The sequence below is a fragment of the Diaporthe citri genome (assembly GCF_014595645.1).
Source record: "Diaporthe citri strain NFHF-8-4 chromosome Unknown scaffold_6, whole genome shotgun sequence".
NCBI classification, from domain to species: domain Eukaryota; kingdom Fungi; phylum Ascomycota; class Sordariomycetes; order Diaporthales; family Diaporthaceae; genus Diaporthe; species Diaporthe citri.
Window position 1 is genome coordinate 2,326,921 of NW_025064851.1, and position 66,542 is coordinate 2,393,462.

Below are 66,542 nucleotides of genomic sequence, written 5' to 3' on the forward strand. Positions count from 1 at the left end.
ACTTTCGAAATGTTTCCCCGTCCCAAGCACTCGGAACTTTTCTCTTACCTCGACCATCTCAACCTACGGCTCGGCCCCAATCCGACTGTAACTCTGAGAAGGCTGAGGCCTTGCTTCTGCAGTCACAGACTGACACCACTGAGGCTCTCTCCCGCAGACACACCCCCCTTGCTCTTTTTCAGTCTTACCCCTTCTTGATGGTTATTTCTAAACTCGCACACTTTTCTGATCTCGGCACATTCAGCCGGGCTGTGTACATTGTGTACATTACTAACTTTGTAACTGTGACGTCCTTGATCGAGGACAACCGCCGCCGCCATGTCTAGCCTGCAGTCCATTATGAACGTGGACGAGGACCAACATGATGCCTCACCCTCAACGGATAAAAAGGATAAGGACCCAGCAACACCCGCTTCCGGTTTCCGAAGTCAAAATCCTTCATCAAGTTCGATACCACCGGGTCACGTCATTCGTTCCAGTCAGCAACCTTCGTCAACACAGCTTGCTGAGGGTAGTGAGGCACCTCGCTCCAGCCAACAACACGCCGACGAGGGCTCCAGCTCCAGCTCAGCAGTTCAACAAGGCAAGAGACGTGCCGTCGCCATCGACCCACGGGACAGGACATCGGCAGCTACAGCATCAGCAACCTTTCGCGCAGAACAGCCCAGGCGCGAAAGCAATACCAGCGTGGACTCGATGGACCAACACGGGTATGGGTCCGCGGCGTCGTCTTCGTCAATGGGAGGGGCCAGCGGCGGTGGCATGCCTCCAAATCACCCAAGGAGGCCGATGGGCAGTCCAAACCCCGAGGTTCCCATCAGGCTGACGCCCATCACGGGCAGAGTCAGTCGTGCCAAGAAGGGAGTTCCTGTTCATACGTGCGATATGTGCAACCCTCCCAAGGTATGGTCGAAGTTTTCCACGTCGGCTCCCTGCCAACGCCGACATCGCTGACACGTTCACCAGACTTTCACGAGAGCCGAGCACCTCAGGTCAGGACTATGCGATGTTCCCTAGTGAGAATTGCTGCTAAACCACGTTCTTACAGGAGGCATCAATTGAGTCACCAAACGCCACGTTATCCATGCACTTACCCTGGTTGCGAGCGAGCCTTTCATCGTCCGGATCTTCTGGCAAGGCACCAACAAAGGCAGTAAGTTGACTGAAACTCATCCCGGGCGGGTTTCATATCTCCACAGCTGTGCTGATAGCATGTACAGCGAACAAGAGGGAGACAAGGTCTCGATAAGTGGCGAGGGCAGCCGGCGCGATTCTACAGCCTCGGGAACTTCAGCCCCTCTGGACGATCAAATGTCTGGGCTTCGTGTTGGCGGAGGCTTGCAACCGCCTCATAGCTTCAGCTCTCCTTCCAGCTTTGGGGGCCCAGCAGCATCCGCTTCTCCGTCGGACATGCCACCCACCACTCCTAATATGTCCCATACACCTTACGCGCCCGGAGGCAGTCCCGGGCATGGGCCCGCAATGTCGCCCCCAGGTGGTGATCACTACGGCCCATCATCCGGCACAGGGGCGCGTTATTCGATATACTCGGACAGACTTCCCATCATCAGCCAGCCCGGAAGCATGAGCCCCTCTCCTGTACCTCGCACAGTGCCGCTCTTTGTGACCTCCGAGACTCAGTCGAGCACAACGGGTTCCTTGCACACGAGCCTTGACCAGCCGCCTGAGCTGATACATGCCACGGAATGCTCACCCTGGACATCTGCTTCCGAGAGCAACTACTCGACCCCACCACCCGCTGATATGAGCAGACCTCGGACATATTGGCAGAACCAACACCGCCCACACAGCTCTCTCGACTGGCAACAAAACGCTGATATGCTATCACCGTTTTCCACCCAGCCTGAAATCCACGGAGCGGGGACCCTGGACACAGTGACTACTTCTCATTTTGGCACTACCCCGTTTGCCATGCCCCCTCACATGGCTCCAGCACCTTACCAAACGTATGGCCCACTTCTCGACCCGTCGCTGATGGCCGCATTTCCCGACGATCAGACGCAGCAGTCTCTGCTGGACACATCCATCACCTCCCAGTATATCGCCCACAACCGATCCTCTTCAGTTCGTAGCCCATCCCATCCACAATCGCCGGCGCTCGCGGCTGACGCTCTAGTCGCGCCAGCTGCTCTCCCAAGCCGGGCTGCCCCGATGGCTCATGTGAGTCGGCAGAAGGAGATGGCGATGGGTGGTGGCAACCTGATGGGCGGGGTGGGCATATACGCTGATGGTGGCAGTCCAAGCTGGTCGAGCAACAGCCATGGCGATATCCTCACGGGCTCAGCTCTGGCAGGTGTGGGTGGCTGCGGGAGCGGTGGAATGACGGTGGTCATACCGCTTCCGCGCTCTGCCCGCAACAGTATACCCTCATATCTTGATGTCTACTGGGACAAATTCAACGTTCTGTATCCATTCATTCACCGGGGCACAGTTGGGGGTGTTGGAGAAGACGCGCTCAGATGCGCGATGGCTGCCATAGCGACGCAATTTCTTGACAACAAGGACGATCGCATCCGGGGGAATCAGCTCCACGAGTTCGCCTCGCAGGAGGCGAAGCGCGTAAGTATTCCGAAAACTCATCTCTCGAGCTAAGTCTCTGGGCATCTTGTTAACCATTGTCCACGCAGCACACACAACTCTCGCAGTGGAGCCTTCAGGTCAAGCAGGCCATTCTCCTCTGCGAAGTCTTTTCTCGATTTCGAGGCCGGAAGGCATCGGTACGGCCCTCGAAACTGTTCGAAAACCTCTATTCGAGGGTAAGTGGATCGGAGTCTCTTGTGTCCTCTGTTTCGGAAAACGGCCGTTCTTGTCTTTGCGTGTCTCGCTCTGATTCATCCTCCGTTCCTTCTTTGTCTTCTTCTGCTGGCGTCTACACCCCTTCACTTCCTGCCTGGTCACCACCGAGTTCTGAGCCCACTTCTGCATCTTCGCCCCGCAATGGACTCTACCAATTCGATCACACCAGACACGGCAGTAACTCGGTGCTCTTCTCGCCTACCGTTTCCTTCTCTCCGCAGCAGATTTCTTCTTCTCCTGATACCTTCATTCTTAACCCTGGGTTTCAAGCATACCATAATGTTTCATTCAATAATGCCTACTATTCTTTCTCTTCAGTTGGCCAGGAACAGTCGTACTCAAACAGCTTCTCTCCGCAGGTCCTCGAAAACACCCCTACCATGTTCAGTACGGCTTCTCTTGGAAACAATGCCATGGAAGTCAATACAACCAACGAGGAGCGTTGGCACACATGGATCGATGAAGAGGCTCGTCGACGGCTGCTAACTGTGTGCTTCATCGTGGACAACCACACGTCCTTGTACCATCAACAGCCCCGTGCCAGGGACGATATCGACACTTCAACAATACCCCTCACAGGCCATAGTGATGGCCTTTGGGCTGCCACATCGGCGAACGAGTGGGCAAAAATCCTCGAAACCTCACCAGCGGCAAATACTCCTCGTTTCATTCCCCCTCCCAACGCTCTGACGCCGGACGGGGTAGCCAGACATGGCTGCCTTGACCAGATGGCCATTCTTCATAGCGAAGCATCCAGGCTGCCACGGCGCCAATACGACTGCTCGTCAATCGACCTCGACGACCAGAACAGCTTCACAGCAGACGACCTACGTACACCGACTACCGCGTCCTACAACCAGAGTTTTAGCGGCGCTTTCTCCGAAGAGCGCCTTGTACAATTATTCTCGATGACAGCCATTTCTCCCGGGCCTAGCATCTATCTCGCCCTCCACCACACTCCTCTTCACGATCTGCTCGCTGTCAGCGGCGACAGCTGGGTCTTCAGCCAGAAGGTCGTCAGTTTTTCGACGTTTTCGGAGAACCAGAAGCGCCTTAGGGCCTGGGCCGAGGGCCGACCTCCCTCCAAGTCGCCCGGCACCCAGCAGCAGTCCTCGGCTGGCACCCTCGAAGGAATGTCCTGTGCCCAGGCAACCTGCCATGCCGCCCGCGCCCTGCTCGGCTTCCTCGAAGGAAACGGCCCCACCACGCCCCAGGCCGGCTGTATCAGTGACTACTGGGGCATGTACGTTTGCGCGCTGATTATCTGGGCCTTCGGCCACCGGGCCGCGCGGTCCTCGTCGTCCTTCTCCCCGCAGAAGACCCCCCTCCCCGAGGACGAGGCCATCAGTTGGCTGCAGTCTGTTGCCGGCATCCAGAGGCCTGAAGACGCTACGAGGATGAAGCATCGGAGGGAGGCCAGCGCCGGCGTGGTGTCGCTGGTGAAGAGGAAGCTTCATGCGGACTGCGTCGGCCCGAGGAGTCAGCTCTACGTTGACGCCGTGGGCGTGCTGAAGAAGCTGGAAGAGGGACTTAATTGGAGGTGGTTTTAATCCCTCACTTGTTCTTCGCACTGCTTTTCGTCATCTTTCCTTCTATTTCTTGCCTTCTCTTCCATTTCCCGGCTTTTGCTTTTGGAGCTTATTCTCTTGTTTCTGTAATCATGACATAACGATGGGCATAATGATGGACGACGAATGGCGAGCAGGACAGGCCGGAAGAGCGTATGGAGCGGAACTGTACCAACAACCTGATCGCATATGAGCGGCATTCGGCATAGCATCTACAACTTGCATGGATTGGGTTACATTCATTGACAACTGGCATACACTGCTCTACATGGGTTAGAAAACGAGGTGGATAAAGATTAGATCTGCAGAGGCGACAGACATCGACCGGAGAGGCTGCATATCTCCATGTACAAGAAAAAGTTGCTAGGCGGCAGGCAAAGGGGGAGGGAGTGCGGCGGGTTGGACGGCATTCTGGTAATCATAATTTGTGTTTTCTTTTGGAGATTTCTGTGTCTGTTTCCCTTCCTGTACTACTACCGGGCGGCTTTCTGTCAGAGTACCCATATACTTCTAGCATTTACTATAGCCAAACTCAAAAGTCATTTCTTACCACCAACACACTCTTTGGTACCCCTTAGTTCCGGCAGTTCGTGTTCCCTTGTCCATTGGGCTTTTACAGGCTGCTTCAAGTGCGAAATCGTAGGCACCGTGGTCCTCATACCCAACGCGCCTACAGCAGATGACCAATGAGCTCTTACATATACACTGTTTGTAGTAATCTAATATGCCCAGACACGCCCCGGCGACTACAGCCCTGAAAATTTCAAATTTACTGTTGGTAGGTTTCTCGTATATACGATAATCGTATGGGAAGCAATCGTGTATTGGTATTGTTCTGTCTAAGTTCTGAGAGGCTACGTGCTCCGGAGGGGATAACTAAAGTAGCCTTCCAAGTAACGAGGGTCGTATTTACCAATACTCGCAGTTTTTCTCTTCTTTTAATAAGTATGTATAATTCTTATTATAATTAGCCTTAAAATCATAATTTATTGCATATTAAGTATATATAATCTTTATTATAAGAAAGTATTACTAAAAAGGCTTAAAATTATAACTTATAAGTTTTAAAGCAAATCTTAGCAACTTTTATTATTGCATTACCCTTTAAACTTATAACCTTTATTATTACACCATTCTTTAAATATTATACTTATTATCTTTAATACTTAGCTTTTAAGATTGCTTTTTTATAAAGATTATTAATTTTTATATAGAAGCCTTGGTTCTAAATTTCTTTTTTGCAAGAAAAGTTAATGCTTGCAAAGCTAGTATTAAATTCTTTAGCTTGTATTTATTTTTATTATATATCTTTATAATGTAAATATTATTATTTTTATTCTTATTTTTATTATTAAAATATACTTAATATTGCTTTAAATTGTTTTCTTTTAGCTACTTTTTATTTTTTTAAAATTAAGCATTATAAGCAGCTTAATTATTTATTAAATTCTTTTCTTACTTTTTATTATTCTTTTTAATTTTCTTAATAATTATCTTTTGCTTAAGTTGCTTAAGTAATAATATATATTTTTTAATAAGTTTCTTTATATATAGGTTTTATATATATTTATTAGTAATTTAATGTAAAAAGTTTTAAAGTTAAGTTAGCATAATAATTTAATCCTTTAATAGCTAAATCTTTTTAATTTAATATATATAGAAAATACTTAGGATTAAAACTTTTATTAAGTTATTTATTATGGAAATCATAATGATTTAGCATTTAAGATAGTAATTATCTTAATAGTTCTTATTATTAAGGATGTTATGCAATTTTATATTAAGAGTTTTAATGCTTTTAATATAAATGCATAGCTTTTTAATTATATTATTAAAAAATATTTACTTATCTTAATATTAAAAGTTATTAATAATTTAAATAATAATTATTATAATAGCGTTATTTAAAAAAAGTATTTTTGCTTAAGCTATAGCTATAACCTTTAGCTTATTAATTTTAATAATTTTATGAAAGTTAACCTTAATAAGTAGCTTGCTTTTTTTAATGCTTAGCATAAGAGTAAAGTTAAAGGTAGTTTTTATAATTTTTATTAAGATTTTATTAGCTTAGTTTTAATTATTTTTATTATTAATAATAATTAAATTGCTATTAATATTAAGTAAATAAGAGTTATTATTATTAATATCCTTATTAATATTTATTAAATAAGTAAGTAAATAAAAGTTATTATTATTAATATCTTTATTAATATTTATTAAATAAGCATTATTGGTAATAACCTCGTTATAAGAATTAGCAAGATTAATAAGCTTATTTTTATCTTTATTAATTAAAGCAATTTTAGCTTTTCTTGCAGCCTTAATAATAATTCCAATCTTTATTTTATTACTTAATAAGAATGTAATTGTAATATTTATTTTATTAATTAAGGTTATAGTTATAATATTTATTTTATTAATTAAGGTTATAATTGCAAAGCTTATTTTATTAATTAAGGTTGTAATTGCGAAGCTTATTTTATTAATTAGGGTTATAGTTGCAATGTTTGCAAGGGAATCTTGATTTTAGTTAAGGGTTGCGGTAGGGCTACCTTTAATGCTGGCTATGTTAATAATAGCCGTAATAATAATTATATTAAATATATCCTTAACGTAAGAAGTAAATGCAATATTTGCTAAATAATTCTGCTTATTATTATTATTCTTATAAGGTATATTAATAAAAGTATTAAATAATTTTTATAAGTTATTATTAATATTTTTTATTATAATAAAAAGGAAAAAGATTTTATAAGAATTTAATAGTTAAAATAAATATTTATAGTATAAAACTTTATAATTATTATATAATAATTATTAATTTATTTTTTAATTATAAGAAAAGTTAATAAGTTGTAAATAAATTTAATAAAAGTTAATTTTAATATCTTATTAATAAATAGCAGTAAAAGGTAATAATAATAATAAGATTAATTTTAAAATAATAATTATTAATAATATTAATAATTATAAGGTTATCCTTATATATAATAAGGTATTAAGAAGATCTTAATTAAAGTATAAAAGGTTAAAGTTTATATTAAGGGTTTAAGTTTAAGAAGTATAAGGTTTTGCAGTTAATAATAGCAAGGTTAAAAAGAAAAGAATGCTAGCGGTAAGTTACTCCTTCCTTAGCAAGAAGGGGTTACTTTAGATTTCTTAATTAACTTATTTACTTATATATAAAGCTTATTATTATTAATAAGCTTTTATAATGCAATATTTAAAGTTAGTTTTATTATTATATTAATAAGGTTGTTTTTCCTATTTATTTACTTTACTTTAGCAATCTTTCTTATTTTATATAATTCTTATAATAATATAATATTAATTATAAAGTGCTTTTTTTTTATTATTTTTTACTTTATAAGGTATTTATATAGGCTATATAAGTTTATATAAATAATTAAGGGTATATTTAATAATAAGAGTTATTTTATAGCTATCTTAATTATTATGGCTAAGAAGATTTTAATATTTACTTTATTTATTATATTATAAATTTTACTTATTAATATGCTTTAAATAATATATTTATACTTTATTAATAATTAATAAAAAATATTGCTTATTATTATAAATTCCTTAATTTCCTTATAAGTTTTATTTATAAAGATAACAATATATTTAAGTAAAAATATTAAGTTTTAATTATTTATAAATAATCCATTTATAAATATAAAAAGTTTTATTATTTTAAGATTTAAGGGTATATACTTAATTCCTTATATAGCATTGTTTATTTGCTATAATAATTATATATTTAAGCTTTTATAATTTCTTACCTTTAGGTTTTATACTTATATAGCTATTAAAAGATTATATAAAGCTTTTAATTAATAAATTAAAGCTATATATACTTTGCAAGCTTTTTATTTAAGGTATTTTTAAAAAGCATCTTTAATTATTATATTAATAAGGGCAAGTTTATTAACCTATTCCTTTTATTAAGTAGTAATTAAGTTAGTGGTATTTATAGTTATATAAGCTTTATTATAATTTATTAGGTTTTTAAGCATTAGCTTTTATTTTAATTTTCCTTATAATTTTATAGCTTTTATTTTAATTTCCTTCTTATCCTAGAATTTTAGCATAAATAAAATTAATATATTATTTATTTATATGCTTATTATTTTAAAGGGTTATATAGGCTTTATAATTATTAAATAAGGATTATATATAAAGCAATTTATCTTAAGCTTTTATTAATAATATTTTTAATATATATTAAATTAATAAATGCTAGATTTTGCTATGCTATATAAGGATTAAATAATATGGATAATTATACCTAAAGGGTATTTATTTTTTAATTCCTTTAATAGCTTTATAAGGATTATCTTGCATAGTTTTAATTTTGCTTAAAAATAGGCTTAAATAATATCTTAAAGTATAAGAATTATACCTTTTTCTTAGATTAATAAAGGAATAAATATAAGGATTATTTATTAACTTATTCTTTAAATAATTAAGCTTTATATTAAAATTAATTCCTTTTTATTATTATTATAACCTTAAATAATAAATTAAGATTTCTTATAAAGTTTTATAATTTTACCTTTTACCTCTTATATTATGCAGAACTTAAAAAAATAATATTTATTATATTACTTTATTAATTATTTCTTAGTTTAAAAGATACCTTTAATAATAAAGTTATTAATTTCCATTTTATTAAATTTTTTAAATAATAAATTTAATATTATAATAACTTTATCTTATTTTAGTTTAATTATTAAGTTATAGTTTTTATTTTCTTTTTTTAAGATATATAATATAATAATGCAATCTTTTATCTTTAATAATAATAATTATATAATAAATTGCATTTAAGGTTTTATAATTAGGTTTTTTACTTATAAGGGTTATATTTCCTTATTATTATTTTAATAATATAATTAAATAATTATTAACTTAAATATTACGGCTTCATTTAATATATTTAAGGTTATATTATAGCTATTTATAGCAATAACCTTATATAAACTCTTTTATTTCTCTTTCTCTCTTTATATGCAAACTTTATATTATAATAGATATTTTATATTAAAGATAGGTTTAATCTTAGTATTTAATGCATCTTGCACTTATTATTTAGCTATAGTTTTTTATAGCATTTTTATAACCTTTAAAATAGCTTTTGCTTATTTTTATATTAATAGTAATAATAATAACTTATGCAATACTTATAGGTAGGCGTTAAAGATTAAAAGTATAAGAATTAATTTATTTAATTTAGCAATATTATTAATAGCTTTTATAGCTATTTATAAGATAATATTATTATTTATATTATTATGCAGTTTAGTATATAGGATTTTATATGCTTATTTAAAGGCTTAATAATATCTTTTAACTTTTTTAATAAATTAATATATCTTTATAAAGATTTATTTATATTTAATTCCCATTATTTATACCTTTAAATGGAATTTTAAGGATATAAAGTTTATTCTTACATTATATTTAATGATATTTAATAATCCTTAGTATATATTAATTTAAAGCATTTATAATATTTACTATATAATTTTTATAAATATAAATTTTAAGAATTTCGCTCTTTAAAAAGCAATAGCTTAATTTATAATATAAAGAATTAAATATTTGCTTAAATATATTATATTAATTAAGATTTTATAATTAAATTTATAATTATTATATAATATAAACTTAAAATACTTAAATATAGGTTTGCTTATTTAATAATAATAATATATTTTTTTAATCTTTGCTATTACTTATTTATTAATATTTAAATTGCTAGCTTTTTTAAGTATTTAGTATAATTAATTTATTAATAAGTATTTAAAGTAATGATAAAGTTTCCTTATTTTTATTTTTAAAAGGAAATATATAGTATTAATAATTTAATTTAGGAAAAACCATAAGTAACCTTATTTTTTAAGTATTAATATAATAATTATATTATTAAAGAAAATCATTTTATTTATAATATTATTATAATATACTTAAAGCTTATTTATATTTATTAAGTAAAGTAAGAATAGAGTTTATGCTTAAATAATATAAAAGTTAATATAATTAATTAAAATGGAAATTTTCATTATGCTAAGTAAATTAATAATTATTTTATTATTAAATTTAACTTTAGCTTTTCTTATAATAATTATATTAATTTAATACTTTAAGTTTTTTCATTATAATGTAAGAAATTATTTATATTTAGCTATAAATATTAATAATGCTTTTATATTTAGCAAAATTCCTTAAAAATAAATTTAATTATATTTATTCTTTAAAATAAATTAATTAACTATAATAATTATCTTTATTTAAAAGATATTATTTTCTATAATTTAATATATAAACGCTTTATTAGCTAGGAAATTAATATTTATATAATAAACCTTCTTATTAAATTTTATTTTTATAATATAAATATTATTATTATAATTATTATCTTAATTTTATTTATCTTTATATTTATAAAATTTATTTTTATTATTTATTTTATATTTTTTAAATTTACTTAAAAAAATATTAAAGTTATTATTATAACCTTTATATTTATATTATATTAAGTAGCTTTTTTTTGCTAAATATTATTTATTAGCTAAATATTTAATTAATTAGCATCCTTTCTTTTTATAAATATAATATTTTTTCTTTTAAGGTTGTTTTTTTCTTTCTTTATAAGCATTATTACTTTAAGCTTTATAGCTAGTATTATAAGATCTTAGCTATTTAAAGCTTAAATAGCTTAAGTTTAATTAGCTAAATCTTTAATTTCCTTAAAATGCTTAAAATTATAATTATTATCCTTCCTTTAGCTTTTAGCTATTATATTTATAATTAATATAATATTAATTTAAAACTTTATTTATAATATAAATTATAATTATATAGCTAAGCTATGTTTTTATTATAAATCTTAAGTTTAAAAATAACTCTTTATATAATTAAGCTAGCTTAAAAAGAGCTATTTTTAACTTAAAAACTCCTTTATAAGCTTTAATTATTATTATTTTTAAGTTATTCTTTTTAATATAATCTTAGCTTAATGCTTATTAATAAAGTTATAGCTTATTAAATATTAAATATAAAATCTTATATAAATTTTTATTTAAATTTTATGCTTTTATCTTTATAAATATTATTATTATTTAGTTTATATAATAATGCTAATAATTAAGGTTTATATTAAAATGCATTTTAATTTTAAGGTATGCTATTATAAATATATTAGTTTAATTTATAAAATAAAAGTAGTAGGCCTTAGCTTAATCTTTAAGCATTTAAAGAAAGATTATATAAAATTAACTTAGCTAAATTTTAATATAATAATAAATATTAAAAAATATCTTTATCTTATTATTTAGTAAGTTATATAAGTTCTTAATATACTTATAAAAGTTATTAAAGGTTTTTATAAATTATATTAACTTTATTAAATTTAAGTATTTATTAAGAATATATTATAAGGGAAGAATTTTATATAGGTTATACTTTTTATTTAATAAAAGCATTCCTAAGGTAATTTAAGGTTATGCTAGGTATAATATATATTTTTAATATAAGCTTTATTTTTATCTTTTCGTTAATAATAATAAGCCTTGTTAGCTATATTAATTTTTAATAAATTGCATTATTAAGTTTAGGTTTTATAATTACGTGCTTAAAGCTAACGGTGGCGATAGATATTGCCTTGGGGATTATCTTTTTGGTAATTATTATTATTTAAAGCTTGCTTATAATGCTTATAAGGGCTATGCTTATAATTGCTATCTTTAAAGTTATATATAATATTTATTTATGCTTAACTTTAGGGTTAATAAGGCATTGCAAAGCTTATTATTAATTTATTTTAATTTTTCCTTAGCTTAGGCTATAATAATTAATTATAGTGCTATAAGTTAGTTATTGCATTTTATATAAATGCTTTATATTTAAAGGAAAACTTTTAAGCATTATTAGCAAGGATTTAGTAATGCTTTAAATATTACTTATATTTATATTATATAATCCTTATAATAAGTAATAAAAAGGTTATTATTATAAAGGTTTTATTATATATAGCTTATTAAAATATTTATTAAATAGGTAATTAAGTATTTTATTAATATTTTTTATATAAAGGTTGTAAATTATAATTTTAAGTTAATATATTTATAGTAAGCTAGGTTAATTAAAGTTTAAGCAAGCATTTTATTAATTATATACCTTTTAATAAAAGCTAATAGCTCCTTAGCATTATTAGCTATGCTTATAGGTTTTTATGATAAATATTATAAGGAGTAAGCTATTAATAAAATAAGTAATATTTAAAAGTAAGTTAATAATAATAGTTTAATAATAAGTAAGTTATAATTATTAGGAGGAAAAAGTTATTAATTTCTTTAAGCCTTAGAAATTAAGGCTTTCTTTTATTATTAAGTCTTTTTATATTAGCTAAAAGCATAATGCATAACTTATATTTACTTATAATATAGCATTGCATTAGCTTTAATAATTATAATAGTTATAAGCTTTATTTATTTAATAATTATAATAATTATAAGCTTTATTTATTTAATAAAATGAAATTTTATTAGGTTTTGCTAAGTCTTAAAAAGGATTTAAAAATAAGTTTGTTTTTAATAAAGTCTTATATATGATAAATGCATATCTCCTAAATAGTAATAAATATATATATAGATATTATAAGGAATGCTATTTAGTTTATTTAATCTTTGCAATATTTGCTTAGGGAGTTTAATAATATAAAGAGGCTTAAAAAAGTAGTTATTGCTATATAGCGCTTATTAATAAAGAGGATATAATTTTTAAATTAGGGAAATTCTTATAGGGTTGCCTTTTCTATCTTATTAATTTATAATACTTATAACTATTAATTAATGTTGGTAGGTTTTTCGTATATATAATAATTATATGGGAAGCAATTGTGTATTGGTGTTGTTCTGTTTAAGTTCTGAGAGGCTACGTGCCCCGGAGGGGATAACTAAAGTAGCCTTCCAAGTGACGAGGGTCGTACTTGCCAACATTCACAAAGGTCCTGTGTGTGACAGAACTGGCAAGGCATTGCATTCATCGCTCTGTCCATGGTTGAATCTCCGCAAGGGCTGAGTCCGGAGGAGATTGAATGGTTAAAAAGAGCACCTCAATTATTTTGGACACGAGAGTTATTGCAATCCGCTCTGTCAAGGAGAGACTCAAAACTAGTCGTTCTTCAAAGCAGGGGTGGTTGGTAGGCCTCGGAGAGAAGTGCGTTGCCCACGGTCTTATATTAACTCCGCAGCGTTGTATAAATCCTGACAAGCGAACACGATACCGAAGAGTATACACCGACTTAGTCCCCGGGCTTTTTGTATACTCTATTGTCTTCAAACTTGACTATATCCTTAATTAACTTTGCTCATCGACGGCCCAGCTGTACCGCTGCTCAAAGAATTACATTCGGCCTGAATTATTACACTTACGGATACTTGCAGGCTTGCGCAACACCGGGAGCTGCGGTTCAAAATCGATTTCTCAGTGCTGGAGGGCTATGATCAGAGTCTCGCGTGGGCTTGCGCAAATTTTACTCGACAGTGCCGCAATCCTCGACACTGCAGCTACCATGCACATCACCCGCAACTGGTCTTGCTCACTACCCGAGTCTGCATCCGCGCCCTTCAACGAAGAGTCGGTGCTATTTTTATCAGTAGGCTGCAGGATTCAGACCTCGCGAAAGCACCGCTAAGCACCTCTGTTCCCATCATGATCGTCGCTGAGCCCAGCCCCCACCTCATAGGAGGTCTTCGTCGAGCACGATTCAAAATGGTTTAGTCGGGTGTCTCATGTAAAGCTGAAGCCTGTGGCTGATATTTGGTACCTGAGCAACCTTGAACGGGCCGATTAGCTGGGGCTATGCTGGGGTGCACATAGACGCTCAGCCTTGCGCAGTCTACCTGCAGGCGAGGTGTCTTCAGCATGATCTACAATCGGCTCTTACAACAAGGGCAGTGCGGCAACGAACATAAGATCCGCATATAAGTCTAGACATAGGAAATAAATTTAGCATGTGTTACCGCGAGTCCTGAACGACCACTTAGGCAGCCATCATACAACGCGCATGCTTGCATGCGGCCCAGAAGCTCGTGTGTCTACAAAGCTACCGGCAGCCGGCGCCCTGCAGCTCATTCCCCGCTTGGCGTGGGTGTCTTGTGTGACCCTGCGGATTTCCATTCTTAGACCTTCACCGATTCTGCCCCCAGCTCGCTCGGCCGGATGATCTTGTCCCTTCTCGGGCACGATATCACCAACCCACCGACGACAACACCACCAGGAGCCACTCGCGTATATGTGCTTTGCCGCACTCTTGCTGTCGCCATTGACTGTGGTGCCCAATGCTGAGGAAGATCCTGACGGGGCAGTGGAGCTGCTACGCCCTGCTGTTCACGAACTTCGCGCTGGAACCACAGGGATCTGTGGTCTCGAGGTGGTTCGTGTCGGCCGTAGTTGTGTTCTCGGAAATGGCAGGAAAGTCGACCATTGCGAGAACTAGCTAGAGTCCAGCCTTCACGTGCGGCAGACTATCTCCAAAAGCTTCGCCTCAAGTACAGCCATCTCAACCAGGTCGGCGTGCTGGTGAGTGTTGATGATATGATCACGTCCGGTGGTGTTTCAACTGTATTGCCGTTGTACTGATCGATGTATCCATGCTGTGCCTGAGAGACATGGTACACAGGCCGGGGTGAAAGGTGTTTTCATTTCGAAACGTTATCTATCGCGAAAGAGACTGCCTGAAACCATACGACATGCTGGCCACGAGCGGTGAATATGGTTCGATTTACGGGTCAATCCCTATTGGGTAATTTGATATCCAGAAGTTGAGTCCTTCTGGACCACCCAAAGCACTGAGGCATTTGCCGTTATGTCACCAAGTTGCTGAGGAAAGGGTCTGTGGGCATGCTTATGAAATGGGGGTTAATCACGTCATATATTTGGACACGGTATACTAGATTCAGACTTTCCCGTCGAACTGGTATTAGTTGCATTATCGGAATTGAGCGTCAGGCTTGAGAAGGGGCAATCACCATGTCTTTATTATACATCTTGTCTGTCGTATTTGTATCACGACACTGTTGCCTTGTTCGTTTTAATAAGGAGGCCTGGCTGTGGTCCTTGGTTTCAGACTGTAGATATAGCCCCCGTCTGGGAGCCTATTCTTCAGTGTTCTTCACTATTGAGGATGGTAGAATGAGAAGCAAAATCGAAAGCAGAATTTGCTGAGGAACCCAGGTCCTCCCGATAACCATGGCGGCCAATACGGGAGAGTCGAAACTATGACATGGTTGCTGAGTTTCGGAGACTCGGGGACGAGTTTCGCCTTGGAATGGAGGCTGTCATCCAGTGGACGTACATTTGAAGAAGCAGCTGCTGTGTTGGACAACAAGCTATCGTATGCTAACCCCCCAAACAGCATACTCGGTACCACGCTGTATTTACTCGACTTTGGCAGATCAAAATGATAGTTGATGCCGTAGAGAAATATGCTGCCGGACTTCTATGGCTACGTTAGCTTGAACGGCCTCCAGCATACTGGATTCATGCAAAGAGTCGTGCCCCAGAATAGTAGAGAGATATACTATTCCTAACGAATGCAAGACTTTGCTGAGGAGTGACCCAGTGAATCCACAGCGACATAGGTTATATTCCCACACAAAAAACATGATATGCCACCAATGGAGTGAATAGGGAACGGTGTACAATCCAGAGTATTTGTGAAAATAAAGACACCATATTGAGGAGCGCCACTTCTGCGATTCCCCCATTTCGGCCCATCGACGTAAATCGATATTGCTGCCAGAAAACCGATGCATTGAAGTACATGGAGAGCGAGAAACAACCCGTACAGGAACGAGGTGCTCCAGACATAGGCAGACAATATCCATTGACAAGATGTTGCCAGAGGCCTTTGCTCTGGGTAGCATGAAAGAGAGGAACTTCTGAAGAGTTGCAACTAATTATCCACCCAAGAAAGGCTCTCCTAATTAAAAATCCCCTGCCCATGTAGATGCCATCGACAAGGCCATTCCGTTGGTGTTGTACCGTAGTGGGAGGCCGGTTGCTGGTGCATTCTCGAACGTCCAGGGCTTCAGGTGCCATGCTTGTACCTTGAGACCAACACAACAAACCATGTGCAACACGCTTTCTGCGCCGCTTCCTTTCTCCTTGGTCATTTTAGTGGAACCATAGAGTTTTCTAAATGCTGTTCCAAGGCACCGAACCATCAAGATGTGCCCTTGAAGCATGATTCTGCAGTTCCGCCTTGATGCTGCTCAATTGCCGACCCAGTAATAAACGTCTTGCGTTGATCGCAAGTGGCACTGTTATTGGTTTGCTCGGATATCATGGCCACATTTGTTTCTCTACAAAGAATCTTCATTCATTATGCATAAGGAGAGGCCACTCCGGGCATCCGAGAAAGGCATCCGGAGGCCCATTCCGACCCCGTCAGAGTATGGGACACCATTTGGCACTTCTTGACAATGGTAAACCAGGCGCATGTTCCGATACAGTCAGCGTAGAATACCTTCGTGACTTCCGAAGCGATGCTGTGGAGCACTGTTGTTCGCGATCTGGAGACAGTATAACCCGTTTCGACGGCACAAAAAGGGGGAATGTCCACGACTTGTTTTGTACTGCACGAGACGTGGTGGTAGATGGCGAGACCAAACGCTTCTCATTGATATGTGATACTAGGCTCTCCGAGATGGTTTCATCGAGAGGTGTGGTCGACTTCGACGAGGTGCAGAGGCAGTCGGCACCAGGTGCTGTTTTCGACAGTCGTTCCAACATTGGCTGGAAACCCAAAGACCTGCTTCATCCTTTGCTAGTCGAAGAGCAACAAGCAAAGCAGTCCAATCACACGATCTTGATCAAGCGCGAGGGCACCGGGAGCTTCTGCGATAGCTTTATGGAGATAATGTCTATGACGTTGAGCATAGATATACTGCGCATGAGCAGCGACATCCGATTAGGGGACTCGTTCATCAATCACAGTACCAGCAGACCTGCCGAGGACACAAGTAATCATTCTCGACGACTTGCCCGAAGCCCCCTGTACGATCTGTTGTCCTTCTTCGCAGGGTCGACATCGATACGCTTCAAGGACATCCTGGATGGCAAAATCAGGGCGGAGGCCCTCATATCCGCCCACACTTCGATCGTGCCGCTCCCGGGCAGTAGCAACCCATTGTCGCAGATCAACCAGTACCAAGTCTCGGACTGCCGCTACTGAGGACTGGCGAGGACATTCGCAAGGCGGGTGTTGCGCAACTATGGCGTGCTGTGCCCGCTGGACGGAAACGGCATCTCCAAGGTTGTCATGATCACCCTTCTTGCCGGGCGCAGGATCAGGGAAACTGATCATCTCCTTCACGCGCTCCACCGAGCCTTCCCCAATGTTATCGCCCTTGAGGTAGACTTTGCTGATATACCTATGATCGGCTAGCTGCGGATAGTGCAATCGACCCACGTCCTCGTTGGGGCTCACGGTGACGGGCTGAGCCATATCATGTTTATGCGCGCGTGTGAGGGCGCGGTCGTGGAGATCCAGCCGGCGGGTCTGTCTGCAACAAACCGTCAAGCGCGGTATAAGAGCCTGGCTATGATGATAGGACGGGAGTATTTCATGGCGGAAGCCGAGGCCATCCCCTTGGGCCAGGGCTGAAGCTTGATTGCGGACATTCGGCAGGGCCATTGAGAGGACAAAACCAGCGCAGTTAAGATTGAGCTGGTGATGCGAGACATGGAAATTGCCATCAGCGAAAGTGAATTCGTGGCTTAGGTTGGTCGGCAATCGAGGCACTGGTAGGTCAAGGGCAGGCGTAGATTAGTTGAGCGCTCTCTCGTGCATGACTGGAATATGCAACCACGAACTGGGAAGCTTCGCTTTCGGACGCTGGACAGACATAGCATTTTGAAAATACTAGAGCCAGACTGGGAAGAGCAAGTATATGTCCAAGGGCGCTGTCACGCACATCGTCTAACAGGGGAGCGGCGGAGCCGTACCATTATGTAGGATTGATCCAATGTACGTCGAACGTGAATGCTGCGTGCCATTTCCTTGCGCTCTATGAAATCATAACGCCGCCCGGATGCGTGCCTCCCACGCTGAATGCAAGTCGACCACCCTGCACTAATTCGCACAACTTACTCGCACAAAACTCTCGCGCCTGAATCGAACGAACTCGCGCCTCGAGAGGTTCAAACTAACTCTTCCTGTAGTGACCCAGTGGATCTGAGGTCGCCAATGCTCTGCTACTTCGAGTTTCCATGTGCCCGCAGCCGCGCCCATCCCTCAAGCTCTTCGATGCCCCCTCGGGGAAAGCCAGCGCTTTCTGGTCAGACGAAGCAGACCTCAGCTATGTCGCCGAGAGGTCTCAGTAAGGCAAAGCTTTGGCGAGCACCACATCCTTGGCCTTCCGAACGTGTGGGCGAATCTTGCGCCACTGGTCTTGATATATCTTGGATTGAATGGGTTCGTGGTCGACTCAGTGACCCTTGGAAGATTCCTTGGAGGAATCTACAATTCTCAGCACGAAGTTGACTACCACCGCGATCAACAGCAGGATGGCCAGCGCCGTGGGCCCGAACCTGTCGTCGAAGCCGGCCTGGCCCCGCACCCTGATGGACTTCGCTCGCCAGTGATAGGTCCGTAGTGCATATATTAGCGTGGCGATGGAGACGCCGGTGAAGCAGAAGGCGGATATCTTGGCGGCCTTGTCGCCGAAGTTAAGCATGCCGACGGCGAGGGCGCCGACAATGACGGCGAAGTTCAGCCATGACAGGAAAGTCCGCTCGTTGGCGAAGTAGACTTTGGGCTCGACGCGGGTGGGGAGGGCAATCCGCTTGCCTATAAGAAACAGGTATGTCAGCTGGTTGAAGGTTCGCGATAAGCAGCTCCCACAGGCGGGAAAGTACCTGGCGCAGTCTGGAGCAGGGGCTGGCTCGACATGACGATGGCTGTCTGGAATGTCGAAAGGTGGGCGGCAGCTGTGGCGGGGTCGAAGCGGTTGTCGTTGTGGTTGTCCCACGGATATTAATATCTACCCGCAGCTCGAGGCGAGACTGCAGTGGCTGGGGCTGGACCTGGATCGGAACGCTCCGTACAACAGAGTCAATTGACGCGGAGCTTGAGGTCTTGGATGGGCAGCAGTCTCTGAACGAGCGACTTGGAGGCAGCACGGTTAATAAGACCTCGTTTCTCAGATGGTTCGCGGGAGGTTTTGTACGTAATACAAGAGCAAAAGAGCAAGGCGAAGTCTCTGAGATGGAGACAAAGACGGCATCAGAAGCACCTCAGGCTGGAAGCAGCTGCGCGATGCAACTCAATCGAGCCCCAGGTCTGCAGCAAGGGAGGGGAGCAGGGGTCCCACCTACTCCTTCGGGTGCACGTGGGCACGTCCTGGAGGCATGATTCGTGCTGTCGCTTCCTTCCTCGGTTCTGCACGTAGTGAAAGCACTTCCTGACGACCAGGATCTCCGGCCAGCTCCCGCCCCTGCGCATATTGGCCTGGGGGGCTGTACTACACACCACCGGAGGTACATCGTTACATAGCACAGCACAGCATTGCGTATGTAAGCAATGCATGTCAAGCAAAAGCAGGCATAGTCCCGTTGCTTTGCCAGCCGACAATTGTTGACTACAGGGGGCCATGAGCTGTGCTGCACGGGCCTCTGAGGAGGTCTGGAAACGCGGAGAGGGTCCAAACAAAACAGTGGAGCTCCTCCTTTTGGCATCTGATCTGTGATTGCCCGCCAGCCAGCCAGCCTCGCTCAGCCTGCGATAACCAACACCTGCTAGCTTCAACATCTAGACCGATAGGTATACCAAGGTCTCATCGTAAACATAGCCTTGTCAAACATCGCATCTGCCTTGACACACCCTGTAAGTTACAACCGCCATCCATCACCTCCGGCCCAAATCGACTTCATAGTGCTAACTCCAGTCGCTCCCAGAAACCCCTCCTTACCCCTATTCCACCCTTCACGACCACATCCAACAGCAGCAATGTCTGAGAAGAAGCAGGCCACGCCGGTTCGTTGTCATCGCCGCTTCTGCCATGGGGGAAGACAAGCTCTAACACCAATGTCTCGTGACAGCCCGTTCAATTGAACCGACTCAAGCAGATCGCCAACGATGTACGTCCTCAGCCCGCAGCCACTCCTGACGGAAAGCCGCCGTCACCGCCTCTGGTCTTCTGAAGACGACAAGACTGACGAAGTTGTGACAGGCCTGCCAAAGCGCCATTGGCAGCGCAGAGTACTATGACCACGCCAAGACGCCGGAATGGAACTCAAACATCATCGTAAGCTGTCACGGCCTGCCCCTCCGCGGGTGTTCCGCCCTGCAGCGCTCTCATTACTGACAACTCGGCCCACCCCCTGATGTAGAACGGCATCCTTCGCGCCGTGATCTCCGAGTCCACCCCCGACAAGGCCGCCGCCCCGGCGTACAAGTTCGCCGTCACCAGCACCATCGTGCAGCACCTCGTACCCACCTCCCAGCTCAACAAGGCCCAGGGCACGTCCACTTCGACCGGCACATCCACCACCGAGGAGCCCAAGGAACCGGCCGCCGAGCCCGCGAGCACCGCGACTGCCACGGACGGCAAGCCCCATGTGGGCCGCCGCGGCATGCACTCGGCGAGCGGGGCCTACTGGAACGAGGAGACGGACGGCATGTGGAGCTACAAGTACGAGGGCGGTGACGCGAAGGGCATGGACGTGGTCATCATGCTGATCTGGGTGTCGCTGTGAAGAGCTAATAAGCTATGGCAAACTACAAGAGGGTGATGCTTGCGGGGGGATGATCACCGCAAGTCTTGGGGACGCATGGGCGACGGGATATGTTTGCCATCTGGTGCTGACTCGAACTGTTCATCAACAACGGATCTGGGTCTTATTTCATAAGCCGCTGGCAATGGTCTCTCTGTACACGTCCGGCGGAATGTGGCGAAGCCACCTTGGCTCGGTCATTCTGTCTAAATGCGATTGCATGCATGGAGTTTTCTACATATCAAGGAGGGACGTCAACCAAGCAGAGGCAAGAGGGCTGGGACATTGGACTCCTGTTGGACAGAAATCGTATTGCCGAGGAGCAGACACTGGACATCTAGGTTGGGTACACTCATTGTACAAGTACCGCTTACTATTGAACTCGGCGTTAACAGTGCAACTTACCATTTTGCATGACTGCTTGGCTCTGTCAACATCGCGTGACGCCGTGTGAGATCCGTCCCAACAATCCCCAGCGCCTTTGGACTTGTTATGACCATGCCTGTAAAGGAGACTGTCCTGAGCAATCATCACGATATACTTGCTTCACATTCAATTAACCGGGATGGCCTATTTCACTGAATAACCGATACGAGAATGAGAGCGAAGGTGAGATTGGCCAGTGAAAGCCCTCCTTCACCAGCACCAGCGACAACATATAGACGTCTACCCACACAAGGAACGACCATGGAGTCGACCCTTGGAGGAATCCGTGTTGTCCTCTGCCTTGCCCTGCCCTTCTATCTACCCGAGGCAAGTTACTTAGGTATGGGTCACGTCGGGTCCGGTCAAGGGGCGTGCTGCAGGTGGCAGCCACCGGGAACGCTTGCGGGATGTAAGACATGCATTCTGCAGCAGGTTATCCTGTGGTAGTTTATCCCACTAGAAGTCCTCTTATAGCAGATTATCCCATGGCAGGTTGTCCCACTAGAGGCTGTACTACTGGGGGTTATCCCACAGTACCTAGGTAGGGTATCCCATACGAGACTATCCTCCTGGAAAAGCTCCCGCTGCAGGTTATCCCATTGTGAGTCGTTACCGGTACCAGGTAGTCTACCTAGTCGGTGCCCTGCTTAAGCTCTCGGGAGATCGCCCAGCCTACAATGATAGTTGAGACGGTTGCACAACATGGATTTGACAGCTGCCTCACCCCCCATTTTTGGTCTGGCTCTGGTGACTTCCACGGGAACGCTGCTTCTGTTGCAGCCCTCGAGCACATGCAGCATGCATGTGAAAATACAGAGCCGGAGAAGCCCCTACAGTTCGCGCTCCGAGCATTCAGACGAGCAGCCGAAGACACGACACGTCCTATAAATTGCAGATGGGCACTTGACGGTTCCGACTCGTCAATTCAACCAGCTTGCATGGTCTGGAAGGCGACTCCATCCGGGGCGGAGTGGCGATGCAGCCGGCGCGGGACACGACGGGGCCCCTCTTCTGTACAGGGCGATCTAGTGGGCCCATCTCTGCTTCCTGCTGCTGGGGAGCGGGTCCGGTGACTGGGCAGCTGGGGGAAAAGTCGCAACACCAGAACACCAAGCGACAGCAGGCTGTCAGCGGCCCCGGCCATCACCAAGACTTGCTGCAGCCTTGTCTCGCCACCACAACGGCCCATTCCGGCCAACATGCGTGGGCTGGTTTTTCTCTTGGTGGCACAGATCTCGGTCGTTCGGCCCACAACCTTGTTCCATCAACGGCCTATGCACGGCCGGACTGATAAGGTTGGCGGCTCTGCCAGTCAGCGAGTCTGTGTGGCACCCGGTGGCTGCATGCAAACCCCTCACCCTCGCTGACCCTCGGCGGTTCCGTAGGCTCGGTTCCGGCTGGACTCTTGTATAGCAGCACAGTGCCATGCCATGCCCTGCCATGCCATGCCCTGCCATGCCATGCCATGCCATGCCATGCAATTGAAAAATGGACCGTGATCACTTACCGTTACTAATCCCCCATTCATAGTCCAGCCGGCTGAACGACCGCTCTTTGTTCTAATAATAAGCTCACGAAATATAGGCCAGGTGACTGGAGAGTCACGCGACACTTGCAACTGCCAGAACCGTTCAAGCCGCTCGAAGCCGCTCGGACACGCTTGTTCTTTCGTGCCTTGGTCAACGGCTGGCTAGCGAGTCGCGCGCCATGAACGATCAACGAGAACATCGAGGCGGCGACATGAGATGTAATGCCACCGCTTCTCAGACCTGACACGATCACTGCAGAATCAGACAGGCCGCACACCTGGGGCATCAACATTCATCAGCCTTGCAAAGCCAATCAAGCTTTTGCGTAGTACTGGGAATCGACTCAGGTCATCGCGCCATCGCCTGGATGAAACTTCTCCATCAGGTAACCCGCAATGCACTAAGCACCAGGCCAGAGATGCGCAGCAGCTCGCAAATCCGAGGCATGCGAACGGCGCTCGGCCCGGACTTGAGCACTGTTCGCAGCGCTTCTCGCTGCGTCCTCTGCCTTCTCTGCCTTCTCGAACACAGGGTCTGGTCCGGCCTGGTCCGATGGAACCAGACACGAACAAGCGACAACCATGCCAAATTGGCTTGGCGCTCGCCGCGTGGGGGAACGAACCCTTGATTTCCCTTCGTCATCCTGCCCGGCTGGCCGGTCTACCCCTGAGCCCTGACAACGTCGAGCGGACAATCGTCGGCCGTTTCTGCCAGCCTGGCGGCCTGGCAGCCTCCTCGCGCCGGGATCGTGTGTTGCCAGCGCCCAGTGCCTCGCCTGGCTCCCGCCGAACTGGAAACGGCGCGAGCGCGGAAGGGCTCGCCCCCAGTGAGAGGGTCCAGTTTTCCGCCCCTCACCGTTTTTCTCACTGGCTGGTCATCACGATGATCAGTGCAAGCTGGGGTTTCCCTTTCGTCACAGCTTTTTTGACGAGATACGCAGCGCCGGAGGATCTGTGCCTTTCATATCTCTCCTACGAATCCCCTTCTGTCGTGAGCTTGAGCATGACAAGTGTCGGAGAAGCAGTGATCATCAACTTCCCTGCCTCTTGAGTCCCGCCTCCCCGCGAGCAATCTCGCGGGCGCTCCTCGCGGTCTCGGTCCCTTTTCACAGCCCAACTCGAGCCTCCTGCCCAGTTGGTCGTCCTGCCTGTCGCCCTTGCCGCTCCACTCCCGTCCTTTCTTCCCATCTCCCTGCAGCCGCCAGAGCGGATATCACACCACGCCTCGACAGACCCTTAGGCCTCGTCGTTCGTTTCTTCACTCGACGCCACCCTCCATCTCTTTTAACCTCTTTGTCGTTCCAACCCCAGGATCGTCAACCAACCTACATCGTCTCTGTCATACTTCTACGAGAACAATTATTCCCTTTTGAGCATTCTCTTCCGCTTTCACCCGCCAATCCTGTAGAAAAAACACACAACTCCTACCTCGGAACACTCCCCCGGAGACCCCATGGTGTCGCTAGTGAGGAGACCTCCGTCGAAACTCCAGGAAACCGTTGTCGGTGCGCCTAGCCCCTGACTTGCATACCGGTACATCGCAATACGATATCCTCGCTTGCCCCGGTGTGGCCAAGCCTTGACATATATATCCACAACGGGACCCCAGATTCCCGTCCCCGCCAGCCAGCAGGAAGCCACTTGAGCACTACGTCAGACACCAAGCACCACTCGAGGCCGGTCCACATTATAAGCCCATCACCATTCCAAGGTACAACAAGAACAACAAGACAACCCTCACCATCAAGTCAAAGCTTCTCCAGCGCACACCAGCCCAACATGAAGGTGGAAAGTGACTACTCCCAGGGGCCCACCCTGACTCAAGGGATCTCGAAGGGCTTCACGCCGCTCTCCAGGCAGAACTCTGGCTTCTTCACCCGAGAAGAGCAAGTTTTGGCAAGAAACCCACACACCGCTAGGAGACTTCCTCAACGGTCAAGAACCACACACGAGCACATCCCATTGGGGCCACAGATCTTGACCATCACGAGGCCCCAACCTCAACAGCACGCCTCTACCTCCTTTGTGCCGACCCAGAACACGGTTGGCGCCGCGGGAGCAGCCGAGGAGACAAAAGCTCAAGATGCCTCTGTTCCAAGTCCCAACGCGCAGAACGTGCAGAATGAGAGCGCAGACTCTGTCACACCACTCGAAAGCAGCAGGCCACCTCAGCCTCGTAGGCCGAAGCTGGGCGCCCCGCGCCGCTCGTACTCGGTCACGGACTACGAGCCCGTCCCGCCAGAGCAGCGGCCCTCTTCGGGCAACCTGACGCTGTCCACGATCCCCCCTGAGCTCCACTACGCCGTCTTCGACTTTCTGGACCCAATTGACTCGGCGTGCCTGGGGCTCACCAATAGCCACTTCTACGCCATCCACCGGCGCATGCACGGGTCGGTGCCGCTGAGCTCGCGGCGCGACGGGCCCAACGAGCTGGAGTGGGCGTGGCACCTCGCCAGCAGGCCCGTTGCGGGTTCCCACGGCGGCAGCACCAGCGCGGCGACGACCAACACGCTGGGTGCGGGCGACAAGGCCGGCCTCGCGGCCATGCGGGTGCGCGGCAAGGGGCTGTGCAGGAAGTGCGGCGTGAGCCGGTGCGAGCTCCACAAGCACATCCGCGAGTGGGTGCCGGAGACGCACGAGTACTGCTCGGTCAGGGACAAGTTCGTTCCCAAGCCCGGGGAGGACGCGCGGGCCCACTGCTACATGAGCAACCCGAGGAACACGACCCGCTGCGGGCGGCACCGTGTCAAGAAGGCGTAGAGGATTGTGCGAGGTAGAAGAGGGTTATACCAGTGACTTCTGGCGTTATGCTTGGATATGATATTTTCTCAAAGGGAGATGTGGTTCTAGGGGACGAGCTGAGACCGCAAAAGGAAAACATGACGGAGCTGGATATGTAATTGGTGTGTCCTCGTTTGGGCTGCATTGTAGATGAGTAGAGATGAGTGACAGCATTAGACAGCATTGTAGACCATGCATACCTCTTATACGCACTGCATACAATACAAGTTCTCTATAGGCATAGCCTCATGTAGCAGCAACACCTGTGGGATAAAAACCGTAGGACAGCGCCCGGTAGCGATGTGTGGGACTATACCATCCCATTGGCTACGGGATATCGTGTGAATTGTGATAGACCGGAGTCTGCACACAACACAGGTCTTTCTTTGTCTGATCGAGTGCCGGGACAACCGATTGGGATCTCGGCGGAGCGTATGGACCGAGGTAGCGACAGCTGTGAGTGCGGTGCTACGGTTGTGAGACAACAGCCTCGACTGCAGTCCTGCAGGGTCTCTGTGGCGGCAGCTGGCTACAACCGAGCTGTCCTGGCTCGCAAGACGAGGCGGCGAGGAATGACGAGGAAGCGACCACGACTTGTTGCATGCGATGTCGTCTGAATTGCCTCACGTGCATCTGTACCACACAACGTAGTCTACTGAAATCCGGTCCATGCGCAGCGCAGGTCTCAGGCACAGGGGCAATTCCTGTTTCTGGGGGATTGTACAACCTCAACCCGGGCACCGAGCAAATCTGCCCACTCCATTCCTCAACCCATTTTAGGTCTGGAGGCAGCCACACCTGCACAACTCAGACAGCAGGATCAAACGTGGGGGAGTGGCCAATCACGGTGACGGGAGAGGGCAAAAGCAAGCCACAATGCACGGGCTGGGGCTGGCAGAGCTTGCAGCCAGAGAGGGTGTGAGACAGGCCAACATTTCAAGTTCTCCAGCTGGGGATTTTTGGAGGAGCGAGGTAGGGATGACGGGATGGCGGATGACGCGACTCTGCCCATGACATATGCCTCTGCTTGTGCCCCAATCTATCCTCATCCTCCACCCGGGCACTTTAAAATTTGGGGCAGGGATACGCCTGACCGCGACTTTTAACCCAAGTACCAAGCAACGACGGCACAGCACCCGCCCAGCACTTAGACAGTAGCTACACGTGTTGGGAAGTGTTGGAACAGGACCTTGGCCGTCGAAATTGAAGCGTAAATTCCATCCCTCCCTACCCACGAGACAAGAGAAACCCCCTTTTACCTGGTGGGCTCCCTCTCCCGCACATAATATCCTCCTGTGCAGCATCCTATCCATTGATGTTCAATTGATTGATGATCAACGCCTCAAGATTGCATCCGACCCTTTTCCTCGCCATACCTCCTCGCCAGCGCCCTGGAGCTTAATCGAAGCTTGTGACAGCAGCTTGGTGACGTCTCCCGCGCTACATCAAGTACGTGACCCCGGTGGATTGGACAGGATGGAAACACGCATCTCACAGGCAAACAGGCAGGACCAAGGCTGCGAGCAATCGAGCACGGTAGCTCGAGGCACAGCGATCCACAGATTAAACTCTCCGGCATCGTGCGCCAGCTGCCCTCGTCGAAGCGGCCGTCCGTCATCCCTCAAGAGACACACAAGACCCACCCTACGGAGTACACCCACTCGCATACCTTGTTGTAGAAGCACGCCGAATCATCCACCCTATCTTATCCATCCAACGACCACCCCCCTCCCACGACTCGACCTATCCACTCATCCTTCCTAGTCCTTCTATTCGAGCATCGAGTGTGGTCCTGTATTTATGCCGCAACAGCACCGCACACCATAAACAAAGCAGCTTTTCACGGCACTGCTCCTAGTCCGCTTGCAGCACCCGCCCCAGGGCCACAACCACAACCACAACCACAGCCACACCGGCTGCCACAACCAGGACCATGTCATCACCAAGCACAACCCAAGGCGGTAGCAAGCGCAAGCGGGCCGCCGCCGCCGCGTCCTCGCCCGACCTCGCCGACCCGAAAAGCGTACAGTCTGCCATGGACGCCCAGCTCCAAGCAGAGTCCCGCGACGCATCCGGCGAGGAGGGCGACACCACCGCCCCAGAGTCCTCCGGCGCTCCCTCACAGGGCCACCGCAAGGCCGACTCCAGCAGCTCACAACACCCTCCCAGCAAGCGCCAACGCGGCAACAACAGCTCCGACAAGGCGGCCGAGGCCTCCGTCGACCCCGGCGAGCCCAGTGACACCACCGAGGCCAGCGTCGACATCGCCGACCGCGTCTCCAGGAAGAGCACCCTGAGGGGCAAGGCGGCCGCCAATAACGCTGCCGGCAAGAAGGACGAGGAGCGCATGCCGCCCCCGCCTATCGGGAAGCTCACACACCCCGTGGGATACAAGACGAACCCGCCCCCAGCTGGGCGGCCCGTCCGGGTCTACGCCGATGGAGTGTTTGATCTGTTTCACCTTGGGTGCGTAATTCCCATCCAATAACCCCATATGTTACAGGCAGCTTACTGACACTCTTCCCAACATGTAGGCACATGCGCCAGCTTGAGCAGGCCAAGAAGGCTTTCCCCGACGTGTACCTTCTCGTAGGAGTGACCGGCGACGACGAGACACACAAGCGAAAAGGCCTGACGGTGCTCTCGGGCAAGGAGCGCGCCGAGACCGTGCGCCACTGCAAGTGGGTGGACGAGGTGGTCGAGAACTGCCCCTGGATCGTGACCCCGGAATTCCTGTCAGAGCATAAGATCGACTACGTCGCGCACGACGACCTGCCCTACGGGGCCGACGAGGGCGACGATATCTACGCGCCTATCAAGAAGGAGGGCAAGTTCCTGGTGACGCAAAGGACCGAGGGCGTGAGCACGACTGGGATCATCACCAAGTAAGACGACACCCTGCACTCAATTACAATTTTGGAAAAAGCCTGTGACTAACCCGCGCCTCCCTTCCCCCGAACAGGATCGTCCGCGACTACGAAAAGTACATAGCTCGCCAGCTGAAGCGCGGCACCTCGCGCCAGGAGCTCAACGTGAGCTGGCTCAAGAAGAACGAGCTCGAGCTCAAGCGCCACGTGCAGGACCTGCGCGATAACATCCGCTCCAACTGGTCGACCACCGGCCAGGAGCTCGGCAAGGAGTTCCGCCAGTTCTGGCCCGCCAGCAGGCCCCAGAGCCCCGCGCCGCAGACGCTGGGCGGCCCCAGCTCATCTGCCGCCGCCAACGGCGGCTTGGGCGACATCCCCTCGAGCCCGTCCATGTCGACCCTGGGCCCTAGGTCGCCCGGTGCCGACGGCAGGACACAGAATGATTTCATCACCGGGTATACCCTCGGACTGATCGGGGGTGTGCGTGGCTGGGTGAGTGGCAATCTGATTTCCTCTTTCAACCTTTACCATTCACACTAGTTGCTTTACGAACTCGAAATGCCAGGAAGCTGACAGCAGGCAGATGACCAAGAGCCGGAGGAACCTCCGCCAGGAGGACAGCCGCCCGCCGAGCGACGAGGACTCGGAGGAGGAACCCCGCGGGCGCAAGTCCGCATCGGCCGCTACCCCGGCCACCGCCGCTACGCCGGTGTAGACGGAGGGGTGCGTGAGGGGATGATGGACAATGAGCTGCAGAAATTGACAGTAGAAAGGAGAACGAACATGACCCAGACATCGCGCGAATGGAGAAGACAATAATGAATGACATAGACTGATTGCCTCACCTGCAAAACGGGATCGGTTGAGTTGGGATACATGGGGTTGGTTCTTAAAAAAAGACACCGGGACCAGAAAGTGGGGCCGAGTTTAGAATGAATGGCGTTCTAGGGACCTGCTTGAAAATGAACTTGGGACCTTTTCTCTCTCGCGCGCGCGTCCGCAGGAGCATGTAGCGTTTTCCCTAAAGCATTTCCTACATCGCCTCGTCTCGTGGAAATAAACTTGATCATACCTCCAAAACCTGCTTGTGTCGGAAGCGTTAAGGATGGGAGAAATGCTTGTTGATGATCTACTTGCTATGTGGGCCGCGTCTGGATACGCGTATAGGAACTTATTGCACTCAAAGGGTACGCCTCGATAGCAGATCTAGCGTCTACTCTCTTGTTCCTTTTTCCCTGAACCAACAGTCGACCATGACTTCCTGTAATTTTCCAACGCCGGTGCTGCAAGTATGATCATTTTGTCTTGATGCAGGCAACGCCACGGGGAATCGACTCGACCCCATTCAACCCTAGACACGAAGAAGACTCTTGTCCGCAAGCCAACTTCAGACTATTTGGACTGTTTCACTCCCCACATAACAGGAAGTAGTCGTTCCTTCGCCTGCTCATCCCTCTCACTGACCACGCAAGCTTCGCAATATCCCGCACCGCCCACCACACACACCCCCTTCAGATCTCAACGTCAATATCCAGGTCCAGGGAGCCGATGATATCGTCATCCGTCAGCGCCCGGTGGATCTTGGGCACGCCGCCCTTGCCGTTCGCGGCGGCCTCCTGCTGCTCCCGCAGCTTCGCCACGTGCGGCGGCAAGGCGCTCTCCGCGCCGAGCTTGGGGGTACCGTTGGCCGGGGTGCTGGCCCCGCTGCCGGCAGCCGAGTCGCCGCCGTCCTGCGTCCTGACCGGGAACTTCCTCTTGATGTTGGCGCGGCGCGACGACGGGTCCCCGACGTCTGCGTCCGAGCCGACGCCCCCCTTGTCCGCGAGCGCCTCCCGCGCCTTGCGCCGCTCCGCTATCTGCGCCTCGCGCACCTGCTTCGCGTTGAGCTGCCGGTTGAGCCGGTTCTTCTCGGCCAGGCGGTCCTGCTGCGACGGCCCGCTGGGCTTGACCGGGGTGGCCTTCTTCAGCGAGGTCGAAAAGGCGAGACGGGGCGCCGGCATGTTGTCCAGCCTCTCCTGCAGCTCGTCCGCGAGCGTAGTGTTGCCATGGCGGCGGGCCTCGGCGGCGTCCTGCTCCAGTCTCGCCCGCTCGGCGCCGCTGAACTTGTCCCGCAGCGTGTTCTGGCGGTGGAGCTTCTCTGACAGCTCCTCATCGGTCCAGCTGCGGTTGAGGTATTTATTGATATCGTCGACCTTTTGTGTCAGCTCTGGCTTCTTGGGCAAGTTGATGCCGTCTTTTCCGCACACGATTTGATAGCGGTTCCATTCGGCCTGCCGTCTGTTAGACTGGGTGCTGCGATTCAAACATTGGGATGGGCTTACCTCAGTGAAGGGGCTCTCGGAGCAAGCAATATAGGGCCATTCCTTCTCAGCCTTGCCATGCGCGGCGACCACGTACTGATCTGTGACAATGGTCTTGTGCTGCTCGTTCTCAACTGCATATGGCCGGCCGGTGGTGACGCCTTATGACCCATCAGCAACAGCACGGCACTCCGGACAACTTCATAACTCACCTTTGATGACAGCCATCCGATACACGGGCGCTCTCGTGGTAGGATCTGGACCAATGTGGATTCGTATGTAGCAGCCCCTCACAGTCTCGTCGAAACCTGGCCAGAAGTTGAGCTTGGCGAAGCGCGTGCGACTAAGGCGACATCTCTCGATGTCTCGGAGCTCGGCAGGCAGGGCTCTCTCTGGTGTCTTTGACCTCTTCTTGGACGGCCCAGCCCACTCCACGTCACTATCGTCGGAGTGGCGGCTGCGGCTACGGCTCGAACCGCTTCGGTAAGAAGGCGATCGGCGGTCTCGGCGTCGCTCTTCGTCTTTGCGACGGCGATCCTGCTTCTCCGCTCGCGCGCGCTTGAGGTTATCGAGAGCTGTAGGCGCCGCTTTCGTGGTCTTTGTCGTGGTGCGAGGTCGGGACGACTTATGGTCACCGTCCTCAAGCTCGGCAGCGCCAGCCTTGCGCTTCTTGTGCTTTTCTCCCTCTGTGTTCTGGACCATCTGCCTCAACGTTGCCAGGGTTTTGGCCCGGTTCCTCTCCGCATGCCTCTCCTCAAGGATCCTCTCTCGCTCGATTTCTCGCATGGCCATGATCTCTTCCTTCTCCTCGTAGCTCTTGTACAGTCCCTCGACCGGGTATTTGTTCTCGCCTTCGTCCGGCTCCTTGCCCTGGTGCGCATCGGACTCCGCGTCCGAGTCGGATTCGTCCATGGGCACTGACGACTGCGAGCGAGGAGTACCGGGATCGGAGCTGAGAGGAAGCCACAGGTTAGCGTCGCTGCGCAAATGGCAAGTGACATGAGAGAGCCCAAGCGATGCAGCCTAGATCGGGGTGATGGCGAGAGTTAAGACAGAAATGGGAACTCACGCTTCACCCTCATCTTCGGACTCAGCTTTGTTGCGCCCTTGAGACCTCTTCGCGGGAGTCTTCTTTGTCGCAGGGCTCCTTGGAGACGAGCGCTCCGCGGGCTGGGCGCTCGGTGATCGTTCAGGACCACGACTTCGGCTCTGGCTGCGAGACTGACTGCGGCCCCGACTGCGACTGCGGCTGCGGCTGCGACCACGGCTGCCGGCATTGGATGCCTCATCAGAGGATCCATCGCCCCCGCCCGCGAGGGCGAGAAGCATGTCATCGGGGTCTCCAAAGTCGGACATGTTCGCTGTATCAGTGGCAGGCGTTTGCGATGGCAGGTGCGTGCTTCGGTTGAGGAGATGCAGGTCTGTTCGGAAAAATATGTAGGTGTCAACACGTCAGGTCGCAAAAGTCGAGACACGGGGCGGAGTTGGGACCGATGAGTTGCGTGGCAAGAAAGAAGGAAGAAAGTGTTGCCAGCCAAGGAAGAGAGATTAGAAAGGGACGTGCTTGATAAAGCCCGGGTAGAAATACTCAAGTTACCTCGCCAAACGGACGACCTATTGAGATGCAAATATTCACAATAGGATCGACGAGGTAAGAATAAGTAAGGGAACGGTCAGAGAGCTTGCCATTCTACACGCAGCCTCACCCATTGTCTCCTGGCTGGGGTGGGACCCCTGCTGTTCCTGACCAATCACCACCCCACGTTTCTGGAAGCAGCCAGCACCATTCCAGAGCTCCTGCAGCCCACACCTCCAATTGCCGTCCTTATCAGATGCCTAGGTAGACCAGTGCAGCATACAGCTTCATTTGTCCTGTCACTTAGATGCCTGTTTGTCATGCAATCAGTGCTGATTATTCTCCATGGACACCAGAAATCCGTTGAAACTGGTAAATTTTGCGTTGAGGACGTCGCCGAAAACGCTCACGCCCTTGAGTCCCAAACCTGTGCCAACGCCCACAATGTCGGCACCCACAGCTTGCATCCTCTTGTATCCGTTGTGGTCTAAGACTCCGCCCACGCCAATGATCTGTATATGAGCCAGAGGGCTTCCTGCCTCGCTCAGAATCCTTCGAATGGTCCTCACGTTACCCAGAGCTAGGGGATGTAATGGTGCGCCCGCCATCCCACCGATGCCCAATGCAGGTAGCGCAGGGCCGCTGGACGCATTCACTTCCGGGTCGGCGAGGACCAGGCATGAACCGAGGGTGTTTGTTGCTGTTATGAACGAGACAGGACACACGCCGTGCCGGTCCCGCTGCGCCGAGGACTTGAGGGCGGAGAAGAGCTCCATATACTCAGCCGCGTGTGTGTAAGGTGGAGTCTTCAGACCAAACGGGATACGCGCGACGCCTGGCTCCGATACAAGCTCCTGCAATGATGTCAGGTAGGACTTCAGAGAGTCGCCGTTGTAGGCCGGCGGTGGCTTGTCCGGGATGTTGGGACAGCTGAGGTTGATCTCCATGGCGAGTGGGAAGGGAACATATTCCTGTAATTGTCTGATGAGGGAGTAACATTGTGCGACTTCCTCGGGGCTGCCAGTAACAGAGATGATAAAACCTTTGTCTGGCCGAGCACAAGGCGCCTTTGCTATCTGCCCTATGAACCCGAGGTAGGTTCCCAGCGTGTGGGGGCTATACCCCAGTGTATTGAGACTTGCGCTCTCACGGCCCTTCAGATTGGTACGGTCTTGCTCAGACTGATGAGTGACCACGTCGAAGAGGGTGAATTGATGCCTCGATGGGTCGTGTGCAAAGCCCGAGATGAGAGACGTCCGAGTAGTTACAGCACCGATGTTGGGGCATTCGTAGAGTGCCTTGAGATCTTCGAGACTGGTCGCCCAAGGGTTCGCCGAGTTGACCAGAGGCGGGCTAATCTCGAGAGGCGGAGGTGAAATGGACCCCATGGCTCCTGGTGCTATGGTATAAGGTCTCGCCAGCCACAGCCGGTCACAAAACAGAGAATTTCTCTCGAAACCAGTGAGACTTTCCTCGAGAAGTCGGCGACAGTCTCACAATAAACCACGTCCAGGTGGTTAGAGGTTGTCCTGGGCAAGTTACATGGTGGGGTCCGGCATGATAAGATAAGGAGGACGGACCTCAAGTACCTAGGTAGGATAACCTCCTACGGGACAACCTTTTATGGGATAACCTCTCATGCGACAGTCTCCCATGGAACAATCTCCTACGAGACAACCTCCTATGGGATAATCTATTATGGGGCAACCTCCCATGGGATAATCTTCTAACCTCCAAAATGTGCGCTTCGATGAGCTATTTCGAATGGTATAAGGTGCAGCGAAGTGCAGTACTCTCGGCCTAAATGACCAAACTCAAGGGTCTCGCCATCGACATCATGTTGAAAGACCCCATGTTAACTTACTATCTGCTGTCATTCCCGCTGAATTTTATACCTGTCCATCCCATAGCAAGGTGATGAGCACAACGCGCCTAGAACAGGTCATCTATAGCCTTGTCCGCGTCCTTCCCGATCAACTCCCTCATGCCCTGCCGGCGAGCATCAGTGCCTATTCGAGGAATGGAAACATGATACATATGTGTGTGCAATCATACCTTGGGCATGATGGGCTGGCCATCTTCTCCCTTCACGTAGCGAAACGGCATCTCGGTGCTCTCATGCTCGTTGATTTTCAAATCAGGATGATCGACGTAGGGAATGTCCTTCAGAGGGACTGTTCACAACTCAGCTTCTCTTCGGTCCGGCTCTCACGTCGCACCGGAAAGGAAAAAAGACAATCAAGCACTGACTTTGTTGCTGGATCACCATTCGTGTCACCCGCACGGCCGTGTCGGTAGTCATCTGGACAGGACCAAGTCGGCGTCCCGGAAAGCCTTTCTTCCTCAACTCGGAGGTCCGATCTAGTCACAATCAATATACACTCTTGCAGCATTTCACACGCAGCACACCATGTTTTGAGAATTACCTCGTGGGGGATCATCGCCTTTTCCGCCCACAGCCGTTAGAATCGAGTCAGACGACATGCGGGATTGGAGTGTCAATCCCACCTAGAATTCCACCAAACAGAAACGTGCCGAACTCCTGGGCATCCTCGGGCGACAGATCCTTCTCGGCTGCCGGGTCAAGCAGGCAGACCGTGTTCTTGGTGGCGGCGTAGATGTTCTCGACGCTATTCTGCGTGGCTTTGAAGACCGGGATAGCCTTCAGGGACTCGGGGACCTTGAACCCGTCCGGCAGGGACGAGAGGGTGAAACTGCTCCCTGATTCCCGAGATTCCTCGGCGATGGCAACATACTCCAGTTCAGACCAGGGTCCAAGCTCCGGGTCAAGATGCTCGACGATGTAGACCTTGCCGCCGACGTTGGGTGCCATTTTCGATCTCGCCGTGACCAACTTCGTCAGATGGATACAATAAGAATACTCTTCCTTAGTAAGATAGTAACGGTATAAAATTAATGGGATTGGAACAGAATTGATCAGAACTGATGTTCAAGAAGTTCAATCTGGAGAATCTTGTAAGTTTAATGAGGAAGGCGTAGACGAATTTTGTCTATCTACCTAGGTACTTCCAAGGCTGCCCACATGCCTGAATGGGTTGGCCCTTGAGCATCCACCTCGCTTTAGCTCCGTCCTTGGCACCTGCCGTATGGAGTACCTAGGCAGTCTAACAGTACAGATGTCTGCTGGTCAGGAACTGCTGGTAGCTGAAACGGTTCGCCAGCAGGTGCTTCTACACAGGGATCACAGATGTTGAGTTCAGAGAATTTTCCAGCTTGCCAAAAGACGATGTTTCATGTGTCTTTCCTCTTCCCAGCCACAAGACCAGTCCTCAACGTCTGGGTCTCTTTGGGGCTGGACACATGTACCTTGCAGGTACGTCGGAGGCGTAGAATATCTATGCCTTCAGCCTAGCAACCGATTGGATATTGGGCCGACGATGAGCTCTGCATCTGGGGTTGAATAGACACGGCACGCTGCATCAGGAGATGCCCAGCCAGAAAGATCCTGGAAGCCGGACTCAGTAGCGATGCGGATGCACTGACGCATGTGCCCGCTCGAGTCTTCAAAAGGATTGACCGAATTATTCATTCACCTGGAGAACACTGCCTGGTGGATTCCCGTGGTCAAGAATCCTGATCCGCGATGTTTCAAGCCGTTCCCAAAGCTTACACGGCAACCTAAACAGCCGCCCTAGATCTCGAAAATAGCAGCCTGGGGTCCATAAATTGTTCTGCCCTTGCGCAGGTGCGTCGGACCGGCCCCCTGTAGGGCCACGCCAGCTCAAACACTCCAAGTCCCTGTAACCGCATTTGCGGAGTGAGATCTGTCACCACAGGCGGCAGTACAATCCGACCCGACCGCGGTCGATCTTTCAAACCATCCACCAACCTTCTTTCAACAAACAACAACCATCGGGCCTCGACGTCTCCGCGTGCAGACAACCCTCCATTTCGATACCGTCACCTTCTGCATTGTCGATGAGTTTTGCGGCGCACAAGGCCTAGCAGCAAAGTCGCCCTTCCTTGCCCCTGGACCCGTTTGGGTCAGCCTTCCATCCCGGAAGAGCCACCATGGCTTTCCTCACGCGGCTGAGGGTGCCATCCGTGGCAGCCCTCCTCGCTGTGATTGCGCTGCCATGGCTAGATACGGTCAGCGCGCAAAAGAGCGCGGCCGACTACTTTGTCCACGAATTACCCGGCGCCCCCCCGACACCCTTCGTCAAGATGCATGCTGGGTAAGCACTGGAATTCCGCCCAGCCCTCTCGGGGAGAGGGACCGCCCTGCTAACCCGCCCTCGTTCTTGAACAGACACATCGAAGTCACACCGGAGCACAACGGAAACCTTTTCTTCTGGCACTACCAGAACCAACACATTGCTAATAGACAACGGACGGTCATCTGGCTGAACGGAGGCCCAGGGTGTAGCTCTGAGGACGGTGGTCTGATGGAGATCGGTCCCTATCGTCTGAAGGATGACAAGACTTTGACATTGAATGATGGATCATGGCATGAATTTGCGAACCTGCTTTTCGTCGACAACCCTGTCGGCACCGGGTTCAGCTACGTCGACACCGACTCATACGTTACCGAGCTGGATGAGATGGCCGACCAGTTTGTCACGTTCCTCGAGAAATGGTTCGCCCTCTTCCCCGAGTACGAACAAGATGATGTAAGGCAATGCGCGGGAAGTGAACAGGTCATTAGAGGAGACGCTGACTTGTCCAGATCTACATCGCCGGAGAGTCCTACGCCGGACAGCACATCCCCTATATCGCGAAGGCCATGCTTGAACGAAACAAGAAGCCCGGTGTGGCTCACACATGGGCACTCAAAGGTCTCCTGATCGGCAACGGGTGGATCTCACCTCCAGAGCAATACGAAGCGTATCTTGATTTCGCATACGAGAAGGGCATCGTCAAGAAGGGCAGCGAGACGGCCAAGAAGATCGAGGTGCAGCATAGAATCTGCCAGAAGGATCTGGCCGTCGACAGCAACAAGGTCGACCACGCTTCCTGCGAGAACATTCTGCAGGATATCTTGCAATTTACAACCACCCCTGGATCTGATGGCAAACAGCAGTGCGTCAACATGTACGATGTGCGGCTCACAGACAGCTACCCGTCGTGCGGCATGAACTGGCCGCCGGATCTGGTGCATGTGACTCCTTACCTGCGCAGGAAGGACGTTGTGGAGGCCCTCCACATCGACGAGGCCAAGAACACTGGGTGGTCGGAGTGCAGCGGAGCTGTGGGCAGCCACTTCCGCGCATCCAACTCGGTCCCAGCCGTTAAATTTCTCCCGGACATTTTGAAGGAGGTCCCCATACTTCTGTTCTCCGGCGCGGAGGATCTGATCTGCAACCACCTTGGCACTGAGGCCTTCATCGGCAACATGGAGTGGAACGGCGGGAAAGGCTTCGAGCTGTCGCCCGGCACGTGGGCGCCACGCAGGGAGTGGACCTTCGAGGGAGAGGTTGCCGGCTTTTGGCAGGAGGCCCGAAACCTGACGTACGTGCTTTTCTACAACAGCTCCCACATGGTGCCCTTCGACGTGTCGCGTGCGTCGCGAGACATGCTGGACCGTTTCATGGGCGTGGACATCAGCAGCATCGGCGGCAAGCCCACGGACTCCTACCTGGACGGCGAACGTCTTCCCGAGACGTCTGTTGGCGGCACAGCGGGCAACAGCACCGCTGCCCAGGAGGCCGAGAAGGAGAAGCTCGAGGCGGCCAAATGGGCCGCTTACCAGCGCTCAGGCGAGGTCCTCCTGGTCATCGTTTCAGTTGCAGCGGCAGCGTGGGGATACTTTGTCTGGAAGGAGCGCCGGAAGAGAAAGGGCCTGGGATATCTCGGTCTCTCGCAGGGCAGTTCCATCGGTTTGCAGACCAGCCAGAGGCGGGATTTCCGCAGCCGAGGATCAACGAATGCCAGGGATCTCGAGGCTGCGGATTTTGACGAGGCGGAACTGGACGACCTCCATGTTGAGTCGCCGACAGTAGAGGGACACGAAGAGGGGGTTCTCGGGACCGATAGGAGGTACAGCCTGGGTGGTGACAGCGATGAGGAGAGCTCTAGCGGAGCAAAGAAGGAGGCCAGCGGGAAGAGGGCGCGTTAATCCTGACTCTCGCAGAGGGTTCAGAAGGCTGTACAATTACGGTAGTGGTGGTGTACAGTCAAGGAGAGATCAGATATGAACACACATATAGGCGAGCATGAACGATTTTGTCGCCGGACCCAGAGAGTTGGTGGATTCGTCACGGCGCACAGCGATTTATGTCATAGGGACTGATTGTTTCAATAAAATGCATTCTCAATCTTCTGAAACCAAGCAGGCGGGCTGTTGCTATTGTGCCTCTGCCTTCTCTCCCTCCCCCGTGTCTTGTCTCCACATCAGGACCCAAAGCCCGCTCTCTTTCTCAGGGCTCTCTCAAAACACCATCTCAGCTGCGCTATGGCCGAACCATCAGCTGGAAGTTCGTGTTCGTGCTCGCTCTGGCCTGATGCCATTATTGTGGCTTCCCAACCTTGCCCGATGGCACGGCCATAGGGTTCAAATTACCGATGCCGAGGCCTGAATTGCCCCCGAAAGGAGTCGTCTGTTACAGACAAGCCGCTCGATGATGTCTCCCCCGGCCGAGAGCACTACCCTTGCATGCCCACCCCTTCGGCCCGCGTGGCCCGCGTCCCGGGTGGGTAAACCCATGTATACATGGGTTCGTGGACATCTTTTCAATTCCCAAACAAAAGAGGGGCGCCCCCTCGCCCTTTGCTCAGAACTGGGCCACGTTGTTCAGGATGGTGACCTCCTCGCCGGGCTTGAAGGGCGGCAGCCCGATGTAGGGGCAGTCGGAGCAGCGGAAGGCGTCGCCGAGGGAGCAGCTGCCGCAGCTGCCCGTCTTGCCCTGGACCGTGAAGTCCAGCTCGTTGAGGTCCTCGGACTTGAGCTTGAGCGTGTTGAGGTCCTTGTCCGCCTTGGCGCGGCGGGCCTTGTCCTGTGCCTCGATGCGCTCCGCCAGGCCGCAGGTGCAGTCCTTGCAGGCGCGGCGCTTCTTGCCGGGCTGGGGCTTGCACTCCGGGGCTGTTTGAGTGACTGCGTTAGCATGTGGGTCAAAGTATGTGTGTGTATGCGAGACCGGAGAATGTGAAGGCAGGAGGACATACGCATTTGCACAGGCCGGTTCAGGTCCTCCTCCGTCATGAGCTCGTCCTCGTCGATCAACTCGTCGTCATCGTCAAAGTCATCACCAAAGTCAAAGCCAACACCCGCGACAGGCTTCACCGCGGGGGGCACCATGTCCAACGTCTTGGGCTTCCCAGCGACATCGATCATGACCTTGTCCACCGCCGGGCCGGCAGAGCTGTGCACGTTGCCGTTGCCGTTACTGTTGTTCTTGAGATGGTCCGCCGCCGGCGTGGTCTTCTTTTTCCCGAACCGCAGCGGCACGACAACCTCCTCTTCCTCGACCTTCTCGTAGCCGCCGTCCTTCTCGACCAGCCCCGCGAGCACCGCCTCCCTTGACTCGGAGGCGTCGAACCGCCCGTCCTGGGTCCTGAGCGAGGCACCGGACCTCATGGCATCCACGAGCGACGCGAAGACGCCGCGAGACAGAAGGCCGGTTGCCTCTGCGTGCCTCGCGCCATCCGTGTCGGTCAGGAGCAGGACGAGGTCATATGTTGCGGCGGGGAGGGTGACGAGGCCGGCGTAGAGGCGGTCAAGCATCTGCAGGTCTGTTGTGTCGCGGTCGAAAGTGGGAAGGGCGCTGGTACCTTGGGCGGCTATCGAGGGCGGGGCGAGGAGGAGGGTGCGGTTCTGTGTGGTGGTGGCGGTGGTGATGCCATTCTTCGTCTGCTTGGTGGGGGCGGGGTTGAAGTCGGACGCGAAGTCGAAGTCTGGGGTGTTGTCTATTGTGACTATTGAAGGAGACATTTTGTGTGTGGTTTCGCCTTTTGGCTAGGATTGGCTGACAGGGAAGAGATCGAGTCTGAAATGTCGACGCTGGTGTTGTTAGGTGGTTGGTGAGAGAAAAAGGGTCAAGTAGTAGGGAAGAGATAGGTTGGGCAGTGACTTGTAGTCCCGCCAAGACGGTCTACTTTTCGGCGGAGATGCACTCTTCAGTCCCTGGAAATGAGTGGAGGTGTTATCTGATTAGACTTGTCGCACTGTATGACTGCAACACAGCCTGTGAAAGGTGGGTGGATACAGTGCCGGCCGAATCAGCAAAGGCGATTACCAAGGCTTCAGCAATGAATTTTGCTGCTGAACAATCATTGTCCTGGTCCTGGGCTTTCCGATATCGGCGGATCCATTTCCCTTTCGTTGACCGTTCACAGCTAACAGGGATACTCTCAGGAAAGGGACCGCAACAACCAACACTTTAAATACAGGCCTTACGAGGCATCTAAAGCGTTGTAAGAGGACAGCATATATCAGGACTATTCTTCAGAGACTAATTTATCTGTAGACGCTTGCAATCCCGTAAGTCGTAGTCCATATCTCCCACTAGGATAATCAACGCTGCTGGATATCTGGGTAGTTGCCTTTGTCCACTTGGGGAGGACGTTATCAAGACCGAGCGGGTCATTGCATGGGCAATAAGATGGGGGCTTGACAAACATCATGAGGGCAGTCTCATGATACGGTAGGCACAAACGGCGAGGCAGAGAGAGCTGGGTGTTACAATTTCCCTAGGCTCATGCTCCCGAGTCATCAGTCTCAAGAAATAGACGACTCCTCGCTCAAAGATTGCCAGTCTCAGTCAATGACCGTTACGTGAGAGCCTGCGAGCCCCATAGCTGAGCACATTCTGGAACGACACGTAGACACGCTGTCTCGGAACTGACAGCCGAGCACTCTCAGTATGTCATTTCCCCAGATTACTCCTCCACACGACGACAACGCGAGACTGAGAGGCAATATTCGTCGACGGTCAAGAACCGCCGTCTCGACAGACCCGGACCCCGTCCGAACGTTCTGGACGGTGCTCCTCTATGCCGGCCGTTCCGCTCATGCCTCAGCCCAGCCCGAACCTTGGGCACTGGGCGATGCCCGTGCCCATGTTGTTTGTCCGTCCGTGTGACAACGGCCGACCCACTTGACTGAGAGCGTATTAAACATTGGCTGCATGGCGGTAATTGTACCTACCAAACTTCCGTTTTCAGCGCTCCCCGATAGATCTGATGTTGATCCCATCGAGATGCTCCTGAGACCCAGCGGGACTGCGTAGGTGGCAGATAGATGGGCAGGGGATGTAGGTGGTACCTTCAGCCGCCATCTGCCCAGCCGCAGAATCCGGGGTATCGGTACCTGGACGAGGGGCAAGTGGGTCCGGCGACGTCAGTCCTGCAGGCAGGGTTCCATTCCACGACGGTTCTACGGGTCTGCCCTGTGGTGGATCGACGGATCTGGGGAACCTTGGAAGCCTCTGGGGTCCAGTCACACGACATCTCCAGAGGAGCTGGCCTGTTCTGATGAGAGCCGTCTGGGAGGCATGGGCAATTGAACAACGTGTGCAGAGCATTTCTGTCGGATTCGTAGTCTCTATGCTGCAAGGCAGCCGTCCTGGCATCTAATTACTCAGAGCTGCAGGTTGACCAATGCGGGCCAGCTGGATTGCGTGATGGTCCCCCAAACGGCAACGGCATCCGACGTCATGCCACCACGTCAAGCCATCGCGTGGTCCACGGTAACGGTACACCGTAAGTCCCCGCCGTCCCCCCATACGGGGAAGTCATAGAGACCAGAGAGGCAGCTGAATGCCGGCTTCCGGCCCCGTACCTGAAACCATCCTGGGCGTTAATTGCTCATGTGCCTGGCACTTGAGTTGGATGGCCATGTTGGCAGGCCTGGGGAGCTGGAGCTCAAGCTGGGTGGGCCTGCTGCGGTGCTCTCCCTCGATGGCCGGGAACCACACCGAGCAATGGCACATGATCACTTTGTAGAACGGCATCGAATCAGCCCATTGGTCCCTGGCACATCGACAAGCTCTTGCTCCTTTTAAATGCGAACAGAGCTCTTTTCCCCTCCGTACTCTGTGTCTAAAGAGTGTCTGCATTAGACTCTCAGCTCTGTGTTGCAAACTTGTCCCCTCCGCATCCATCCAACTACCCATCCATCCATCACCGACGAACCCACTCCCATCCCTCATAACTGTCTCTGCCTTGCCATACTCTCGCCATCATCCCGATTTGACCATCCTACAACTTGTTCGCCGACCTGCCTCCCAATTAACTGCCGTCGAGCCCAAGCCATCTGAACCTTTCTCCTTTCTGGTGCATTGACATCACGCGACCTCCCTTTGTACGTACCTCCAATGGGGGGGCTCGCCCTCAAACCTTCGGAGCTCCCTTCGCCTGGAGACAACCCCGCATTGACATCTGGGGCTGACTTCACATCATCCAGAAAACGGTCCTGAACCCTTCTAGATCCATTCATCAACCATCAACTCCATCCATCCGACTCAATCAACCACCAGTGAGTCTTCCCTCTGATGATCTGGTGTAACTGTAGCAACACGCCGGTGGTCCCATGCGGGGCACAACAACCCCCTGGGAAGCAACCAGGGGGTTATCACTCACACGTGGGATCAATCTCATGTGGCACTTCAGGATTGATGAGAATGCTGACCAGGCTTGAATTGCAGTGACTCGTTCTCACAAGCTCAACGACAAGGACCACGCCGGCCTGGCCAATGGCACGGCTGCTCCTGAGGAGCATCTGCCTCGCTACTTCGCGAAGCACGGTCATGTTGGCGAGGACCCCAAGAAGGTCAAGAAGAGTGGTGGAGGAAAGGGCAACTGGTAGGTCCTTCCCTTGCCTCCTTCGTCGCCGTTCCTTCAACAATTGTGATGAGTCCCGAGGCAGGTATCCGGCACCGTGGCACGATCCATGGGTCAGATGCGTGCCCTGCTTCCGTTGCGGGCTGTGGAGCTGCCCATAGCCTTTGAAAGTCATACACTGTTACATAGTACTTGGCATTGGATTCGGGGTCTTGTTTAGACATTTGCTGATCGTTGGTAGGGGCAACCCTGGTGATGAGATTCTTGACGACCAGTTCAATTTCTCCAACGCTCGCCGCCGCTCCAATTCGTCCGGCTATGCCAACAACCTCCAGGACTTTAAGACCAAGTTCGAGTTCAACGAGCCCGAGCCCGTCTTCGAGGAGTCGGTCCACGGCGCCGAGGACCCAGAGCTCACCAAGACCGACACAGCCTCTACTGCCTCCACCAGTGGCGTCTCTGTCGACGACCACTCTGCCAAGAGCGCTTAAGTCCCTCATTCCCACAATGAGCCTTGGACATGATGAGGGTTTTCATACAAGTCATTCAGGCGTTGCACACAGAACACTCACTTGAGGATATGGCGAATGGGAAGAGATTGATGAGCTCATGATACGAATCCTACTTTTCTTTTCGGTGGCATCGGTTGGCTGGTTCTCTGAGGACGTGGTGGATATCTTGGCATCTGGTGGCGTCTGAATTGGTTTGACCTCTACCCTCATCGCACGAACGTCGTGCTCGCTCGCGGCTGATGGCGTCTTCTGGTGATGTGCCGCTCACCAGGCTGTAACTCTAGGTCTCTTTGAAAGCTGCACTCTAGCAATGAAATCACAATTGCACAGCTCCCTGTCTATATCTTTGACCATGGCCGTGATTGATGTGTGTTGGCGTTTAGATTCTACCTAGTCATACAAATATGTGCTCGCCCAAGACAGCCGGCCATCTAATGCCGATCTTCTGCTCCATGTTCTCTTCGTCATTTTATTCGACGAGTTTCGTGAGAGTCTCCATGCTGTAGTCCATCGTCGAGATATCTCTGACGTTCAATTTGGGCTCCTTGAAATGGGATATGGCATGGGCGGCCAGCTTGCTGTTCATACCCTCAACCTTGATCTTTTTGATTCTGATGGCGTCCAGTTGGCCCTTCTCATGCGCGGGGCTCACTTGCCCATCGATGATACGGTATGGTACCTTGATAGGAATGATGACATCAGTGTACTCGTCCGCCAGGTACGGCAGCCTGAAGTCGGCCACCTTTTGCGTATCGAGAGCATCCATCTCCGCGAAGACCACGTTCTGGATGTTTGCTGGCAGCTGTTGACTCCTCGTCTGCTCCACCAGCCACGGCGCCGGCCCCGACAGTTTGGCCTGCGCGATGGTCAGCACCACCTCCCTCAGGCTCTCGGGGCACTCGACGGCCTCGACGTCCTCGAAGATGAGCCGCTTTTCCTGTGGGGCCACCCGCGTGACGGCGTGCGTCCACATGCCCGTGTTCCCCTCGCCGGGGAGCTTGACGCCGACGGCGCGGAACCTCCTCGCCAGATCGGCGGCGGTCCAGCCATCCGGGTACAGCGTCTTGTCCCTGCCCCAGGTCCAGCACGCCCAGTCGACCATGGAGTCCAGCTTCCTCACCTTGGGCGCGTCGTGGACGAGGCCGCGATCCAGGTCCTCTTCCGTGGGCTGCCACCCGACCAGCTGCAGCGGCGGGACGAAGAGGCGCCTCTCGAGCGCGCCGACGAGGAGCCCGGCGCCCTTCTCGGCGAGCAGGTCGTGCAGCTGGCGCACGTCGCAGCCCTCGGGCACGGGCAGCCCCGGCCAGGGCGTCTGGGCGAGGACGGCGCCGCGGTCAAAGTCCTTCTCGTGCAGGGTCTGCAGGGTTACGCCGGCGTGGGTCCTGCCGCGCAGCAGGGCGTGCTGCAGGGGCGCGGGCCCGCGCAGGTCGGGCAGCATGGAGGGGTGGACGTTGAGCCCGCCGAAGCGCAGGGAGCGCAGCACGCGCGGCGGCACGAAGAGGCCGAAGCTGACGGCGATGGCCAGGTTGAAGGGCTGGCGGTGCGAGTTCTCGTGCGCCGCCGGGTGCCGCCGCACCTCGCCCGTCTCGTGGTGCCGGACGTGGCCGGGGGGCGGCAGCTCCCACCCCGTGAAGGTGTCGCGCTTGTGCACCGGCAGCCCCAGCTCCTCGGCCAGGTTGAACAGGGGCCCCGTCGCGATCCGCCTGAGGCCGCGCCCCGCGGGCTTGCCCGGCCGCACCAGCACGTCGATCGACTTGATCAGCTTGGGCTTGTCCGCCTGCAGCTTGTGCAGCGCCCGCAGGGATGCGCAGCTGAACTCATCGGAGCCGCAGAAGAGGATGCGCAGGGGTTCGGTCGGGGGTAGCTTGCGCCATGGACCAAAGGGTGAGGATGTCTTGGCGGAATCTGACTGTGGTGTTGTTGTTTCTGTTGCTGTTCCTGTCGTCGACGATGACGTGTGGCGGGCGTGTGTTGTAAGTGACGGGCTGGCGTGGATTAAACCCGGCACGGCCCTGGGCCTGTGACGCTGGAGCACCAGCCTGCGGATTGGTGGTGGCATGTTGAAAGAGCTCAGCGTCGCTTCACAGGTCATCTCATTTGAAGAACCAGATCAGCTCGATGACGGCTCATTGCCGGATGGTGGTGGCCCAAGGCGAGCTTCTCGGTTGTGCAGTCCCTCAACCAGTAATCAATGTCATCGAGAACGCAAGTGTGCCATCTGCTAGGCCATTTCCAAGGCTGTTTGCTTTGACCAGATGCCGACAGTCTTGGGTGGTGCTGGGGTGAAATAATTTCGATTGAGATATAAGCTCCCCTACGAAAATATCGACGTCCGCTTATAGCGATTGTGCCTTAATAGCGGGGTGGCTAACCTCTGCATTAAACTGGTCCTGCTTCACATTTTCACCAACCCTTCTGAAGATCTTTTGGGACTTCTAGCAACCGCCCATGAAATTCGGATATCAATGATGCCTTTTCTGAAAAGTCAAGTGGGATGAAGGATGGGAATGCGTCCCATCGCGTCCACTGTTTTTGCCATGTTGAGAGGTGGCGGCATGTCTTCGTGAACAGCCCAGCGACTCTCAGCTCAAACACAGACCTTGGTGTCCATTGCTCTTCTGGGAATCCTTCAAATCGTCTTCCAACTTTGGTTGCCGAGCAAGTGAGGTCACAGGCTCAACGGTAACCCCAATGGAATTTGGCTCGGCCCATGCCAGGTGCCGTCGCACAGAGCTTCGAGAGAGAGCATCTCGCAGCAATTGCCTCTGTGGGGACGAGGACCGTGGACGAGTTCTGACATATGGATGGGACAGACCGAGGCTCAAGAATCTTACCGCTTAGGCAATTCATGATCTCCTTGCCCAGGATAGACATGACGAGTTGTCGTCGAAGAGGGCCCCCAGTGGGGTTGGGGGAGAGAGAGAGAGAGAAAAAAAAAAGGAAAGTATTGTACAGCTGACATGCCTACCCACTAACCATCATGCAATCCTTGAGGCAAGTGGTTGAGGGCAGGACAGCAAAAGAGTTCGGCTTTTTACGGACTACATCTCTGGCTCGATTTGTTCGATTCTGAACCCGTGCCAATGTACTGGGGGAAAGGTCTTCCGCCACATTGAGCGTACTGTTTATTCCCACTTCCATGGATACTCCTTGGCTCGAACGGGCGACCGCCCTGTCACAAACACTACCTGTACTCTCAATTCGAGGCTATTTTCACCGTGCATCCCGCTTGAGCTAACGGGTTGGCTACTTCTATGCATGCAGCGACGAATGTGGTAGCTTTCGTTGACTTGTAAGGTCAGCTCTGGAGAAAAGTTGGGATGGACATCTTCAGAAGGCATGTCACATGGAAGTCCTACAACATTCATGTGGAAACCAAGCACAACCTACGTGTCTTGTCTTGCTCGTAACAGCCTCGATTAACACATGGCTTCGATTGCGTCCAAGTCTGGATTTTGCAAACGACCAGCATCCACGCCCGTCGGACGGGCAGTCTCTTGGTAAGCTGGCTGACACATGAATACTATATCTACAAGCAAGCACATGGGGACAGCTCGAGGGGTTTGAATAATTCACTTCATACTCAGCAGCTCTTGGAAGTATGTGCTGGTTGCTGGCCATTGCTCCTTACTCCATCTCGATTGGAAGGTCAAGCTATGCAAAGCTCAGCGGAATTCTTAAAATCAGAAAGTCAACGAGTGAAAAGGAGATCAAAGTGGCCAGGACCATCATCCTCAGGTGCCCTTGATAATATTTGATACTCAATTAGCTGCAGTTGCTGGAGAAGAAAAAATTGCGAAAGTCCAGTCATAAAATCGTAAAAATGTACAGGTGTACAAGTACAATTTCCTTATTGCAAGGAAAACCATCATGTAGAAGAAGTGATAATGAGAAAGCCTGGGGGAAGTTCCACCACTGATAAATGGTCGTGACTCGACATTAGCCCGTAAAGACAGGTGGGCCAGGAGGTGTGTAATCCGACGGCGCATGCTCGGTATAGATGTTGAAAACCAAGCCCGGGTCGTCCTTCTTGTACAGCGCCGTACCGACCACGCCCTCGGGGGCCGCCGAGCCGCCGCCCTGGACGTCCAGGCTCACGCACTGGGGGTAGCTCTGCGCCTTTCCTTCGGTCTGGGCCTCGTGCAGGGCGATGGTCTCGTGCCTCAGCACGTATTTCCCCGGGGCGATGGAGGCCGGGATCGTCGTCGTCCACGAGAAGTTGTTGGAGATCATCTGGTCCGAGCCCCAGGTCCCCGGCGGCTTGGAGCCGTCGATGAGCCCGACCGCGTCGATCTTGAAGAACTTGAGCTGCGCCTTGTCGACGTTTGCGCAGTCGTTGTTGGGGCACGCGGCGAGGTAGTCCAGCATGGGCCCGTGGTGCGACTCGGGCCAGTTGTTGGTCCAGAACAGAGTGACGTTGGAGCCAGCTGTCACTGGGGCGGTGATTGGGGCCGGCGTGGCGCCGATGTGGCATATGACATCCGGGCTGTTGATGTCCTCGACGAAGCCGGTGGACTGGTCCTGAGGGATCGACCAGCCGACCACCTGGGGTGGTGGGTTCTGGTACTGCTGGTTGGGGCTATACCCTTGGATGCTGTCAGGAGGATTAGCTGATACGGACATTGATATAGGCTGTATGTTTAAGAGGTCTTACAATTTCCCGTCAATCTCAATCCCTGACACTGTCCCGTGGGCGAGGGCACAGCCGCTGAGCAGCAAGGCCCCAAAGGCCAACTCCGACGAGGAGTACATGTCTGTTGTGGATATGTAGTGAATGTTTGGAAAGGATCGTGTGGTTACGTACACAATGTAGAGAATGGATATCTGCCCCACCAGGGGGGTATTCAATTAGTTGATGTAAAAGAGTGTGGACTGGTCTGGCCTTCACAAGAGCGCCCGGAAGCCGGAAGGGCCAGAGGTGGCACGTTGTTCGATATATATGGGCGCGCATTGCCTCGCTTGAGCCCCGTAGGAGCAGTGAGCCATCAGTATGCCTTCCCATCCCTAGACTTGCCGTTTTCAGAATGCGCCGAGGGTGGAAGGGGCTCGACCCCTCCATCGCATCATTCGTGGACGAGGAATGGACCCGTCCGATGTCGAGGTTTCGAGGCTTGGAGTCTAAGTGTTTCGAACTCCACAAGCACAAGCTTATCACCGATGCTTCTTTTCTGCGACTAACCTGTAAGGGCAGAGTCAAAGTAATTCAGATAATACAAGGGAAGGCTTCTCGGTCGACTCGCATCACGAGGATGAAATAGGGATACGGCAGTGGGCGCCAAGACCAGGAAGGCCTCGGTTGATACCTTCTTCTATAGCTACAGATTCGCTCAACTCTATCCGCAAGCCAACGGGCTTGGTTCAGATGGCCGTCGCCATCCTGCAACATGTTCATCTGAGGCTCGCGATGCGTGAAAACTCCCCCTTGCGGACGACCCCTTGCGGGCGGTTGAACAGTTCCTTGATCGTCCCGAGTTCCCTCCTCTCGACTGCCGTTCGTCGAATCGAACACACCGAGACCGATACGACGCTGCACCGTACCAAACGGATTGGATGGCAGTTCGACCTCCAATCCAGCCTCTTCAACGGCATCTGATGCTCGTGCAGCTGTTTCTCGCATCTGCCTCCTGCATACCTCCGACTGATCGCCGAACCTTGCGCAGATCCACAATGCTCAGCAAACAAGTAGGTGATCTCCCGTCGTTTCGGTTTCGCGAGTGAATGACCACCTGCTGTCAGTGCTAGATCCTCCTCCTAAACTCCTCGGCATGAAGTTTATCGTTTCCTGCCGAGTCGCGGACTCGTTAAGGGAGCCGACCCGGAGTTCGGGTGCTTCCAGGCCCTTGCACTGCGGCTCACATGTGCGATGAAACCGCACTTAAGACGGGAACTAACATCCTCGATGCCCTCACTTCCGGCTGGAACATCGTAGAGAAGTCGAGCTCACCCAAAAATGACGTCTTGCCAAGGATGTCTCTCATAGCAGCTCGAAGTCGTCCAGCTTGTCTCTGTACTGCATGATGTTGCGCTTGATCTTGCTACCGACGGACCACGTCACGAAGTCTTCGAGCTGCCGGGTGACCAGAAATGCCGGATCGGCTACAACGCTCCATGTCAGTCACGTCAGAGGGCAAGGTTGCGAGGTAGTCGTGAGCTGTGACTTACTGACTGTCTCCGTTCCAACACGAACATGGCCTTGCTCGATCATCTTCGTAGCAGCTTGAATGGTCTCGGCCATCCTCAGGCGTGTCACTGACGGACATGTCAGCACGATGCTCACACGGCGCTGGGAAAGCCGAAAGCTAAGGCTTGATACTTACTGACGACAGGAAGGCGCCGCCGTGCAAAGGCAGAAACGGTCGCGCCGTGCTCGATGGAACTCAGCTTAGAGGTGGAGGACAGGATGCCCATGTCGTAGACCTTCTCCAACAGGAGCTTCTCATGCTTCCTTCGGACCTCATTCTCTGGGGGCATGAGTGAGAGCCGGTGGGCCAGCTGCCGCAGTGACTGTGCCGGTTTTCGTTAGACAACATGAGCCGAAGTGGTTTGCCGGATCAGAGTGCACTCACGCCGCATAACCTGTTGTATTTGTTGTAGTCCTCAGGCTTCTGGATCATATAACGGCGGATGACATTGTGGTCGCGGTGGCCATTGTCCTGCTTGTAGGTGATGAAGTCTGTCTTCCTGAGCAGCTTCTGCTCGTGATGCTTGAGTTTTCTGACCATGGTGGCGGTATTTGAAGCAACGCGGTCGGCGATGTGAAATGGGGGCTGATAAGAGAAGAAGTCGTCGATGTTTCCTGCTGCCAATTTCTGGTGGGTCAACTTTTTCCAGCGGGTCGGCACCGACGGGACCCACTAGCTGCACCCCGGCCTGCCGAAGAAAATCCGCTAGATGGACCCAGCATCAGAGCGAACGACTTGGTCGTCGCAAGCCGACTTGCCTCAGTTCCAACAAGGGCCTCAACCAGACAGCCACAATGCCACCAAGGCTCTCATTACAACCGCTTTCGCGGCAATTGAAGCCTTGCAGCCTCCAGCAGAGGGCCCCGATCTCTTCGACGGCCAGAAATGGAACGCGTACGTTTCCAAAGTGTCCTCCCTCCAAGAGCCAGCGACCTGAGAACTGACGCCCGCGACAGTGAAGTACACCAATGCGACCAAGTCGCTCATAGAAATGGACGATGGCAGCAGCAGCAGCAGCGGTTCCGACCCCAGCGGCGACAACGCGTTCAACCAATCCTCTCCTGACTCGCCGCACACGCTCTCGCCCCACGAAGCCCTCACCAACCTGATGAGCTCGGCGCACGCGTACGACAGGCTCACAATAAAGAGCGAAAACACTACGCAGAGGGCTAAGGAGAACCTCAACCGCGAGAACCTGGCGCGGCAGTCGACGCGAAACTGGAAGCCGGGCGACATCTACGCGCCGCATGACCTGTCACCGCAGGAGATGGTCAAGTGGAAGCAGCCCAAACAACCGAGCAAGGACATCATCGATATGCTTGGGTTGAACCCTCTGGATCACTACAGGGTACGTCGTCTCGCCCTCCTGCGTTGCGAGACTGGTGTCTCAGTCATGGATGTACCGCGTGAAGAGGTGGATGGCTTCGCGCCAGCAAGGGCCAGCCTCAAATTATCGCTCCATGCCGTACTCTCTCTGAGCTACGCTGACCCAGCTTACAGAATTTCTCGATCATGGCAGAGTTCATGACATCAATGGGCCGCATCAAGCACTCGAAGGAGACGGGACTACGACCGGTCAATCAGAGGAAGATGGCTAAGGCCATCAGGAGGTCGATTGGAATGGGACTCCACCCCAGCACCCACGTCCACCCGATGATCCTCTTCCACCAGGATCACCTGAAGAAGAATGCTCCAAGATACCAGAACACAAAGATACCTGACCCCGACAGGCAGAAGATCAAGCCAACATAGTCGATCTCATGTGTACAATCAATATCATTGTATTTATCTCATGCACATCCCCACGGTTCATCCCCACGGTTCATCCCCACGGTTCATCCCCACGGTTCATCCCCATGGTACGCCCCCATCCGTGCTATCGCTACGGCGCCGCGCGTAATTTCCTCATCGCCAATGGTACTCGGTCCGTGCCACGCATCGTTTTCACCAATTTCTTGGTGTTGGCCAACCGTCTCCCAGTCTCGGGAAGCTCATGTGCAAGCCATTCGCGATATTGGCTTTGTAGCTCTGAATTTGGGAAGGCGTTGAAGATCTCGGCGACTCTGAGCAATTGTTAGCATCCAACACGTCGGGCACCGTGATTCAATGTGAGACTTACGTGTAGAAGTCCGGCTCTTTCCCATAAGTGGCCTTCATGCCAATCAACAACGCCTTGACCTCCTCCAGATGCCCCTGGCCGGCATTCATGACTATGTACGAGCGATAGACGGATGAGGGGATATCGATCTCCATCCTGTGCAACTTGTCCCATATGATCTTGGCCTTCTCGTCGCCGTACGGCGAAACCTGGCATACCCGGAAGATGATGTTCAGGCTGTAGTAAGTCGGGCCCTCTGCCGACATGGAGATCTCCCGCCAGAAGTCGAACGCCCGCGAGGGGTCATCGCACGCCGTGTATGCAATCATAAAGGCATTGTAAAGCCTTGTCGTCGGCTGTATCTTCATGTCCATCTTGAACATGTTGTGGATCATCTGCACGCTGTCCGCGTCCGGGCAAGCCCCCAGCCCCTCCAGGCAGGTTACGTAGGTGGCGAGGTTGGGTCGCATGGCGTCGTTGGCGTGCGCGCGCATGTGCCCGAAGATGTAGCATGCCATGTCGGCACGCTTGCGTTCGAAAAAGCTCTCCATGAGGGTCACGCGCTCTTCTCGGCTGGTCTCTGGGAAGAATTGCCGCAACAGAGAGTAGCAGTCCCATGCCCGTGCCGTGCTTACGCTGCGGTCGAGGCAGTACTTGAGCAGGCTGTCTAGTACGACCTGCCGGTCCTCCATGCTGAACTGCTTGATATGAAGACTGAGCGTGTCAATCACTTCGTGAGCCTTGTCGTTCTTGAGGAACATCAGGCATAGTGCCACAACGGTGACAGGCTCCAGCTCTACCTCCCGCCTCTCGACATTGCTCAGGACCGTCAGGACTTGGTCATAGTCCAAGGGGGTAGCCGCGCATATTTGTCTAATATACTGATTAATCGCCTTCATGGAATGGTCCACTAACGGGGTGCAATGGATCAGGTCATCAAAGACTGATGCTGCACCGACAGCATCCTCGCCAGCCGTTCGTGCTTCCAAAAGCAGAGCGTATGTGGCTGCGTTCGGCCTCAGTCCTAGCTCGAGGGCCAGACTATTTATTCGTTCAGCGAACAGAGGGTTGTCGTGCTCGATTGCTGCTGAGAGTAGCCCGTTGATCGTGCGAGTGTCTGGCCGGATCGACTCGTCCTGCTCGTTGGTCTGAATCATGACGTCGATCATGCGCCTTATATGGTCGATATCTTTGCCTTGGTAGACAGCCCACCTTAGAATCACGTCCCACCAGGCCTTGGGCGGATTAGAGTCGCACAGCTCCTGCATAGCCTTCTTCAACCAATCCGGTTCACTTTTCGTCCGAGCCGAAAACTTGATCAGGGCCACATAGGCGTCGGGCCTTGGCCTCATATTGTCCTTAATGGGCTTTTCGAACCACTTTCGGAGGCCATCTTCGCCGTCCGTGTCGATATCACCGTAGAAGGATGTCATCGTCCCATGGAAGTCGGGCGAATAGGGATAGCCGGAATCGAGCAGCTCATTCGCGAATTCCTGCAATTTCGCCTGGTCACCTTCCTTCGCGAGACCTTTGAGCACAAGATAGCGAAGAACAGTTAACTGATTCACTCTTTTCGGGTCGAAGAGCGGATATAGATCCTTGAAGCCCAAAAGAGTATCCATTGCCGTCTTTGTAGCGTTCTGCCGTATTAGTACCACTATATAGCGCTCCAGATCGTCCGACTTTAGTTCTTCGACTCTTTCTTTCTCGTCGACAGGTGAACCGGAGTATTTGACCACATTGAGCTGGTGGTAGACTTGTGTCGCGAACTGTGCGTGCTCTTCGGTGCTGCCACGCTCCGGTGGCAAGCAAACAGCAAACAAAGCTTTTTGAAGGTCCTCTTTGGTCAAACTGGGTCCAACTTCCGTATCCTGCAGATGTGCGAGGACTAGTCTTGCGCAGAAGGCCTGTGTCGAGTTGAGGGGTTTCTTGCGCCACAGTTTGTGGTCGAAAAAGGTCCGGAACGCCTCGATCAGCTCTTCTCGAGGAGGTAGCTTGGTGTTCTCCACAGACCTGGCTCGGAAATCGATGAATGTACCGAAGCCTGGTTCAAAGCCGCCCTCTTTGACTTCTCTTGGAGGCTTTTTGAAAAGGTTCATCTTCATGAACGTGCGGCGGGACGGGTGCCTGACAACCGCGCGGTGAGAGCGTATCGATGTCGGTCGAGAGGAGCTCGGGAGCGCCGGTGCTGGCGCAGAAGACAGGCCATGGTAGGCCAGCAATCGTCGGTACACATTGCGCGTCAAGCTCGAGCGCATGGTGGAGGTGCTGTTTAATCCAGGATTGTTGACCTACGCAGCAATTAGTACCGTGCCACAACGAGAGAGTTTTGCACTGAGCTTAGCATTTTACCTGAGCATGTTGCAGACGATCAATTGGCTGTCTTCTGACGACGTGGCCACACGTGAGAGCTTCCTGGTAACTTTGAGTAGAAATGTTTGGAGGGGGGCTCCGGGAGATCTCTAATCTATGGGCTCTCCGATGACTTCAGTCGCAAAGCTCCAAGCTTTCGGAGCCGCGGCGTCAAATTGTGGTACCGACAGGGGTCTCCATTTACGGGATGCAGGGGTACCGTCGGCGGTAGAGCTAGGCTAGGTATTCATTCAAGCCCAGGAGCAACACCGCGTCAATCCCCTGCTTCTTAGACAGAACCCTTTGACAACCCATCATCACATCACCAGCTGAACATCCGAAACCCAGCGACCGCCTACCCGCAGCCCCACATCTCCTAACTAGACTCCCCATCGCTCGAACCAGAGGCTCACCTAGAGACACTTTTGAACAAGTTATTCATCATGAATGGCCTCAATGGCAGCAACATGCCGGCGTTGGTTAATGGCTACCCCACGCCGGCAGGCTATCAGGCGGAACTGGCCTACATCTACAACATGGTCGAGGTGCTGAGCCAACAGCTGGCTGAGAACAAACGCGCCCTGGAGGACGTGGTGGCCAGTGTCGGCCGGGTCAGGAACCGAGCAAGGACGCAGTCGTTAGGGAACGAGGAGCTGCTGTCCTCAGCCGCCGACGACCTCGGCAGTACGTTGCACTCCCCTATTCTCTACTCCAGCGCCAGAATGCTGACTGTAATTTCCCAAATGAAGCACAAGAAGCAAACATCGACACCACTATCTCCCTGCTCACTGAGCTGTTCGAGCGCGCCAAGTTCAGCCGCGACGAGTACCGCACCCTCTCGACACACTACGCCTCCGTGATCGCCGCGATGCTGAAGCAGCTGCACGACTACAAGCAAAAACACGTCGCCGACGTCGCCTCGTGGCACCGGTCGTACCGCGCGCAGCTGGCCGAGGAGCGAGCCGAGAACACGAGGCTGCGCGAGCAGATCTGGGAGATGCAGGCGCACGCGGGCAAGGCCAACGAGAACCTGCGGCAGTTCCGCTCAAAGTACGACGAGGATGGGGCGCGATGGGAGCGGCGCGTCGACATGAAGGCCATGCGGCAGGAGCTGCGGTTCTGGAAGAGGATGGCCATGCCCGAGATGGCCGATGACGACCCCTACTGGAGCGACGATGACGACCTGGTCGACCACATGGAGAAGCTCAGGCTGCAGGAGATGGAGAGGAAGGCCGCCGAGGAGGCGCTTGCTGGTGTTGGGGCGATGGACCAGAGCATGGAAGGGCAGGACTCGACGCTGGGCACGCAGCAAATGGGGGGCGTGGCGATGCAGAGAGAAGATTCGCTTGGGGTTGGAATGCCGGTCTTGCCACCCAGGCCTTCGAGTGCGGCGAGCACTGGATCGTCTGGACAACAAGGTTGATAGGAATTGACTCAGGCAGGATGAGCCAACATTCGCGCCCGTGGTCTTGAGTGTTGCTATCCACTGCGAATTTTGCATGGCGAGGCGAAATTTCAGCTCTCTGATACCCCAGGTCTTTGATGAATCGGACCACCGTTTTGGCAGGTCTCCGCACTCGGACCCCGTACCATCCAGACTCTTGCTGCTGATGTATTGGCTCAATGGGTGATCCTTTCGCTATGTGATTGTATGGTGATGGGCAACTGCAATACTGGCTCACAAGGGTGAACATCCTCAGAACCCTGAGAGCGACAGTGGTCCATACGCAAAGTAGCACCACAGTCTGGCTGTTTGAGCTTTCTCGGTGCGAACCCCGTTCGCTATGTGCCCCTATTTCGACACTAGGCTCTGACTTTCCAGCATAGGCACATTGGGTTCGCAGCTTACCTAGGTATGGTAATGCAATGCGAGGTCTCACTAGGGAACAGGATTAGCAGACTACTTTACCCGTACCTCACAGTGTGGCTGTCTCTCCCTTCCGCTGGGTCTTGCCGCCGTTCGAAGTAGTAAATTCTCACTCTTCCATCCCACCAGGATGCCCACAGCCCTGACAGTGCAGAGATGTGAAGGCACGGGGTGATGAGCGTTGTGTCTTCTAAAGTCAGCTGTGCATTTTGTTTTGACTCGACTCCCACCCGTGTATCGGCATCGGATACAAGGGTACGACAACATACTGTCTACTCGAGAAGCATGATAGTGAGGACGACATCCACGCCAAACCATATTTTGCGTGAACGGATGCCCAAACATTTCGGACCCGTCCCAGAAGTTCCATCGAATGCACCAGATCCACGATTTATTGTACAAAGTTCATCAGTCATTATAGCTGCGGAGCTGTAGCGAAGCTTTTTGTGTCACGCAGTCCGCTCCTTCCCCCTCCATCCTCAATAACCAGCCTGCTCGTGCCGATGGTCTGACTTTGCAGACTCGCCCGCCTCTTTGATCGCCTCGTCGTCACCACGCAGCTTCGCAAAGTACTCTTTGATGTCGTCGGCGCTGATGGCCTGCCCACTGTCCGCAAACTGCTGAAAGAAGGGCTTCAGCTTGTCCTTGAGCTGGTTGTAGGCCATGACGCCCTCGATGGCGCGCACCCGATCCACGTTGCGTAGGGCACTCTCGCCCCGCTCGTATAGGCTGCCACTGCCGTGGGTCGAGCCACCGTTCTCGGAGCCATCCTCGGAAACGGGAGGCTCGTACACTTCCTCCTCCTCGAGGAGCTGTGGGTGTGGTGCGAGGTTGGGGAAGCATTTGGCGCATCTGCAGAGGCGATCCCGAAACGACTCGGCGCAGAACAAAGAAAATGTTCCCTCTGGTGCTGAAGGCAAGGTGTCATACTTGCAAGGCTCTGTCTCGGTGTTGACTCCCGATTCTGTCACAATCGTGCTACCATCTTCGGTTTTAAGTTCAGCAACAGCGTTGCTGATGGCCTCCGGCTCGGCCTTGAGCCTCTTTGACTCTTGTGAATCCTCAGAATCGTCTTCAGCCTTGCGCTTCTTGCCCAAGTCCTCAGGAGCGCCCTCCGAGGATGGGTCTTGTCCGATATCACCCTCGGGCCTATAGTGGACCGGGAGGAGGAACCGTGGAGTGCCTGCGTAGCGCTTGATCCAAGGTGCGGTTTCGACACATTTGAAGCAGATGAAACTCTCAAAGTCCTCATCAGCGGGGAATCCGGTAGGGTTCGGTGTTTCCTCCTCATCGTCGTCTCCGGTTTCGTTGGCCGTGACCGTCGGCGCATCAGCTCCTCTCTGACCTTCTGTTTCAGCCGCCTCCGATATTGAAGGCAGCGCGCCACCCTGAGAGCCCGCGGCCTGTTGAGGTTTCTTCCCCTCCATCTTCTCGTACCACCTAGGTCCGAGACCCATGACGCAACCGGGATGATACCAATCCTCGCCACAACCTCCCGTCTCGTGTGTACCCAACCCCAAGCATTGGTACATAGTCCCTTTCTGTTGGAATGGGTCGTAGTCGCACTCGCAAACACAGAACCTGTTGCGGAAGTTCTGGTTGTATTTGTTGTTGGCAGCCGGCTCCTCGGAGTGGACGTCACCTTTGGCGTTGGTCGTAGGATTCAAGCGCAGGGTGCAAGGGCTGGTCGCAGGCAGACGTGTCGTGCCACAGTCGCAGGTGAAGTTGCGCTTGGCAAAGATCTCGACGAGCTGGTGTTCGCCGTGACATTGTACCGAGCACGCGTAGCAGATTCCTGCGGCATTGTATGAATCGGTCGGGTTGGCGGGCAGAGGGTTGCAGGTGAGGCAGGAGTACACGTTCTGACGGAGCGCCCCAAGGTCCTTGGTGCAGTTCGAGATGCTCTGTCGTATGGTTAGACTCTGAATGCGTATTGATAATTATGCGGCCGGGTCGTGCCAATGGCTATACCCACATATGGCAGAGCTTCGCGCGCATCAGCTTCAAGCTGCTCCTGCTCCCGAAGAATACTAGGTCATGTAAGTTAGAAAGTTGGACGAGACGCAATGTTTGTTGTGCTTGTGGTGGATGGGCTTGCTCACTCGGCTGCAGTCTGTGAATTGTCGCTCCGCTGGGAAGTGCTGTCGCGTCGAGTGAGGGTGGCCGGCGCGGCTTGCTCTGCGTCGCTTGCGCCGGCGTTCTCTACGGCTGGCGCGGAAGGAGAAGCCATGTGGTGGTGGTAGGAGTCGACTGAGACTCGATTGCAGGTTTTCAAGGAAATCAATGTGTAAAGTGCTAACCTAGAGAGGCTTCGGTCGGTAGCAGAGAATTTGGGATTGGTGATGGTATGGTGCTGATATCTCGGGTCGCGCGACCCGCGTCGGAGCTTGCCTGGGTATGATGCTGGTGCTGACGCTTGATGGGCCAGGGGTTGGTTCGCCTACCTTGTCCAAGCTGCCTGCCGACCGTTTCCTGGCATGGGGAGTCCAGCGCGAAGCCAGGCTTCTCAAACTGACTGCCCCCAAGCCCAGCCTTGAAACCGGCATTCTGAGTGCAAACAAGGAAAACGCGCTAAAAATCAATTAAACGCGTCGACGCGTGGGCGCGTAAAGTGATCCTCATTTGCATGCTCGCTTTGCCCTTTTGTATCTTGAACTCTGCATGAGACTCCAACCCCACCTGACTTTCCAAACCTCGCCGAAAGCCTCTCTTCTGCACCACACTGTTCTTGTCACCAAGAGCCAAACACATAGAAGAGAAGAGCACACGCATGCAAGATGAGGTATGTTTACACAAGTCTCATTGAGCCTTGCTCTACTAATATCGTGACGCCTTGGCTGAAGCACCTTGCTAACATAATGCAAACGCAGCTCACCTCTGAGACCCAATCCATCGTCGGCGAACCGCGGCACCGCACCTCGATCTGGCCTTAAGAGATCTCGAGGTGCCGGCGAAGATGTTTCCTCATCTGTTGCCGCCGCGTCAAGTCCCATGCCCTCTTCGCCTCCAGCTTTCAACATCGCCCACGGAGGTGATGACGACGATGATATCGAGGACGAGCCCGAGATTCAGGATGAAATTGACGAGCTCGATGAGATGGCCGAAGACGACGTCGACCTGTTCCGCGAGGGGTTCGAGCACGACTACGCCGAGCGGGATGCCAATGACACCTACGAGGGCGTCGACCTTGACGACGAAGGTGACTATGGAGACATGGACATCGGTGAGCGGCGTAGGCTCGAGGCACAATTGAGCCGCAGAGATCGGGAAGTTGCTCGCAGACAGCGCATGCCTGCTGCCTTTCTCCCTAGCGACGGCGCGGAATCCCCCGGTGGATTGGACTTGACTGCGCAGCCTCGCCGACGGCGTCACCGCTACGACGAGGACCCAGATGAGGACATGGACGCCGACATCATGGACGAAGAACTGTCGCTGGAGGCGCTTCGAGACGTCAAGTCGTCAAACATCACCGAATGGGTGTCTCAATTGAACGTGCAGCGTTCCGTCAAGCGAGAGTTCAAGTCATTCCTCACCGAGTACACGGATGAGAATGGATTGTCCGTCTATGGAAACCGTATCCGCACATTGGGCGAGGTCAATGCTGAGACTCTAGAGGTCTCATACACCGAGCTTGCATCTGAGAAGGCCATTCTGGCTTTCTTCCTGGCAAATGCACCTACCGAGATGCTCAAGTTGTTCGACGAAGTGGCCATGGACGTTGTCCTCCTCCACTACCCCGACTACGAGCGCATCCACGCCGAAATCCATGTCAGAATCTATGACTTGCCCCTGAACTACACCCTGCGACAGCTTCGACAGCAGCACCTCAACAGCTTGGTCCGAGTCAGCGGTGTCGTCACCCGGCGCACCGGTGTTTTCCCGCAGCTGAAATATGTCAAATTCGACTGCACCAAGTGCGGAATCACCCTGGGTCCATTTCAGCAGGAGTCGAACGTCGAGGTCAAAATCACCTACTGTCAGAATTGTCAATCCCGCGGCCCATTTACCGTGAACTCTGAGAAGACAGTCTACCGCAATTACCAGAAACTGACTCTCCAGGAGTCGCCTGGTACAGTCCCTGCTGGTCGTCTTCCGCGCCACAGGGAAGTCATTCTTCTGTGGGATCTGATCGACAAGGCCAAGCCTGGTGAGGAGATTGAAGTGACCGGCATCTATCGTAATAACTACGACGCGCAGTTGAACAACCGAAATGGTTTCCCAGTCTTTGCCACTATCCTCGAAGCCAACAACGTCGTCAAGGTCCACGACCAGCTTGCTGGATTCCGGCTCACTGAAGAGGACGAGCAAGAAATTCGCAGACTGTCAAAAGATCCTCAAATCATCGATAAGATCATCAACTCGATCGCTCCCAGCATCTACGGGCACACAGACATCAAGACTGCAGTATCTCTGTCCCTCTTCGGCGGTGTAGCAAAGACGACCAAGGGCTCTCATCACGTCCGTGGAGACATCAACGTTCTTCTCCTGGGTGACCCCGGTACTGCAAAATCACAAGTGCTCAAGTATGTCGAGAAGACTGCCCACCGCGCCGTGTTTGCGACTGGGCAGGGAGCCAGTGCTGTGGGTCTCACGGCTAGTGTCCGTCGGGATCCTCTGACCAGCGAGTGGACTCTAGAGGGCGGTGCACTTGTGCTCGCGGACCGCGGCACCTGCCTTATCGACGAGTTTGACAAGATGAACGATCAGGATCGGACGTCCATCCACGAGGCCATGGAGCAGCAGACCATCTCAATCTCCAAGGCTGGTATTGTCACGACGCTGCAAGCACGCTGCGGTATCATCGCCGCAGCCAACCCCATCGGTGGCCGCTATAACTCGACAATCCCATTTTCTTCCAACGTGGAGTTGACAGAGCCCATTCTGTCTCGTTTTGACATTCTCTGTGTTGTCCGCGATACTGTGGATCCATCCGAAGACGAGCGTCTCGCCCGATTCATTGTTGGATCACACAGTCGTAGCCACCCGACCGACACTCAGAAGACCAATGACGACTCCATGGATGTCGAGGGCGAGACCCAAGCAACCGAGACCCAAGCTACCTCGAGAACAGCCACGGGCCCTACCAAGGAAGGCGAAATCCCACAGGAGCTTCTCCGCAAGTATATCCTTTGGGCACGGGAGCACTGTTCGCCGAAGTTGGGTAACATGGACGAGGACAAGATCTCACGACTTTTCGCCGACATGCGCAGAGAGAGTCTAGCCACTGGTGCCTACCCGATCACAGTAAGTCATTTTCTGGCGCCGTAGTACCAACTTTCAAATGGCTAACGATGATTTTCTCAGGTCCGTCATCTGGAAGCCATCATCCGCATCAGCGAGGCATTCTGCCGTATGAGGCTGGCTGATTACGTGACGTCGCAGGACATCGACCGAGCCATTGCGGTGACGATTGAGAGTTTCGTTGGCAGCCAGAAGGTCAGCTGCAAGAAGGCACTGGCACGTGCCTTCGCCAAGTACACGCTGGCAAGGCCCAATGCCGGACAGCGCAAGGGTGGCACAGCTGCTCGTGGGGGCCGGTCGGTAGCACAGGTGGCTTGATTGTATCGTCGTTGGACAACATTTTGTTTTCAATCTGATTTTGCTGGCGTTTGGTCTCACGGTCCCGGTTTGTGTTTGCGCGTCTTAGGGAACAATACCTGGTTGAGTTGAAGGACCCCTCTGAGGGGCTACTGTGACGAACACATACGAGAATAGAGCCTCGAAGGTTTTCGGTAATAGAGGGAACATATGAGATGCATTTCCCACTTTGCTTGTAGTGACACCGACAGGCCATGCAGAGATGTGTGGCCATCTAGTGTGAGCTCGTGGGTATTTGAAACATTCAGGCATGACTTCACCAATAGATTACGTGCTCTTTGCTGTTGCAAAGCCCTCTGTGGGAAGCTTTGCTGCGAATGACGGCCCAATAAATCTTATGTGGTCAAAGCTGACCTGTAGAGCAACGTCCAGGTAAGTAATTTTTTTGTCTATCCTTCTGATCCCTTCCCACGTACCTACTTGTAAGTGTCTAGCCAAACTCTAGGGTCCTGTGGTGCGACCCGTACGTATGATACCAGGGTGCTGTCGATGTCCTTACCTTTCCCACGGAGGCCACGTAGCCGCACGCTCGGTCGAGCGAAGCCCGAAAGCGTGGCCTCAGAATCATCGCACAGTTCTACGATTTGTTTACTTCATCGACTGAGGCGCGATCAAGATCTGTTGGGAATATGCAAGGTTGATTAGCCAGGGAATCCTCTCCCTTGTTCCGCAGAATCAGCAGACCAAACAGCTCTTCAGGAAAGCTTCGGGCGGGTCAAGCCAAATGCCCTACCGGATCCAGGACGCTTCAGACCCGGCATCACGATCGCCTCGGAGGTTTTGTAGGAAAAACATAGATGAAATACCAGACGGAAAGACGGGCAGAAGGTCCCCCTCTAGCGCTCCCAGCTGGGTCCACAATTGGTGTAGGTTCAGCCGAGCGGTCCAAGTTCGGAACTGGGTAAACCTCGGCTCTGACGATCTTGAGGGGTCTCCTCACCCACCCCCTGCAGCACATTGGGCTTTCACGTACGCAATACCCCTCCTAAAGCCTGAGCTTTTGCTCACCTGTTCACCCTAGGGACCAAGCCATGCGTTCCGCTCCGCCCCTGCCGGGGAGATGGATATTGAGGAGCTGGTCTCGGGCGGAGACTTGGCCCTTCTTGTCCAGAGCCAGAGCACACAAACGTTTGGTAGGGCAGGTGCACAACCATGAAGCGGTGCCGGCATGGTGACCGCCGACTCGGGCAAAGCCAGCTAGCCCCCTTCCCCGTAGCAGCCCATTCCCCCCTTGTGTGATGCCCGGGAAGCTGTGACCCAGCGTGTGCCGGCTGATGTTCAGGTACCACGCAACCGTTTCTGCGTCGTGCCATGTCCTGGGCACACGGCTGGGCCCACGCCGAGCGGGCGTGGGAAGCTCGGTCGAGCCTCGTAGGCCGGAGACGTCAGTCACCTCGTCACACTACACCCTGATGCTTTATTATAAGTGAAGAGGGTTGCTCTTGTTCACTGCTGCCTCCACTCCCGTCCTACGCCCCGTCTTCAAAACACTAGTCAGTGAATGGTTCTATTTGAATCTTCTTCCTTCCTTTAAATTACCTACCTCAGCAACTCGGCTGTGTGGAGTAGATTATAGTTGTTCTCTAACAACCCTACCAACAATCCTGCACAATGGCGGACATCAACGTCGAGGAGGTTCTCAAGAAGCTCACCCCTAGCGAGAAGTGTGAACTCTTGTCTGGCATCGACTTTTGGCACACCAAGGCCCTTCCTCATCATGGCATCCCCTCCTTACGCACTTCAGATGGACCTAACGGCGTGAGAGGCACCAAGTAAGTCTCATTTCCCACTGCCACTTTCAAAAGGCAATCGCCATACTTGTCACCTGTCTTGATGCCCAAGCATCGTCTGGACACAATTTAATCCCGTTCCAGATTTTTCAATGGTATCAAGGCAGCCTGCTTCCCCTGTGGGACCGGCTTGGGCGCAACCTTCAACCTTCCCCTGCTAGAGGAAGCAGGCCGCAAGATGGGTGATGAGGCCAAGTCCAAGGGCGCCCACGTAATCCTCGGGCCGACCATCAACATGCAGCGATCACCACTGGGCGGCCGAGGTTTTGAGTCCATTGGCGAGGACCCGGTGCTGGCTGGGCTCGGCGCATCTGCCCTTGTCAACGGAATACAGAGTAAGGGCATCCAGGCCACTATCAAGCACTTCGTGTGCAACGACCTCGAGCATAAACGCAACGCCACGCAGGCCATTGTAACAGATCGGGCACTGAGGGAGATCTACGCCAAGCCCTTCCAGATCGCAGTGCGGGACTCGAATCCGGCGAGCTTCATGACTGCCTACAACGGTATCAACGGCACGTACTGCAGCGAGAACAAGGAACTGCTGGATGGGCTGCTCCGGGGCGAGTGGGGCTGGAAGGGCCTCGTGATGAGTGACTGGTTCGGCTCCTACAGCACGACTGAGTCTGTCCTCGCAGGACTAGACCTGGAGATGCCCGGTCCGCCGAGGTTCAGGGGCGAGGCTCTGAAGTTCAACGTCTCGACGGACAAGGTACGGGAGCACATCCTGGACGAGAGGGCCAGAGAGGTGCTGCAATTCGTCAAGAAGTGTGCTGCGTCCGGCGTGAAGGAGGGCCAGGAGGAGAGGGCGGAAGACACGCCTGAGACGGCTGCGCTGCTGAGGAAGATCGGTGGCGAGTCTCTCGTACTTCTCAAGAACGAGAAGAACATCCTGCCTCTGAAGAAGGACAAGAAGGTCAGCTGTCTATTGGTCTTTTCATGCTTGTGACTTGATGCTGACATTGTCCCAGACCGTAGTCATTGGTCCTAACGCAAAGATCGCGACCTACCACGGCGGCGGGTCTGCATCGCTTGCCGCCTTCTACGCCGTCACCCCATTCGACGGCATAAGCGCCAAGCTGGATTCACCACCCGAATACTCCGTTGGCCATTATGCCAATAAGATGCTCCCTCTCCTTGGGAGCGTGCTCAAGTCCAAGTCTGGCAAACCCGGAATGACGATGACAGCATACAACGAGCACCCCGACGACAAGGCCGACCGCACACCCTTGGATGTCGTGGAGCTGGACAAGACGGACCTTCTGCTGGTGGACTACTACAACCCCAAGATCACTTCGGAGAAGTGGTATGCCGACCTCGAAGGCTCCTTTGTCGCTGATGAGGACGCCAAGTGGTCGCTCTCTCTGGTCGTCATCGGCACTGCCAAGCTTTTCTGCAATGGTAAGCTCGTCGTCGACAACGACACGGTGCAGAGACAAGGCGATACTTTCTTCGGACAGGGAACTGTTGAGGAGATTGGCCACTTCAGTGTCAAGAAGGGCGAGACGTATCACTTCAAAGTACAGTTCGGCAGCGCTGCCACGTCGAAGCTGGCCGGTGGGAATGTGCTCTTCGGCGGCGGCGGGCTGAGGGTAGGCGGCTGCAAGATCATCGATGCTGAGAAAGAGATCCAGAGGGCTGCGGCGCTGGCCAAGGACGCCGATCAGGTCATCATCTGCGCGGGCCTCAACGCGGACTGGGAGACGGAGGGCTCAGACAGGGAGAACATGGATCTGCCCCCGGGATTGGACGATCTCATCACAGCGGTTGTAGAGGCCAACCCGGACCACACCGTCGTGGTCAACCAGTCTGGTACCCCTGTCACAATGCCCTGGGCCGACAAGGCCGGCGCCATCGTGCAAGCCTGGTACGGCGGAAACGAGACGGGCAACGCGATCGCGGACGTGCTCTTCGGCGACGTCACCCCGTCCGGGAAGCTCAGCCTCAGCTGGCCCATCAAGCTGCAGCACAACCCGGCGTTCCTCAACTTCCGCACGGAGGGCGGCAGGACCATCTACGGCGAGGACGTCTACGTGGGATACAGGTACTACGAGTTTGTGGACAGGCAGGTGCTGTTCCCGTTCGGGCACGGCCTCAGCTACACCACCTTCCAGTTCAGCGGGCTGGAGGTGTCTGAGGCGGACGGCAAGCTGAGCGTCAGCGTCAAGGTCAAGAACACGGGCAAGGTGAAGGGCGCCGAGGTGGTCCAAGTCTATGTGGCGCCCAAGCAGAAGGCCAAGGTCAACCGGCCGATCAAGGAGTTGCAGGGCTTCGCCAAGGTTGAGCTTGGCCCTGGCGAGGAGAAGACGGTCAACATCGACATCGAGACCAAGTATGCTGCGAGCTACTTTGATGAGGAGAGGGGCAAGTGGGTCGTCGAGGAGGGCAAGTACGAGGTGATCGTCAGTGATAGCAGTGAGGTGAGAGAGGACAGGGCCGTCAAGGGCAGCTTCAAGGTGCCCGAGACGTTCTGGTGGAGCGGCATCTAGAGCTACAGCTTGTATTATGACGATGGAGAAGCCACCCCATACGTGAAGAATTGGAACCGGATAGATGATGAATCTGAATCAAGCACGATCATTCTGCTTTTTGGCAGAAGCCAGTCACGGTCATGTAGAAGAAGCACATAATATTAAGCTGATTGTAGCCTCTCTTCATGTCCATTCTTCTCTTGTCATCAGCCTTCGACATTGTCATCTTCTCTCCGTATACGCTCTTTCATATATGGTCAGGAAGCCAACACTTCGCCATCACT

At 51.2% G+C, this 66,542-nt stretch overlaps 22 protein-coding genes across 22 annotated transcripts; 12 read left to right on the forward strand and 10 right to left on the reverse strand.

Annotated features, from left to right (window-relative positions):
* Nucleotides 1–1,944: 1,944 nt before the first annotated feature.
* INS49_012655 (uncharacterized protein) lies at nucleotides 1,945–4,367 on the forward strand (the record flags this gene model as incomplete). The annotated part of the gene is made up of 3 exons (XM_043173358.1): nucleotides 1,945–2,580; nucleotides 2,649–2,777; nucleotides 3,177–4,367. The coding sequence occupies 3 exons, from the start codon at nucleotides 1,945–1,947 to the stop codon at nucleotides 4,365–4,367; spliced, it is 1,956 nt and encodes a 651-aa protein (XP_043022655.1).
* A 9,598-nt stretch (nucleotides 4,368–13,965) lies between these two features.
* Nucleotides 13,966–14,247, forward strand: INS49_012656 (uncharacterized protein; the record flags this gene model as incomplete). Its single annotated transcript, XM_043173359.1, has 2 exons — nucleotides 13,966–14,049; nucleotides 14,140–14,247. The coding sequence occupies 2 exons, from the start codon at nucleotides 13,966–13,968 to the stop codon at nucleotides 14,245–14,247; spliced, it is 192 nt and encodes a 63-aa protein (XP_043022656.1).
* Nucleotides 14,248–17,103: 2,856 nt separating this feature from the next.
* INS49_012657 (uncharacterized protein) lies at nucleotides 17,104–18,063 on the forward strand (the record flags this gene model as incomplete). The annotated part of the gene is made up of 3 exons (XM_043173360.1): nucleotides 17,104–17,603; nucleotides 17,655–17,811; nucleotides 17,845–18,063. The coding sequence occupies 3 exons, from the start codon at nucleotides 17,104–17,106 to the stop codon at nucleotides 18,061–18,063; spliced, it is 876 nt and encodes a 291-aa protein (XP_043022657.1).
* Nucleotides 18,064–18,886: 823 nt separating this feature from the next.
* Nucleotides 18,887–19,350, reverse strand: INS49_012658 (uncharacterized protein; the record flags this gene model as incomplete). Its single annotated transcript, XM_043173361.1, has 2 exons — nucleotides 18,887–19,248; nucleotides 19,317–19,350. 2 exons carry the CDS (start codon nucleotides 19,348–19,350, stop codon nucleotides 18,887–18,889), a joined length of 396 nt encoding a protein of 131 aa, XP_043022658.1.
* A 1,056-nt stretch (nucleotides 19,351–20,406) lies between these two features.
* Nucleotides 20,407–21,155, forward strand: INS49_012659 (uncharacterized protein; the record flags this gene model as incomplete). The annotated part of the gene is made up of 4 exons (XM_043173362.1): nucleotides 20,407–20,433; nucleotides 20,499–20,537; nucleotides 20,630–20,704; nucleotides 20,790–21,155. 4 exons carry the CDS (start codon nucleotides 20,407–20,409, stop codon nucleotides 21,153–21,155), a joined length of 507 nt encoding a protein of 168 aa, XP_043022659.1.
* Nucleotides 21,156–24,906: 3,751 nt separating this feature from the next.
* INS49_012660 (uncharacterized protein) lies at nucleotides 24,907–25,887 on the forward strand (the record flags this gene model as incomplete). The annotated part of the gene is made up of 1 exon (XM_043173363.1): nucleotides 24,907–25,887. One exon carries the CDS (start codon nucleotides 24,907–24,909, stop codon nucleotides 25,885–25,887), a length of 981 nt encoding a protein of 326 aa, XP_043022660.1.
* A 1,954-nt stretch (nucleotides 25,888–27,841) lies between these two features.
* Nucleotides 27,842–29,490, forward strand: INS49_012661 (uncharacterized protein; the record flags this gene model as incomplete). Its single annotated transcript, XM_043173364.1, has 4 exons — nucleotides 27,842–28,374; nucleotides 28,443–28,793; nucleotides 28,871–29,267; nucleotides 29,359–29,490. 4 exons carry the CDS (start codon nucleotides 27,842–27,844, stop codon nucleotides 29,488–29,490), a joined length of 1,413 nt encoding a protein of 470 aa, XP_043022661.1.
* Nucleotides 29,491–30,286: 796 nt separating this feature from the next.
* On the reverse strand, nucleotides 30,287–32,431 carry INS49_012662 (uncharacterized protein; the record flags this gene model as incomplete). Its single annotated transcript, XM_043173365.1, has 4 exons — nucleotides 30,287–31,045; nucleotides 31,097–31,236; nucleotides 31,288–32,027; nucleotides 32,145–32,431. The coding sequence occupies 4 exons, from the start codon at nucleotides 32,429–32,431 to the stop codon at nucleotides 30,287–30,289; spliced, it is 1,926 nt and encodes a 641-aa protein (XP_043022662.1).
* Nucleotides 32,432–32,977: 546 nt separating this feature from the next.
* INS49_012663 (uncharacterized protein) lies at nucleotides 32,978–34,039 on the reverse strand (the record flags this gene model as incomplete). Its single annotated transcript, XM_043173366.1, has 1 exon — nucleotides 32,978–34,039. One exon carries the CDS (start codon nucleotides 34,037–34,039, stop codon nucleotides 32,978–32,980), a length of 1,062 nt encoding a protein of 353 aa, XP_043022663.1.
* Nucleotides 34,040–34,583: 544 nt separating this feature from the next.
* INS49_012664 (uncharacterized protein) lies at nucleotides 34,584–35,484 on the reverse strand (the record flags this gene model as incomplete). The annotated part of the gene is made up of 5 exons (XM_043173367.1): nucleotides 34,584–34,640; nucleotides 34,707–34,825; nucleotides 34,902–35,012; nucleotides 35,078–35,095; nucleotides 35,160–35,484. 5 exons carry the CDS (start codon nucleotides 35,482–35,484, stop codon nucleotides 34,584–34,586), a joined length of 630 nt encoding a protein of 209 aa, XP_043022664.1.
* Nucleotides 35,485–36,683: 1,199 nt separating this feature from the next.
* Nucleotides 36,684–38,727, forward strand: INS49_012665 (uncharacterized protein; the record flags this gene model as incomplete). The annotated part of the gene is made up of 3 exons (XM_043173368.1): nucleotides 36,684–36,847; nucleotides 36,922–37,282; nucleotides 37,339–38,727. 3 exons carry the CDS (start codon nucleotides 36,684–36,686, stop codon nucleotides 38,725–38,727), a joined length of 1,914 nt encoding a protein of 637 aa, XP_043022665.1.
* A 655-nt stretch (nucleotides 38,728–39,382) lies between these two features.
* Nucleotides 39,383–40,539, reverse strand: INS49_012666 (uncharacterized protein; the record flags this gene model as incomplete). The annotated part of the gene is made up of 2 exons (XM_043173369.1): nucleotides 39,383–39,690; nucleotides 39,774–40,539. The coding sequence occupies 2 exons, from the start codon at nucleotides 40,537–40,539 to the stop codon at nucleotides 39,383–39,385; spliced, it is 1,074 nt and encodes a 357-aa protein (XP_043022666.1).
* A 1,723-nt stretch (nucleotides 40,540–42,262) lies between these two features.
* Nucleotides 42,263–43,879, forward strand: INS49_012667 (uncharacterized protein; the record flags this gene model as incomplete). Its single annotated transcript, XM_043173370.1, has 4 exons — nucleotides 42,263–42,308; nucleotides 43,012–43,017; nucleotides 43,253–43,409; nucleotides 43,630–43,879. 4 exons carry the CDS (start codon nucleotides 42,263–42,265, stop codon nucleotides 43,877–43,879), a joined length of 459 nt encoding a protein of 152 aa, XP_043022667.1.
* Nucleotides 43,880–44,369: 490 nt separating this feature from the next.
* Nucleotides 44,370–45,959, reverse strand: INS49_012668 (uncharacterized protein; the record flags this gene model as incomplete). Its single annotated transcript, XM_043173371.1, has 1 exon — nucleotides 44,370–45,959. The coding sequence occupies one exon, from the start codon at nucleotides 45,957–45,959 to the stop codon at nucleotides 44,370–44,372; it is 1,590 nt and encodes a 529-aa protein (XP_043022668.1).
* Nucleotides 45,960–47,839: 1,880 nt separating this feature from the next.
* Nucleotides 47,840–48,652, reverse strand: INS49_012669 (uncharacterized protein; the record flags this gene model as incomplete). Its single annotated transcript, XM_043173372.1, has 2 exons — nucleotides 47,840–48,494; nucleotides 48,555–48,652. 2 exons carry the CDS (start codon nucleotides 48,650–48,652, stop codon nucleotides 47,840–47,842), a joined length of 753 nt encoding a protein of 250 aa, XP_043022669.1.
* Nucleotides 48,653–49,874: 1,222 nt separating this feature from the next.
* Nucleotides 49,875–50,622, reverse strand: INS49_012670 (uncharacterized protein; the record flags this gene model as incomplete). Its single annotated transcript, XM_043173373.1, has 4 exons — nucleotides 49,875–49,996; nucleotides 50,063–50,149; nucleotides 50,218–50,404; nucleotides 50,467–50,622. 4 exons carry the CDS (start codon nucleotides 50,620–50,622, stop codon nucleotides 49,875–49,877), a joined length of 552 nt encoding a protein of 183 aa, XP_043022670.1.
* A 254-nt stretch (nucleotides 50,623–50,876) lies between these two features.
* INS49_012671 (uncharacterized protein) lies at nucleotides 50,877–51,834 on the forward strand (the record flags this gene model as incomplete). The annotated part of the gene is made up of 3 exons (XM_043173374.1): nucleotides 50,877–50,976; nucleotides 51,039–51,430; nucleotides 51,583–51,834. 3 exons carry the CDS (start codon nucleotides 50,877–50,879, stop codon nucleotides 51,832–51,834), a joined length of 744 nt encoding a protein of 247 aa, XP_043022671.1.
* A 130-nt stretch (nucleotides 51,835–51,964) lies between these two features.
* Nucleotides 51,965–54,438, reverse strand: INS49_012672 (uncharacterized protein; the record flags this gene model as incomplete). The annotated part of the gene is made up of 2 exons (XM_043173375.1): nucleotides 51,965–52,145; nucleotides 52,202–54,438. The coding sequence occupies 2 exons, from the start codon at nucleotides 54,436–54,438 to the stop codon at nucleotides 51,965–51,967; spliced, it is 2,418 nt and encodes an 805-aa protein (XP_043022672.1).
* Nucleotides 54,439–54,975: 537 nt separating this feature from the next.
* INS49_012673 (uncharacterized protein) lies at nucleotides 54,976–55,955 on the forward strand (the record flags this gene model as incomplete). The annotated part of the gene is made up of 2 exons (XM_043173376.1): nucleotides 54,976–55,216; nucleotides 55,282–55,955. 2 exons carry the CDS (start codon nucleotides 54,976–54,978, stop codon nucleotides 55,953–55,955), a joined length of 915 nt encoding a protein of 304 aa, XP_043022673.1.
* A 923-nt stretch (nucleotides 55,956–56,878) lies between these two features.
* Nucleotides 56,879–58,629, reverse strand: INS49_012674 (uncharacterized protein; the record flags this gene model as incomplete). The annotated part of the gene is made up of 3 exons (XM_043173377.1): nucleotides 56,879–58,303; nucleotides 58,375–58,429; nucleotides 58,502–58,629. The coding sequence occupies 3 exons, from the start codon at nucleotides 58,627–58,629 to the stop codon at nucleotides 56,879–56,881; spliced, it is 1,608 nt and encodes a 535-aa protein (XP_043022674.1).
* Nucleotides 58,630–59,176: 547 nt separating this feature from the next.
* On the forward strand, nucleotides 59,177–61,958 carry INS49_012675 (uncharacterized protein; the record flags this gene model as incomplete). The annotated part of the gene is made up of 3 exons (XM_043173378.1): nucleotides 59,177–59,181; nucleotides 59,270–61,643; nucleotides 61,704–61,958. 3 exons carry the CDS (start codon nucleotides 59,177–59,179, stop codon nucleotides 61,956–61,958), a joined length of 2,634 nt encoding a protein of 877 aa, XP_043022675.1.
* Nucleotides 61,959–63,608: 1,650 nt separating this feature from the next.
* Nucleotides 63,609–66,276, forward strand: INS49_012676 (uncharacterized protein; the record flags this gene model as incomplete). The annotated part of the gene is made up of 3 exons (XM_043173379.1): nucleotides 63,609–63,769; nucleotides 63,872–64,703; nucleotides 64,759–66,276. The coding sequence occupies 3 exons, from the start codon at nucleotides 63,609–63,611 to the stop codon at nucleotides 66,274–66,276; spliced, it is 2,511 nt and encodes an 836-aa protein (XP_043022676.1).
* Between the last annotated feature and the right edge of the window lie 266 nt (nucleotides 66,277–66,542).